This window comes from Hemicordylus capensis, chromosome 16 (genome assembly GCF_027244095.1).
Source record: "Hemicordylus capensis ecotype Gifberg chromosome 16, rHemCap1.1.pri, whole genome shotgun sequence".
Taxonomy (NCBI): Eukaryota; Metazoa; Chordata; class Lepidosauria; order Squamata; family Cordylidae; genus Hemicordylus; species Hemicordylus capensis.
In genome coordinates, this window is record NC_069672.1 from 1,806,996 (window position 1) to 1,877,102 (window position 70,107).

General features: G+C 52.2%; 1 protein-coding gene across 3 annotated transcripts; it reads left to right on the forward strand.

The window, feature by feature from the left end:
• The first annotated feature begins 446 nt into the window (after positions 1-446).
• Positions 447-51,389, forward strand: GPR153 (G protein-coupled receptor 153). 3 transcript variants are annotated; one of them, XM_053281459.1, is made up of 6 exons: positions 447-670; positions 28,276-28,801; positions 31,240-31,669; positions 38,602-38,791; positions 40,409-40,593; positions 45,460-51,389. In XM_053281459.1, the coding sequence occupies exons 2-6, from the start codon at positions 28,425-28,427 to the stop codon at positions 46,261-46,263; spliced, it is 1,986 nt and encodes a 661-aa protein (XP_053137434.1). In that variant the 5' UTR covers positions 447-670; positions 28,276-28,424; the 3' UTR covers positions 46,264-51,389. The 3 variants fall into 3 exon arrangements, with proteins under 3 accessions (XP_053137434.1, XP_053137436.1, XP_053137435.1); XM_053281461.1 differs by lacking the exon at positions 447-670 and adding an exon at positions 3,689-3,760; XM_053281460.1 differs by lacking the exon at positions 447-670 and adding an exon at positions 4,478-4,587.
• The last annotated feature ends 18,718 nt before the right edge of the window (positions 51,390-70,107 follow it).

The following is a 70,107-nucleotide window of genomic DNA, read 5'->3' on the forward strand; positions in this document are numbered from 1 at the left end:
GATCCCTGGGGGACCCCACTTCTGACTTCCCTCCATTGTGAAAACTCTCCATTTATACCTACCCTCTGTTTCCTGTCTTTCAACCAGTTAGCAATCCACACCTATACTTGTCCCCTTATCCCATGACCGCTAAGTTTCCTCAGGAGTCTTTGATGAGGAACTTTGTCAAAAGCTTTTTGGAAGTCCAGGTAGACTATGTCAACTGGATCACCTCGATCCATGACACTCTCAAAGAAGTCCAAAAGGTTGGTGAGGCAAGATTCAGGCGCGTAACAAGGATGGGGCAAGGGGAGGCAGTTGTCTGGGGGCCCCACTGCCTGGAGGGGCCCCCCAGAGGCACCTCACGTGGCTCCCCATTGCCCCCTGCCCAGCCCCAGGGCCCCTCAGCCCCTCACCCTGTTTCCCCTCCTCTCTCCTGCTTATTCTCCTGGCCGGCAATGGAGGCAGCAGCCCAGCTGCCAAGAGCTGCTTTTCTCCCGCCTCTCAGCTGATTGGCAGGTGGGCGGGGCTTCCAGGGAGGCCTCCTCCGTGTAGGCCTCAGTGAAGCCTGAACTCGAGTAGGGCCCCAGCCAGCCAGGAAGGAAGGAAGGAGGAGGCAGCCAGAGTGGCCACCCCGGTCTCTGCAGCAGAAGACCCCCTGCTGCCCCCAGCCCAGCCCAGCCTTGGCCAGGTAGAGTGTGAACTCCTTTTTGTGGTTCCCTTCCCCCCCCCGCCCCCCAGATATATAGGCATCTGCTTGCCATGGGGCTTTGATATGGGGGGGGGGGGACTGAGAAGTCTCTGAAGATTTATTTTTAAACAGCTGGGAAAATTTGCTGGCTTGAAAAAAACTATCTAAAAAGTCCTATAAGTGGCTTGTTTCATGGCAGAAAATTGCAAAAACTTCTGGAAGAAACAGTATTATATTTATTTTATTCATTCATTGATAAATGCACTTATGTTCAAGTTGTTTTGCAACCCAGAAGGTCTGAGTGAGAACGGTGAAGCCTGTGTGGTGCTTTTATTTTATTTTATTTTATTTTTCTTGTGTGTGAACTGCTCCCCAATAACTTGCAGGGACTTCAGAGTCAATCTGGCCCACCTGTGAATGCAGCACCTCAGATGTGTGTTAAAGGGCCTTTAAAAGCCTCCTGTGGAAAACCTCCTGGAATCGAACTTGACTGAATTTGTGCAGAATTCTGAGAAAACAGACACAGGCTCACCCTGCAGGGTTGAAAGTCTCCTTTGCTAATCTGCAGCGAGGGGCCCATTGTAATAATTTGTCTTTCTAGTGTGTTCTAGGCATTAAAAGCAGCACAGATGTATAGTACTCAATGCATATCACTATATATTGTGACACATGTGTGTGTGTATTCAGTGAAATGTATTTCCAGGCAGCATGCTTATTTTGAAATATCAGACTTAAATCCTTGGGGGCCTGGGGTGTGCGGAGGCCCTGGACTTTGAGGGTCTGGGGGCCCATTTTGAAATCTCGTCTCTGGGCCCACTCCAGCCTTGCTACGCCCCTGGCAAGATTTACCTTTGCAGAAGCCATGCTGGCTCACTCCCAGCAGGGCCTGTTCTTCTAGGTGCTTTACAATTTTATCCTTGAGGATGCTTTCCATCAATTTGCCTGGAACTGATGTTAGGCTAACTGGCTTGTAATTTCCCGGATCACCCCTGGATCCCTTCTTGAAAGTCATTCTTACATTTGCTACTCTCCAGTCCTCTGGTACAGAACCTGATTTCAGGGATAAGTTAAATAGTTTAGCAAGGAGGTCAGCAATTTCACATTTGAGTTCTTTGAGGACTCTTGGATGGATGCCATCCGGCCCTGGCGATTTGTTAGCTTTCAGTTTTTCCAGACAGTTTAGAACATCATCCCTTGTCACTTCTATCTGACTCAGCTCTCTAGCCTCCATCCCTAAAAAGCCTGGTTCAGGAACAGGTATATGCTCAGTATCCTCTGCCGTGAAGACAGATGCAAAGAACTCATTCAGCTTCTCTGCAACCTCCATATCCTCCTTAATAATCCCTTTCACTCCCTCATTGTCTAATGGTCCAACTGCCTCCCTGGCAGGTTTCCTGCTTCTGATGTACTTAAAGAAGTTTTTGTTATTCCCCTTGATACTTTTGGCTAAATGTTCCTCAAACTCTCTTTTTGCCTCCCTTATTGTCACCTTGCATTTCTTTTGCCAGAGTTTGTGTTCCTTTCTGTTCTCTTTGTTTGGACAGGCCTTCCAATTTTGGAAGGAAGTCTTCTTCCCTTTTATGGCTTCCTTGACGGTACCCGTTAGCCATGCTGGCATCCTCCTGGACTTAGTGGTACCTTTCCTCCTTTTGGGTATACAATCTAACTGGGCTTCTAGCAAAAGAAGCAAATTAATGGGCGGGGGGTGGGGGGAGAAGAGCATGTCATGATGTCTAAGTGGAGCCACAATACCTGTTGCTGAGGAGCAGTAGTGGAAGAGGGCTCTTGTCTTGCTGTCCTGCTGGGAGACTTCTTAGAGGTTTGTGGTTGACCACACAGGGAAACAGCTGCAGATTATGGATGTCTCCTGAGATGTGGGTCAGTCATGCCATGGCAGGACCTAATCAGAAAATGCCTCCCTCGTGGTGGCATTTCTCGAGGGCAGATGGTGGGACATTTTCTGACCTGGCTTAGGAGTCACTTCAGTGCATACAAACAAGGCAGTTCAAGAAACAGCCTCTTTGTTTCTGAGATTTCTTTCCTGGCCCAGCCTTGACTTTATGTGAATTCCACTTAGAGAGGAGAGCTGGTCTTGTGGTAGCAAGCATGACTTGTCCCCTTAGCTAAGCAGGGTCCGCCCTGGCTGCGTATGAAAGGGAGACTAGAAGTGTGAGCACTGGAAGAAGATATTCCCCTTAGGGGACGGAGCCACTCTGGGAAGAGCATCTGAGGTTCCAAGTTCCTTCCCTGGCAGCATCTCCAAGAGAGGGCTGAGACAGACTCCTGCCTGCAACCTGGGAGAAGCCGCTGCCAGTCTGTGTAGACAATACTGAGCTAGATAGACCTGATAGTCTGACTCAGTTTATGGCAGCTTCCTATGTTCCCTTCTCCCAACATCCCTGGTCAGCCACTGCGAAGGGCCACGCTGCAAAAAGCCACCGGGTCACGGTGCCAACTTGAAGTGCCCTGTTGCTGCAGCCAGCCCCTGCTTTGGGTGGGGGGCGTGACCTTGCTTGCAGCTGTGGACAGATTTTGCACAGGGGCTGCCCAGCTGCTGACCACTGACCAGTGGAGGGTGGCTGGGGTGGGGTGTGGAACACACAGGGCTCTGCCAGCTGGGAACTCAGACAGGCCTGGGGTGGGGGGAGACTGATGTTGGAGGGGTGGGGTTCTCTGCAGCAGCAGCAGCGGCGGCAGGGAGGCTGGACTAGATGCCCTCTGAGTGCCTTCAGCAACACCAGACTGGCAGAGCCTGACCCTCCGCACGCTGAGGCCACCCAGCTCCCCAGGGCTGGCTCCCAAGGAAGGGCGTTTAAGAGCACTGCAGCCACCCGGGGGGGGGGGGCGTTTGGATCCTGGCTGCTTCTCCCGGGGAGTAAGTCTCAGTGGGCTCAGTGGCAGAGCCTCTGCTTGGCCGGCGGGAGGTCCCGGGTTCGGTCCCTCCCTGGCAGCATCTCCGGACCAGGTAGGGCTGGGAGAGGCTGCTGCTGACACCTGGGAGAAGCTGCCGCCGCCGCCAGTCCGGGTCGAGGATCCGGAGCGAGAGATGGACACCGAGGGCCTGGCTCGTGTAGAAGGTCGCGTCCTCCTGTGTGTGTGTGGGGGGGGGGGGCGGCGTCGCGGGGGATGGTGTGGCAGCCTCGTTCAGAGCTGGGGGGGTGGGGAGGGGCTGCAGTCTGCCCGGCGCTCGATTTACGGGGAGGGGGCGGCGGCAGCAGCAGCAGCAGCAGCAGCAACCGTATCTCCAACCCCCCCCCCCCCGCCCAATCTCTTGCGGCCGGCTGTGGAGGTCAGGGCGTGGAGCTTGTGGTGGGTTTCCTTGGGGGCCCCTCCCCCCGATGATCGCCCCCCCTCCTCAAGTCGAACCCTGCGCGAGTGCGGCGACCAGGAGACGGGCGCCGAGCAGGCACTCTGTAGCTGCTCAGAGGCACCCTTTCCCTGGCGCACCCCCACCCCCCGCGCTCCACCCAGCAGGCTTGATGATTGATAGCGGCTGCAGAGGGGCCGTCGCGGGCACCACCCCCCCCGCGCGCCTCCCGGTGCGCCATCGCCATCTTCCGCCGGGGGTCGACTAGAGTAGAGCCCCCCTCTCCCAAAAAAGGAAGAAGCGCGAGGCGTTAGAGAGGGCAAAGCGGGGGTCCCCCCCCGGCTGTTCTCCCCAAAGCGCCTAGGAGAGGGGCGCCGGGACTGGCACCGCGGGCAAGACGGGCGTCCTCTTCCAGGCTCCAGAGGACCCGATCCTGGTTGTGGGCGGGGAGAGAGCGAGAGGAGAGCCGTAAGCAGCATGCGCTTGCCCGCCCCGTCCCCGCCCAGCCCGGGCAGGCAGCGAGACGCGCGAGTGGAAGGGAGGCCAGCCAGCCAGCCGTAGCAGCAGCAGCAGCGGCAACGCGCCCCGACCCAGCACCCAGGCCCCCCGGGTAAGATCAGCGCCCCCACCCACCCCTGCGCGGCGCCCGCCTTGTCCCCAGAGCCCCGCATGGGTCGACCCCCGAGGGCGCGCGTCCTCGCTCGGCAGCATCAAGGGAGGGCAGCAGCAGCAGCCGCCTCCTCGCCGGGCAGGGGCCGGGGGCTGCGCAGACCTCTAGCTCCCCCCCCTTCTGTCTTCCTTTATCTCCCCCCCCCCCACGCGCTTCTTGGGGCGCTCCTCGGTTGGGGGGACCCCCGCCTTCTGCAGCGACGGCCCTTCCGCGCGCAACCCACTGCCTCTTCTTGGCGCCGGGAGGGGTGGGGTCTCCATTCTGTATTGGGGCGGGGGGTCCCCCTCTCCTTCTGCCGGTCTCAGGCGGCAGTGCGTGAGCCGCCTTCTCGCTTCCTCCTCTCCCCATCGCCTTGTAAGTTTTGCATGCAGGCTAGATTTTAATGGGGCGGTGGGTTCTCCCCCCCGCCCCAGCAGTGCTCAAGGACTCATCCCCTCTGGCAAACATCTGCCACGGGGCCCTTGCTCCACTCTCTTGCCAGAGATGTCAATGTCGGATTTCTTTCTTTCTTTCTTGCCTCTGTGTATGTGCGCGCGCGCAAAAGAAGGACCAATTTGGGTTGATTTCTCGTTCGCCCAGGTCCTGTAACATCATCATCATTATTAAAATCTCCCTTTTGGTTGAGGTTGCAAGACAAGCCTGCCTGCCTGCCTGGTCCCTTTGACGCCTCCTTGTTCCCCCCACAGCACCAATTCCTTTGCTGGTACTACTGTGTGTGTGTGTGTGTGTGTGTGTGCAGACCTCGAGGTAAAGAGAGGGGGCGTGGACTTCAGCGTGAATGGGGGGGGGGGGGATTGGTTAAATTGCTTTTGCAGTCCTGGCTGCTAGGTTTGCAATATTCTTTGCCACCCTGATCCTCTGCTAATGCATTTTGCAGAGGATCCAACTGTTGATCTTCTGTGTGGAAAGGAATGTCCAGAACGTGGTGAATTTGCATGCTGGAGATGTCTGAAAAGTCACAGATATGGACTGTGTTGACTCACTGAGGCTGTCAACATGTGCACCAGCACCAGTGTGTTTCCTACACAAGAATAGCTGCTAGAGAAGGCTGGTATTTAGGACTGCAATGTTAGATTGATAAATCAGTGAGATTAATTAACTGGATATCTCTAACTTTCAAGGTGCCCCTGATCAATCAGGCAGCAGATAGATTAAAAGCAATACATCTTTTAAGATAAGTCCTTACAAAAACTGCGGGTGGCAAATGCTTTTTTAGAAGAGGCATTCCCATTTTTCTTTCACATGCACAGGAGAGGAATGCTTCTTCCAATGTGATTTCTAATTTTAAAAAGGTGCTGCCAAATGAAAAAGAGGTTGCTGTTGGCTTGAGAACAGTTTTTTTCCTTCTTATTTATTTATCTGTCATATTTGTATACTGCCTGATAGATACATATCTAGGCAATGTACACAATGCAGATTACAACTTAAAAAAACAAACACCACAAGTTCACAGAATAAAAACAATTAAAAACAATTCACAGAGTGAAACAATTAAACTAATTTCACAGGATAAAAACAGTTAAACAGTGTAACATTAACTTTAATTAAAAGCCTGAGAAAACAGGTGTGTCTTAAGGGTCTTTTTAAAAGCAAGCAGAGATGGAGAAGCTCTTATCTTGACAGGGAGCGCATTCCAAAGCCCAGGGGGAGCCACAGAGAAGGCCCGGCCCTGAGTTGCCCCTAGGCAAGCTGGTAACAACAGTAATCAGACCTCCCCAGATGATCTTAATAGGCGGCAGGGTTCATGACAAAGGAGGCATTCTCTTAAGTAGCCTGGACCTAAACTGTTCAGGGCTTTATAGGTAATGACCAGCATGTTGTATTTCACTTGGAAATGTATTGGCAACCAGTGCAATTCTTCCAGAATCAGTGTTATATGGTCCCTTTGGGTCGTCCCAGATACCAACCTGGCTGTCGCATTCTGCACCAGTTGTCGTTTCCAAAACAAAGGTAGCCCCATGTAGAGTGCATTACAGTAGTCAAGCCTGCAGGTCACCAGCATATGTACTGCTGTTTTAAAGTCATTTACCTCCAGAAATGGGCGTAGTCGACATACCAGCTGAAGCTGATAAAAAGCGCTCCTCTTGCAGGGGATCAACAGCAATTGAGAGGGCGTGCTCTTACCTGTGGACTTCCCAGAGGTATCAGGTGAGCCACTGTGTGAAACAGGATGCTGGCCTCAATAGGCCTTGGGCCTGATCCAGCAGGGCTGTTCTTATGTTCTTACGTCACTGCCTGAACCTGAGAAACCAGAGAGAGTTTTGGCTCCAGAAGCACTGCCAAGCTTCGTATCTGATCTTTCAGGGGGAGTATAATCCAGAACAGGCAGATCTAAACCATCTCTCTGGTCTTGACCCCCCCCACAATCAGTACCTTCATCTTATTTGGATTCAACTTCAGTTTGTTATCCCTCATCCAGCCCATTACCATCTCCAGGTAGGCATTTAAGGAAGTTATGCCATTTCCTGACGAAGTTGATAGGGAGAAAGAGATTTGGTACATCAGCATATTGATAACACCCTGCACCAAATCTCCTGATGCTGTCTCCCAGCGGTTTCATGTAGGTGTTAAAGAGCATTGGGGATAGTATGGGGCCTTGTGGAACTCCATATAGTAACTCTCGCCTTGCAGAACAACAGTCTCCACCATCTGGAATCTACCCGAGAGTTAGGAACGGAACCATTGTAGAACAGTGCCCCTTAATTTCACCTCCCTCCGGCAACCCAGAAGGATACCATGGCCGATGGTATTGAAAGCTGCCGAGAGATCCAAAAGAATTAGCAGAGTCACACTCCCCTGACAATAGCTAATTGGAGATCATCCATCAGACCGAGCAAGCAGTCACCACCCCATAGCCTGCCCGAAAGCCAGTTTGAAATGGGTATAGATAATTTGGTTCCTCCAGGCCTGGAGCTGAGAGGCCACCACCCTCTCAATCACCTTGTCCAACCATGGGAGATCAGAGAAGGGCCGATAGTTGCTTGAGGGGTCCAATGTAGGTTTTTTCAAGTAGGGTCATTAAGATAAGGAGGCATCCTACTCTCCCTCAGAGAAGCATTTATGATGTTTACCAGACTCTCTCCGACAATCGGATTGTTAGATAAAATAACCCACATTGGGCAAGGGTCAAGAGAGCAGGTGCTAGGACGCACAGTAGTCCGAAACAGCTTGTCCACATCCTCAGGAGTCACAAACTGGAAGTGATCTAGTCTGACCACATAAGAGGAGTTGTGCTGGATACCTCCATAACAGACTTTGCCCTAATGGTTGAATCCAGTTCAGCCCAAATACGAGAGATTTTGTCTGCGAAAAAATCATTGAAAGCATCACAGCGGGTAAACAGTGGTTCTGAATTTGGATTCAAGGGGGAGGGTCTCATACTAGCCCTCTCACAACCCTAGACCACTCCACTGGACATGAACTTGTGTGTGTGTGATGCAGGCAGAAAAGTATTGCTTCTTTATCACGTGCATTGCTAGAGCGCAAAGATCTTCAGATGTTTTTTATGTTGTAACCTGTCGGATTCAAGTTGAGTCTTTCTCCATTTGCGCTCTAGTAGTCAACTCACTGCTTTAGGTCCTGTAATTCTTCCAAATGCCACGGGCATAATTCTGAAGCAGGTCCAAGACCGTGGTCCTCCTAATTTTTTTCATCTCTGTGCAGAATGAGTTTTGTTCTGGGTGGCAGTATCAAGGCAGTTTGTGTGCATCTGCATTCAGAATGGGGCCTTCCTGAGCGGGATCTAAAATGAGCTGAGCAGACATCCAAAAACCTGTGAGCATGAGCACGCCTTAGAGGGAACAGTGGTCGGAGAGGATGCTTAGGAGTGATTGTGTCTACTGCTCTAGTGAGTTCATTATTCCCAGTTTATACCAGAGCACTGACAGAATCACCGGCAGAGCCAAGTTGAAACCCTTCCAAGGCGTCTTGGAATCCCATTGGAGCCACACCTCAAAGAGTTGCCCAGGGGTTCTCTGCTTGGGTCCCCAGATGTTAGACTACAACTCCCATCATCCCTTTGGCCACTGTGGCTGAGTATGATGGGAGCTGAAGTTTAGCAACAGCTGGAGTACTACTGGTTGGGAACACCTGGATTAACCAATTAAAACTCAGATCCAGAGCTCCAGAACTACAGCTCTGACTGTAGGCAGCTTCCTATGTAACATTGATTTGGATGCCTTGATTTGGAAGCCCCTTCCCAGCATCCTGTCACGTGCAAGTGTGACCAAGAGATGGAACCCAGAGCCGGTTCTAGACAGGCCAAGGGGCAGAGCTCTGCAGAGAGGCGTCGGCTTGACTCTCTGTGGCTTGAGCCCCCATCCCAACAATGTTCCCCTTCCTCTTCCTCTCATGGAAGTGAATTCCTGCCTTTACTCCTCTGAGGAAAAGGAACCTATGCTTGCAGACTGGGGCATGCATAACCTTTCCACCTGCAGTATATGTGGGCCAGCCCTGACCGACAAGGGCGCCCCAGGGGCTTCCGTCCTGCCAGGCTTTAGAAATGTGCATCCCCTGCCGGTCACACCATGGGGTTCGGAGAACTGCTTTGAGGACTTCCTTTTGTTGAAAAGTGGTGTATAAATATTTCTCATCAGCAATCAAAATAGGCTGCTTTGTTGGTTTGCTGCTCTTTAGTGGCGAGGCTGCTCCAGGAATAGCCACCTTAACTGGCGCAGCAGGAAAATGCTTGACTAACAAGGTTGCCGGTTCGAATCCCCGCTGGTACTATAATGGGCAGCAGCGATCTAGGAAGATGCTGAAAGGCATCATCTCACACTGTGCGGGAAGAGGCAATGGTCAGCCCCTCCTGGATTCTACCAAAGACAACCACAGGGCTCTGTGGGCGCCAAGAGTCGACATCGACTTGACGGCACCCTTTACCTGTTCCAGGAGCAGGCCTTGCATTTTGCTGTGTCTCCTTCTTTTCTGAAATCTCCACAGCTAGCCAGCCCCATTGTTTCCTGGGGGGGGGGTGCCCTGATTTTAGCCTCCTCTGCATGGAACTCCCCAGAGCATTTTAAACTATTGTGGGCAAGCTCTTTGCAGGAAATTGCCCATCAGTGCTTTCTTGTCAGGGCCACTGGCAAACTGCCTGCCACCTCTCTAGACAAACATTTTTGGTTCTAACCTGTCCCTATCACTCCCAGCTGCAAAGAGATCCACCATCAGAACATTTCCCCAATGTATTTTCCCCTGGAAAATTTTCAGTTTCCAAAACTTCTGCTTGGCTACTTGAAAATCTTTAGAGATAAAGTGACAAGAAATTAACGGAATAAATAGGTCAAACAACATACCAAATCTGACCACTGTTTAGGACATTAGAACACTTTGAATAGTGAGTTTTTAAGGAGGGGAAATGCAAATGAGGGGGGAATTTGCCTGGAACATTTTTTCTGGAAAAATTTTCCAGGAAACCTTTCTGGGAAAATATCCAGAAAATTTTCCAGTTTGCGTGTTTCTAGAAATCCACAACTCTGTCCACATCCCCTATTCTGGCTGCAGGAAGAAAGAATACTGATAAATAATCAAAATTAGCATTTATGTCACACATTGCAGGCATTCAGATCTCTTTGCAACAGCCTCTGGAAGTAGACGGGGATTTTGATTCCTCTGCGTTGCAGGCTGGGTGGAGCTGAGAATGAGAGAATCCCCTGGCCTAGTGAGATTCAGCTCAAGTTTTGCGAAAACCACCTTTTTTTCTTTCCTGAATTATTACCTGCCATTTCCACAGTTTTAACATTTCATCTTTTCACCTTTTCTGAGATGGCTTTGATGCTGTATAGTTCTGCTGTTTCATCCTGGTCTGTCGGGTATTTTTAATGACATTTTCTTTTCATGAAAAAACTTGTATGAAGGGTAAGTTATAAAGAAAAGCCCTGCTTAGTGCTAAGGACAGACCTCAATAACTGTTGGCTTTTATATTCTCAGAGGCAGACCATCCATTCTTTTGTCTTAGTATGCTTGATGCAATTTTTTGTTCATTCTTTGAACAAATGAACCTAGTTTCCCCATAACTGGCACCCAGGAACACCCAGAGGAGAGCTGGTCTTGTGGTAGCAAGCATGACTTGTCCCCTTAGCTAAGCAGGGTCCACCCTGGTTGCATATGAATGGGAGACTAGAAGAGTGAACACTGGAAGATACTCCCCTCTTGGGGGATGGAGTCGCTCTGGGAAGAGCATCTAGGCTCCACATTCCCTCCCTGGCAGTATCTCCAAGATAGGGCTGAGAGAGACTCCTGCCTGCACCCTTGGAGAAACCGCTGCCAGTCTGGGTACACAATCCTGAGCTAGATGGAGCTATGGTCTGATTCAGTATATGGCAGCTTCCTATGTTTCTCTAAAGATTGTAATGTGTTGTAGGCAGAGCGTCTTCTACCTTGTCCTCTAACAGCAACTTCTCTCTCCTCTTTTGCTCCATCACTTGGCTTTTAACATTGAAGCGGAGCTCTGTGGATCTCAAAAGCTTGCACACTGTGTTGCAATTTTTTAGCTAGTCCTCCTGCTAAAAGTAACTATGATTCTGTTCCTGGATCTTTCCCAGTGGGAGTGTGTTTGTGAGGAGATTTGAACCAGGGACTTGCAAGATATTGTTCTGTGTTAGATATCGTTCTGTGTCAGCTTTCAGAATGCCACCTTTGCTCAACAGCCGGGCAAAATGGATGCGAGGTCCTGACTAAGCAATAGCCCCCAACTTTATTATTATTATTTATTATTAAAATATTTATACCAGTACAATACTGCTTTGGGGTGGCTCACAACAGTAAAAGTAATATAATGTTTAAGACAATATAGCAACTTAAACACCGCATAAAATAAAAACAATTAAAACAAACTCAATTAAAAACAAATGAACGTCAGGATCTGGTCCTTTGGCACCTCAGTTACCAAGCCTAGGTACCCCAATGTGGTTGGACTACAACTCCCATCATCTCCCGCTGCAGTGGCCGATGTAGTTGGACTACAACTCCCATCGTCCCCAGCCACAATGGCTAAAGGTTATTGTGGGCCTTTGAGGATGATGGAATGTTGTTGTCCAGAAACATCTGGGTATTCAAGCATTTGAACTCCTGCTTTGGAAAAGCAATTCCTACCACTTCTCGGCATAAGTGAAGTTGGACGGGCAATTTTCCACTACTATATTTTTCCATGGAAAATGTCTAAAACTGCATTATTTCATAACATTAATTAGCAACATGCTGAATGGGTGCGATATTCATCAAATCAAGTAATTCCAGACTTAAAATGTTTAAAAGATTTTTTTCCCTCCAGGTGCTTGTTCCTAGGAAATATCTCTCTCCCTAAACACGCAGCTCTTTTGGTGTGCTAAAATTAGGTGTTAACCATTTTCACCACCTTAATTTCCCCCCTCAAAATTTAAATAATGCAAGGGAAATGCGTGCTATTGAATTGTCATGTCTTAAGATATTTGCAAGTGTTCCAGTACAAATAATTTCCCAAGGCACTTTAAGTGTGCTTGTATTGACTTTTTCTTTTCAGTTTCTTAGTTCAAATACTTTGGCTGTTGGGAAAAATATTTTCCCCCCATACTTATACATCCTCTGAAATAAATTCAACTTGGTTTTTTAGTATTGTTGACTAAACAGAAGTCAAATAAATATGCAAAATCAGATCATAATCCATTTATCTTCTGACACAACTTGGGGGAGAAGCCATAACTCCCCCAGTGATAAGAGTGTCTGCTCTTGGGGAGGAGAGCTGGTCTTGTGGTGACAAGCATGACTTGTCCCCTTTGCTAAGCAGGGTCTGCCCTGATTTGCATTTGAATGGGAGACAACATGTATGAGCACTGTAAGATATTCCCCTTAGGGGATGGAGCTGCTCTGGGAAGAGCATCTAGGTTCTAGGTTCCCTCCCTGGCAGCATCTCCAGATGTGGCTAAAAGAGACTCCTACCTGAATCCTTGGAGAACTGCTGCCAGTCAGTGTAGACAATACTGAACTAGATGGACCAAGGGTCTGACTCGGGATAAGGCAGCTTCCTGTGTTCCTATGTCCATTGTCTGGCTTCCAAATTTGGGGGCTGGCTCCTAGATTCACAGAAAAGTTGCCAAGGCCTGCATTAATGTGAATGGCTTAATTCACTGTGGTCCTGTGTCAAAGAACAGCAATTGCCCTCTCTGATATTCCCTTCAGTTCCTCCTTTTTCCTGACTTCTCTTGGAGGCAAGTGGGCTGTTTTGCAGAAATTCAGAGTCCTGGAAGAAGGCACGTCTTCCTTGTGTGTAGAAGGGAGGCTCTCCGTGGCCATTCGAAGGAGCTGGCGTGCACCGCCCGTGCAGGCATAGTTGACCAGAGGCCCAGAGGTTGGATCTGCCTCAGAGCAATTTTGTTGGCCTTTTGGCCGCTTTGCTGAAATCAATCGCGGTCTGGCAGGAGACTCTTTCTACAGTTTCGCTTGCAAACCTCCCCCCACCCCCCGCCAGTGTGCTTGCAGGTTGTTAAGAAATAATAATCCACACTTCAGCCTCGCATCTCTTGTGTGTAGGCTGCGTTGAGTGTAGGCTGCGTTTCCGTTGCCAGAAGCTCGGGTCGGGTGCAGAAGAGACCTGCTAAAGCGGAATTGCTGACGGGGCTCTCAAAAACCTGCACAGCGATGGCACCAGTTTGTTAATGCAGGAGGAATCGGCAACAGATCGCTGGATCGCTGAGGTCTTATTGATGGCGCACTTGAATATGATCAGTAGCTTGTCTCCCGTGGAGGTAGCAAGCATCTCTTGATTTGAGTAGCCTTCCGGTCAATATGGCACAGAAATGTGTGTTGTGTTACTGGTTGCGATTTTGGTTAGATTTCACTCCTCTGTCCCTGAGCACGATGCTCACTCCTGCGTGGAAGCCTAGACACAAGCAGATGGGTGTGAGCAGCAGTTCAGGTGCATGTCAGGGGATAACCCCCAAGGAAGGAGGAACCCCTTCTTTGTGTGGGAGTGAGAAGTGGGCTGGAGCCAACGTTGCCAGACTTTCAGCTATGGCTCCGTTGCAACTTTGCCCCTAACCTTCAGAGCCTTCCCTGTCTTCCCCTACCTGTTGCACTTCCGCCTGTGACCAGCTCCACCATCTTTGACCATCCAGAAGCATCCTGTTCTTGCAAACCGCTCTCCTCTTTCTCCCATGCACTTTATCCAGATTGGCTCTAAACGAAGCCAGCTTTCTGATTCCGCCGTGAATCTCAGCAGACCCTGAGCATCCTGCCCACCTGGCAAAGTAAAGTAAATTGGCCTCTCTGCTTTTGGCAGGTTCTCCTTGGTACTGGCAGTGGATGCTGCAGTGGGGCCCCTTGACCCCTGGAAGTAGTAATAAGTGGTGGGAAGATCTCCTGTGTCTTCCCTGGGAACAGAGATAGGGGCCCCCATTGGTCACAGGTGAGGCGAGAGCTCTCGAGATTGCCAGGTGATAATTATTTGGATTTTCTGTTTGTGCTTCCCCCGCTGCCTTCTAGTTCCTCCTCATTTCCAAATGCACTGAAGTGTCAAAAAGAGTCTCCAAAGAATATGTGCAGGGTACCAGGGCTGTTTGTCTTCTCTGATTCTGTGCCCAGGGTGCACCGGGCTGAATTTCCTAACTAGGGCTGGTTAGATGGGTGCGTAGGGTCCCTGACAGCAGGATTCCTGTGGCTTGGGTTGTGAGGTGGAAGACGGAATGCTAGCCTATGAAGCTGCCTGTTCAGAGTTCGGAAACTGGAGATGTTGTATCCAGGCATGCTGGCTTGCCACAACTGTTGATGTGATAGGAACGTAGGAAGCTGCCATATACTGAGTCAGACCTTTGGTCTATCTAGCTCAGTGTTGTCTTCACAGACTGGCAGCGGCTTCTCCAAGGTTGCAGGCAGGAATCTCTCTCAGCCCTATCTTGGAGATGCTGCCAGGGAGGGAACTTGGGACCTGGATGCTCTTCCCAGAGCGGCCCCATTATCCCCTAAGGGGAATATCTTACAGTGCTCACACTTCTTGCAAAAGGTGACGTGGTTCCAAGAGTGTTTCTCTCCAAACTGCTCCATTTTCAGGCGAGATGGCTTACCTCTACTTCTTCCAGCTTTGGTCTTTAAATGGGTTCCTCCCCAATTTTCCAGGCATCTGCTCAGGCAGCCACCGGGAGCATCCATCAGGGTCAGGAGGATTTTGGGAGATTCCTCTGAATTGGAGAGCAGTTGTGTCCTTGGGACTTCGGAGTTTGGGGCCTCCTAATCCGGCTCTTCTCCCTGACTCTCTGCCCCATCTCCTCCTCGGAGGGCCCCCTCTTCCTTGAGGCGGTGTCTGTATGTTTTGTTCTTGTCAAGTTTGGGACTATCTCCGGATTGGAGAAACCACAGTAGCCCAATTCAGACATTATGTTGTACAAGTGTACAGATATATGTACACTTGTTTCTGTGCAAATGACTGTACCTGGGTTTGTTTTTAAAGTGAGCTTGGCTACTGGCCTTTCAAATGTGCAATAGAAATAGGAAGCCGACTTCTGTACCTGCGTTCAACATAACATGTGAATCACCATACCTGTGTACAGATCTGTCCCTGTGTGTGGTGTACGCTTGTGGTACGAGTGTTGAACAGAACGTGTGAATGGGTCTCGTCCATTCACTGCATGAGATCCAGTTGGCTAACTGAATCAATGCCAATCAACTGAACAGTTAATCGGGTTCCTGTATGAGCTGATCGATACAGTTTTGATGGCTTCATTTAATAATTAATTGACCAAATCTCACACCGCCCTGGACGGATGATTTGATTAGGGTCATCTTTATTAGCACGAAGTTATTTTGGTTTTCTTTTCTTTGTGCCACAGAGAATAAAGCGTCTGAACTTTTCGCTAGGGATTCGGCTTTTCCTGTGCTAGACAAGGCAGATGGATGTTGGGTTTATGAGATGATACTGTCTTTTTTAAAAAAAATGGCAATGCTTTAATGCGATCAGTGTGGGTTGGCAGAGACACTAATGTGCAGAATGCAAAGGCTCGTTGACAGGGCTGGGGAGAAGCAGCCTGCATTATTATGAAGCGAGCCTAGTATGCCTGGAATCCCTGATGTAGGATCTACAGCTCCAGTGATCAAGCCACATGTAGGTTCCATCCCCAGCGTGTGTGTTTGTGTGTATCTGCGAGCCTTTTCTGGTCTTCCTTGGAGGCTCAGCTACCTGTGCATGCTCTAGATTTCGGCAGGAGGAAGCAGGGCTCTGTGTGTGGTGGCCCCAGCATTGCAGAACTCCCTCTGCAGAGGTGTGCTGGTCTTGTGGTAAAAGGTAAAGTGTGCCATCGAGTCAGTGTCAACTCCTGGCGCCCACAGAGCCCTGTGGTTGTCTCTGGTAGAATACAGGAGGGGTTGACCATGGCCTCTTCCCACACAGTGTGAGACGATGATGCCTTTCAGCATCTTCCTATATTGCTGCTGCCCGATAGAGGTGTTTCCCATAGCCTGGGGAACATACCAGCGGGGATTCGAACCGGCCACCTCTGGCTTGCTAGTCAAGTTGCTTGCCCGCTGCACTATTAGGTAGCAAGCATGAATTGTTCCCGTTACTAAGCAGGGTCCACCCCTGGTTTGCCTATGAATGGGATACTATATCTGTAAGAGATTCCCCTCAGGGGATGGGGCCAATCTGGGAAGAGCATCTGAGGTTCCCAGTTCCCTCCCTGGCAGCATCTCCAAGATCGGGCTGAGAGAGATTCCTGCCTGCAACCTTGGAGAAAGCTGCTGCCAGTCTGTGCTGACAACGCTGAGCTAGACGGACCAAGGTTCTGACTCAGTAGAAGGCAGCTTCCGATGTTCCTTGGCGGGCCTTTGTCTTCCTATGACATCCGGTGTGGATCCAGAATTACTGGCTGCTGTTTCAAGCTTACCGCTTTTCCCCCCCTTCTATTTTGCATGTCATTTTCAATATGGTTAGCTGTCTGGTGAATTTTCTGCAAGATGCAAAGGCGTGACGTAAATGCTTTAACCAATAAGCAGAGGGAATTGCACTGTTGATGGGGAAGGGTTGCTCTACAGAATACAAGTCCCTGCCCCTAGGAATTCACAGTCTGATACAGAGGAGAGAATGGAGGCCGGTGATGAAGAAGAGGAAGACGTGCATTTATTTCAGTGGCATGAACTTGGCTATATTGGGGTTTAGAAACAAAGGGAAGCGTTTCCAGTTAAAAAAAAACTCTTGGGTAACAGGGCTAGAAAAGAACCTAGAGCGCTGCTGCCTGTTGGGGATGGTCGGGCTCAGGGGGAGCAGTGACTGTGTATACGGAGAAATATCCGCCATAGTGAAATATTCATGGTGGTAGTAGTAGTAGTACTGAGGGCCTATAGCTCAGTAGCAGAGCACTCCTTTGTGTGCATATTCGATCTACGGCATACCCAGTTAAAAAGGATCTCTCTTGGGACGGCCAAGAGAGTACTGCTGCCAGTCAGAGCGGACAGTCCTGGGACGGATGGAGTGGTGGTCTGCCTCGGGATGAGACGTGTCATGATCTAGAGCAGGCCTGCTCAACTTAGCCCCCACCCCCCCAGCTGTCTTTGGACGACAACTCCCATAATTCCCAGCCACAGTGGCCAATAGCCGAGGATGTTGTAGGCCAACATCTGCAGGGGGGCCGAAGTTGAGCAGCCCTGATCTAGAGACACTGTCCGTGCTATTTTAGGCTGCATGGACGGAAGCCGGTGACTGGATCCTGAGAGGTAACAGTTCCTGTGCTGGTCCCGTCGCCCTTGGAACCCTCCAGTCTCCAGTTCTGGGCCCCTTGTTTTAAGAAGGGTGTTGATAAACGGGAGGGGGTTCAGAGGAGGGCAGCCAGGGTGGCGGAGGGTCTGGAGACCAAGTCCTGTGAGGAATAGCCGGAGGAGCTGGGGACGGAGAGAGCCTGGGGAAGAGAAGACTCACGTGAGGTCTGAGAGTGCTCTTCGAATGCCTGAAGGGCTGTCACAGGGGCGGCGGGGCGGACTTCTTCTCTGCGGCACCTCCTCAGTTCTAGACCGATCTAGAACCATTAGGCGGAAATGGCAAGATGTAGGCTAGAGCCAAGCGGAGGAATTCCCTCACTGCCAGAGCTGTTGATCATGATATGCCTCATGCCCAGAGGGGAGCTGGCCATGCGGTGGCAAGCACGAATGGTCTCCTTTGCTAAGCAGAACCTGCCTTGGATGCTGTGAGATATTCCGCTTGGGGCCATAGTTTGGGGGAAGAGCATCGGTATGCTTGTGTGCAGAAGGTTCCCAGTTCCCTCCCTGGCAGCATCTCCAAAGAGATAGGGCTGGGAGAGACTCCTGCCTGCAACCTTGGGGAAGCCGCTGCCGGTCTGGGTAGACAATACTGAGCCAGACGGACCAAGAGTCTGACTCAGTATATGGCAGCTTCCTAGATTCCAGTGGCTGGCTTTCCTTTACTGGAGGCTTTCAAGCAGAGGCTGGGTGGCCACCTCTCAGGGATGCTGCTACAGAGCCCTGCACCGAGCCAGGGTGTGTGTGTGGTGGATTAGAAGGCCTCGGAGGTCCCTCTCCTCTCAAACTCTCTGATACTGCAGGGCTATTTCACATCCTCGGCTGCTTCTCCCAACGCTGTAGAAATGCCTTGCAGCAAGAAGGGCTTGCCTTCGGAGAGCCCCTCCTCAGATGGCGGCTGGTTGCCCGTGACAGGGGAGGAAAGCGGCCTCTGGAGACCCCGCCACAAAAGGGAGCCCCCTCCCCTGCCTGCCCCAAACAATAACTCTCTGCAACTCTCCCGCCCAGCCCTTCTCACCTTAATTATTATTTTTTGTAATTGCCAATTCCTCAGTAACAAAAGGCAGCGCCGGCAGCACCGAACTGGGTATGAATTATATTTCTGGAGCCGAGGAGGAGAGCGCCGTTACTCACCAAAGCAGCATAACAATCAGCCCCCAGGCGCTCGCTTGAATGTTCTGCACTTAATCACCGGGGTGAGCTATTTGGGGCTCCGTGGTGGGGCTGAGGCCCTTGTTTCCCCGTCCTGCTCCTGCTGTCGCGTTTTGAATGCAGAACACAGCGGTGCTGAGAAGCCGCAAAGATTCCCAGCAACCCTTTCCCTGCAGGCTCCCGGGCAGCTGCTCTGTGCTTAGTTGGGGGTCGTGCAAGGGGGGAATCGCCCCCCAAACTCCCCCAATATTGCCTGCAGGGCTGATAAAACTGAAACACAATTCAGATTCTGCAGGGACTTCGGATTGGAAGGGGGGAACCCTCCTGTTTCGAGTGCTAGACCTGATTCGTGGAAAGAGTGAACGAATGAAGCTTAGAGCATGTACAGAGAGTAGGGATGTCCACGCAACAGATTCTGCGTTTTGTTTCAAGCTCTAAAGAAAGCGCCGACGGCCTGCCACACCACCCACTTTGCTGTCGAAATAGCAGCCGAGCCAGTTGTTTCGATGAAACAAAACCCGAAATGTTTCGAGTGTGTTGGCCATCAGGGGAAATGGGGGAACTCGAAACAGCCCGTGGTTTCCCATGGCTAGCTCCTAGGGTCAGCAAAGTGGGTTGTGTGGTAGGGCATGATGCCTACCAAGCCCCATAACAAATTTTTAAAAATTGTTAAAAATCACCCGCTTGCCCGTTTCTTTGGTGAGTCGGGTGGCTATAGCAGCAGCAGCAGCAGCACAGCATATTATACTCGGTGCTGAGAAAGCCACAGAATCAAACCTTTTTTTGATTCCTTACGCCTTTTTTGCACATCCCTAACAGAGCATGTGGTAGCGCTCTTGACCAGCTCCTCAAGCATTCGCTTCTGCTGCTTTGTAGATCGCTTGCCTGGGGTGTGCCCTGAGAGTCGGACCGGAGCTGGACCGCAGAGAAAGAAGAGGGAGGACCGTGGCAGGTGGGAAAAGTTGTCGTCTTTCACAGTCAGCCGAAATGCATGGAGCTTGAGAGTCAGTAAGATCAAATCAATATGGCCAAGCCCCAGCCAGGCCCGCACATCTTGCCTCCGGGACCATCTCGGGATGAATGCGCATCGTGGTTTTTGACAAGGTTTACCGCCCTTGAGATGGAAAGCAGGTGATTGCCTTGTTGCACTTGCAGCTTTCTCTGTGTGATCACCACTTCTTTATCCCTCCCCCCACCCCCACCCCAGCAATTAGAATAAAATTGCAGTTATTTTGGCACAGAGGAAAGGGTCAAGGTGACAGTGAACAGTGTTGTCCTCCTCACTTCCTGGAGTAATCCTTGGAGAACATGCTTGCCATTCTTCCTTTCCATTCCTCTGGCAACATCGATGCAATTTTATAGTCGTTTTTGTGTGCTTAAAGCACTTAAAACACCCTTGCAGATTGGGCCACGGACAATCAAAGCACGAGCCCGCAGTGCAAACGGGAAGTCTTATTTGTTGATTTATTACATTTCTATCCTGCTCTTCCTCCGAGGAGCTCAGGTATACGCCGTTTTTATCCTCACAACAACCCTGTGAGGTAGGTTAGGCTGAGAGATACATGACTGGACCAGAGTCTTCCCAGTCCTAGCCCAACACTCTAACCACTATGCTATGCTGGCTCTCTGGCCACGGGGTCAGCTCTGATCCATCTCTGAGGGTGCAGATCTTGGCAAACATCACCATGAGTGTTCGTCCCCCCCCAAGTGGTACCGATCCCAGCTGGCGCTTGGACTTCAGCTACTGCCCTGTCCTCTCTCCTTCCTTCCCTTGCCTGCACCTTGCTTGTCGAACCCAAACTGCGGGTGCCATTTTGAAAGAGGCATTCTCTAAAGAAGAGTACCTCTTCTGAGAACTTGCATCTAAAGCGAGAAACCATTCTAAGGAAAGCTGCTCCTCTGCTTTGGAGCTTTTTCTTGGGGCTGCTTTGCTTCCAGTTCCCTGGCATGCTCCAGAAGATAGGATCTCGCCTCCCTCTCTAACCCCTGCCAGCAGCGTAGATGTGGGTCTTTGGTCTCTGAATCACACAATCATTTCCCCCCCCCTCGCTTTCTTTTGTGATGCTAGGGAATGTTTCACAACATTGAGAAGATGTAATGCTTCTCTGCAGACTAAAATAGGGGATAATGGTTATTCCGGCAATCCTCGCAGAGAGAACAAGCCATTCTGCATTGACAAGTGAGTCAACTGCTCTTCCAGTAATAAAGAGGACTCCGAGACAAGTGCTCGAAGTGTCAGGGCTGCCGTCTGATTGGAAAGACAGTCGCTGATTAACCCTAATGAATTAAATCCACCTCCATTTGCATGTGAATAAGCCCAATTGTTTCAAACGGGAGGAAGAAGCATTTTCTTTGGATACGTGTTGCTGTGGGCGCCATCTTGGAATTAAAAGCAATGAGCAGTTGGAAGGCAATCCGCTGCCTGGTAAATTGGGAACACCTTTGGATGTTTTCTTAAGGATCTTGATGGATCAGTGCAGGGGTTCTCATCCTTGGGTCCCCAGTTGTTGCTGGACTACAACTTCCATCATCCCCAGGTAAAACGGCCTTTGGCCAAATTCATGGAGGACAGGTCTGTCAATGGCTACTATATTTCTATAGGCTGAGTCTAAGCTCAGAGGCAGGATGCCTCCGAATCCCAGTTGCAGGGGAGCAACAGTAGGAGAGAGGGCATACCTTCCTCCTTTGCCTGTAGGCTTCCAGTGGCATCTGGTGGGCCACTGTGGGAAACAGGATGCTGGACTCAATGGGTTTGGGCCTGATCCAGCAGTATTTCTCTTAGTGTTACAGCTTTTTGGAGAGAGGTTTCTGGAGGAGAGGCCTCTCAATGACTGTTAGTCATGAAGACTGTGGAACCTCCAGATTCAGAGGCAGTATACCACTAGAAGCCAGCTACTGGGGAGCCATGGAGTAGGGACATGCCTTCATCTCTTGCTTGGGAGCATCCTAGAGGTATCCCGTTAGCCATGGAGGAAGCAGGGTGCTGGACTGAATGGACCTTGGGTCTAATCCAGATCTTATACTCAGATGGGCGAATGAAGAAGATTTGGAACGTCATGGACGGGAGCAGAGAGTCTCCAGTGAGCCTTCTTTGTAGATTGAATTTCCTTGCAAAGGATCTAATCGGGCTCCCCGCGGTTTCCTCAAGGATTTGCTGCACACACACACACCCCTCTCCAAAAAGGAACTAGATCGATGTGTGTCCTATTCCCACAATTGCTGCTCTCTCGGAGGACTCTGGGGCTTAGCAGGACCAATTTGGGTGCCTGCAGTTTGCACCTGAATGGCCGCCGAAGAGAGCTGCTGGCCTATATTTATCCCCTGGGTGTCGGATGGGTTGCCATGGCAGTCGAAGACGAGAGAGGTGGCAGTTTGAGGGGTGGGAGGGACGGGAAAGGAAGATGCTGGATTCCTCTGCAGAAATGCCCAAATGTTGTTATTATTATTATTATTTTAAGCCTGGATGTATTTTTAGCCCACTCTGCTGGCATCTGGCAAGTAGTGGCTTCGTCTCCAGCATTCTCGATGCTATCATGGCGATGGGACATCACAGGCCCCAGAGGTGTTCTTGGCGGAGCCTTCTGTTCGCAGCCTTCGCCGGGGTGTCATTCCAGGAGGTGCTGGAAAGGGGTGATGCAGTGAGACCAAGTCAGGCAGCCAGGGAGAGAGGGGAAGAGTTTGCACCCGGCACCTGGAGAGCCCTGGGCCGGATCCGAGGCGGCAGCTGCCCCTTTGCACTGGCGGAAGAGTGGTGGAGACGAAACCTGTTGGCTGAGTGCGTTGGAGCAGGGTTCTTGGCCTCCTTGGGTCCTTGGATGATGACGGAAAATGACTCCTGTTATCCCCAAAGCCATTGTGTCTGGGGGTGATGGGAGTTGTAGTCCAGCAGGCCTAAGGAGAACAGTGTTCTCTGTAACCCTGGATCTCCAGATGTTGTTGACTACAGCTCTCTCTATCGATCTATCTACCGACCTATCTATTTAATTTATCATATTTGTAGACTGCTCCAAACGTCCATCTCTGGGCGGTTTGCAACAATGGCCTTCGGCCATTGCAGCGGGGGATTATGGGAGTTGTAGTCAGCAGTATCTGGGGACCGTGTTACAGGGAACACTGGTTGAGAACCCTGGCTTTAGAGGGAGGGAAAGAGTGGATCTTGTCCCCAAGGCTTCCACATGATAGAGTTGCCCACAGTGTTCCCTCTAACAGGGATTCCCAGATGATGTTGACTACAACTCCCAGAATCCCCAAGCCAAAGGCCATTGCAGCTGGGGATTCTGGGAGCTGCAGTCAACAACATCTGGGAATCCCTGTTAGAGGGAACACTGGTTGCCCAGTATAGATTTCTAAGATCTGTAAAGATCGTGTTAGCCGTATCATCTTCTAGAACAGGGTTTCTTAACCTTGGGCCCCCAGATGTTGTTGGACTACAACTCCAATCATCCTGAGCCTCAAAGGCCATGTCTGGGGATGATGGGAGTTGTAGTCCAAAAACATCTGGGGGGCCAAGGTTAAGAAACCCTGTTCTAGAAGACTCTAGATATGTAAACCACTTTGGAAACTTTTGTTGAAAAGTGGTATATAAGTATTTGTTGTTGTTGGGGTGTGTGTGTGTTGGGGCTGCGGCGGCTGTGGTGACAGTACTCTATCCTCCTTTGGAGATGCCTAAAGTGAGTTAAAGTGCATGACTAGTAGGAGAAGCTGGCCCAGATGCTGGCTTGGCTGGGAAGGAAGAGGGCAGTCTGGACTCTCTGGAGAGAGTTGCAGGGCAGCTCCTAAACATGGGGAGCAGGGGATTCTTGATTCTACCACTCAGGACTCCAGGGTGCAAGAAGGAAGGTAGACTGCTACTGACATCAGGGCTTGACCAAGTGCAATATTGGGACTTGATCAAATAATAAGTGGCTGGGACTGGCGCCTTGCCTGTAGGAGTGCCAATCAGATACGCCAAGGGTTCTTACATTTGGGTCCACAGGTGATGTTGGACTACAACTCCCATCATCCCCAGGCCATTGTGGCTGGGGATGGTGGGAGTGGTATCCAACGACATCTGCAGACCCAAGTTTGTGAACCTCTGAGATATTGCCTTTAGTGGCCGGAACAAGGAGGATAAGCTGCATAATGCCCGGAACCCATCCTGTATGGGTTCATTTGCCATTTGCCATTTGTCAGTGGCCATTTGCCAGTGTTTTTCCCCATGAGCTAGTCAGCCAGGGGAGCCTTGCTTGTGTTCTGTTAGCCTTTACAGAAATGGGGATGTTTAAGTCTTGAGACAGCATTCCAATAACAAAAGTCAAAGATAATGCGTTTGAGATTTTCGCGTGCCGACTTCTCTGGCTTAGCCGTGAGCTGGGAGGCTGTGCGGTTCTGTCAGCCACAAGGCCCAACATGGCTCTTTCCCCTGGGGAAGAGAGTCTGCTTTTTGGCCCAGGGGTGGGAGTGGACCAGCCGAGTCTGCCTCGAGGGGGCTAGCAGGATGCAGCCAAGGGCCAAACACCTTTGCGGAGAGAAGGCTTCCGTGGCTAGGGCTGGAAGTTTGCGGGGTGCACCGTTTAAATAATAATAATAATAATAGCAAAAGACATTTTTCATTAAGCTTCAGAGCTGCAGCAAGCTTTGCAGATTAAACATTAAATCACGCTCTGACAGATAATGTCGCATCCTGAAGGTTTTTTGAACAGTTCTGGAAAAGAGAATGTAAAAGAATATTAAAAAAAGGGAATGTAGAAATAACTGATATTTTGGTGTGTGTATGGATAGTGTGTGTCTGTCTTAAGTCAGGGGTTCTCAACTTTGGGTCCCTAGATGTTGCTGGACAATGTGGCAGGGGATGATGGGAGTTGTGTTCCATCAACATCTGGGAAGCCCACGATTGAGAGATGCTTGTCTACGCCACCACAATTGCTAGGTCCCAGGAGTTGAAGGTCTTGGACCTTGGAGAAGCTGCTGCCAGTCTGTGTAGACAATACTGAGCTAGCTAGACCAATGGTCTGACTCAGTAGATGGCAGCTTCCTATGTTCCTATGAAGGTCAGCAGTGGAAAGGGATCGGCTCCAAATGGGAAACAGACAGGGGAACAGGACCACGGCCAGCTCCCAGGGCTGTCTTCAGGGCATCCACTGGGGGGATAGAAGGATGGTGCTTCAGCAGAGACCTGTTGAGCTCTGCTCTCCAGCTCCTGTCTCCAGAGCTTAAAGCTACCCCTGCTAACTGAGCCAAGAGGCACCTTTTTAAAAGTGGTGATGCTCTTTATTGAGCAGGGGGAGAGAAACGGGCCCTGCTCAACCCCAGCATAGCATCCCTCCAGTGGCTGTTGCTGGTATCTTCCTTATGTTTCTATTTAGAACAGGTCTGCTCAGTGTAGGCCCCACCCAGCTGTTTTTGGACTACCGCTCCCATAATCCCCAGCCACAGTGGCCAATCGCCAGGGATTATGGGAGTTGTAGGCCAAACATCTGCAGGAGGGCCAAAGTTGAGCAGCCCTGATTTAGACTGTGAGCCCTTTGGGGACAGGGGACCATCTTATTTAGGGCGAGGGTGCAGTCTCTGGTTGCGGTGGAGAGGACCAATCTGATATGGCGAGAGCGTCCCGCCCTGACCCGTCCCACAAACTATCTGTGTCCTCCTCTAGCTGAGGGGCTTCTGGACCCCGGGTCACTCACGGCACACACTGAACGGTGGGCAGCCCTCTGAGTATTGCGGTCAGGAGGAGGAGGAGCGAGTAGCACCTTCAGCTCCACTTTGGCTCGTCTCTGAGTGTTCCTCTGGCCATCCTCCCATTCGCCTGTGGGGCAGACTGAGCTGGTAGAGTCCTGAGCTGGGAGAAGGTGCTGCTTTGGCCTGCAGGGAAGGGATCGCATTTCTCATGTGTTTTTTTAAACCGACTGTTTGAGTACAGAAAGTCCGTGCATCAGGGTGGAATGTTCTAGCCCAGCTCGTTGCATGCTGTGCTGGTTTTCTGTTTTCTTTTAGCGGAGAGAAGTGTTCAAAAATGTGACACAGAGAGAGAGCCTAGGAGAGGAGAGCTGGTCTGGTGGTAGCAAGCATGACTTGTCCCCTTAGCTAAGCAGGGTCTGCCCTAGTTTTATCTGAATGGGAGACTAGAATGTGAGCACTATAAGAGATTCCCTCTCTGGGAAGAGCAGAAGGTTCCAAGTTCCCTCCCTGGCAGCATCTCCAAGATCGGGCTGAGAGAGACTCCTGACTGCAACCCTGGAGAAGTCCCTGCCAGTCAGTGTAGACAATACTGAGCTAGATGGACCAAGGGTCTGACTCGGTAGAAGGCAGCTTCCGATATTCAGGCCACACCACCCTGAACACAGCTCATCTCATCTGATCTCCGAAGCTAAGCAGGTTGGGCCTGGTTAGGACTTGGATGGGAGACGGCCTGGGAATACCTTTTCTTGTAGGCTTGGAGACGGGTCTCTACTCAGTAGCAGAGCATCTGCTTGGCACGCAGGAGGTCTCAGGTACACTCCTGGCAGCATCTCCAGGTAGGGATGGGAGAGACTCCTGCCTGGAACCTTGGAGAGCTGCTGCCAGTCAGTGCAGACAATACTGAGTTAGAGGGAGCAAGGGTCTGACTCAGTAGGAGGCCGCTTCCTCTGTTTCTCTTTGGGAAACACGCCTTGGTTCACGTGGCCCTCGCCGGACCCTTCCCCTCATGCTATAGCAAGAGGCTGCTTGTAGTGGGGGAGGCCACGGGGCTTTTGCTACAGCCAGCTGGGATATTTTGCCCTGCCTTTGAAGGGCAGGCCTGGCGAGGGGGGGGGAGATCTGGAGGAGGTCCATGCCCAGCAATGAGAAATGCAATGAGCAATGAGGTGCAATGAGAAATCAAAATGAGCCCAGCGGCGGGCAGGGCGAGCAGGAGGGCTGCCTCTCCTCAGGGTGGACTCCAGAGTCTGAGGGAATGTGCCTCCCCCAAGCCAGAGGGCCGTGGGTGAAGGCCCCCATCCACTGGCTGCTTTCTTGCTTGGAGACCCAGTCCGAAGACTCTGTCTAAGGGCAAAGATGGGTGGGATGCAAAATGACCTCAGCGTGCGGTTGGTTTCTTCTTGGCTTTGCGGCTGAGCTGACGGACATCCCTATCAGCGAATCATATGCTTGCTTAACTCTGTCTTCCTCCCTCCTTTGAAATGCTGCGGGGATGCCTCCCTCTCACCCCATTTAGAGTTCTGTGTACATGTTTTGTTTGTATGTATATTTATCTGTCCATTCATTGCTAGAACACTTAAAAGTGGAAATCCCCGGGAGGGAAGGGGGAGGTGTCGGTGACAGCACAGGCGTCAGCCAATCAGTACTATGCAGAATCGGGTTTTTTTTCCCTGCACCGCCCCACCCGCAACCAAATCTCAGCCTCCAAACCGGAATGGGCATGTTCGAACGGGACGTTGTGAAATAGCTTCCAAGCAGCCCCACGACTCGATGCCATGACTGAGTGACAGAGGACCTGTTTTTGGCGGTGGGCTGGAGATGTCCCTGATTCCATTCCCAGCATCTCCAGTTCAAGCAGGGGAAGGCAACCTTGCCTCTCCAGCGGTTGTTGAACTACAACTCCCATCACCCCCAGCCACCATTTATGGAGTTGTCGTCCTACGTCCAAGCGTACCCAAGGTTGCCTACCCCGGAGTTAACGAACCTCTCTCTCTTTCTCCCCCCACCCACCCACCCCAAAGCCTTGGAGAGCTGCTGCCGGTCAGAGTGCTCTCCCGGAAACCCGACGGACCAGTGGCTTAATTAGGCGCATGGCCGCTTCCCCTGCCTCCCTCTCTGTCCTGCCCGGCCCTCTTTCCCGGCTGCTCTTTGGGGCACCGTGCCCACCTGCCAGCCACTCTGTGCCTTTTCCTTTGCCAGGCACAGCCTCCTCTGCCCGGATCCTTCCTCCTCAGCACGGTGGGTGCCAAGCCCTCCGTCCCACCCCAGCTCCAAACCATACGCTCCGTCCCCCGCGGGACTTCTCCGTCGACTGCCAGCTCCTTGCTGCCTGAGTGGGAGCCGTGGCCTCCCCTTCGCACCTCCCCAGCGTGGGTGCCCGGCTCAGCCGCAGCAAGTAAACAAGCCCTGCTTGGCACGGCCGGCTGCAGCCTGATGCCGAGTGGGGGCTTTCTGGCTGCAAAGGAGAGCCTTGGCCGGGCTCAGCCTCTGGTTGCCCGGATCCCTGCCTGGGGCCCTGGAGAACCGCTTGGCCTGTCAGAGGAGAGGGTGGCCTGCAGCCGCCCACCCACCTTCCCTGCAAACTAGCGGGGGTCCTGCGAGTTGGGAACTCCAGAGGGCAGAACTTGGACCCCAGGCCGAAGAGCGAGGGAAGCGCTCTGCTCGAGAGCTTTCTCTGCGCTAGGGGCCCCCCAGCTTCGGTCCCCAGATGTTGCTGGACTACAACTCCCATCATCCAGGCTCAGTGGCCAAAGGCTGGGGGGGTGATGGGAGTTGTAGTCTGACAGCATCTAGGAACCAAGCTTGTGAGCCCCCGGTATGGACAATATTGAGCCAGGTCGGGCCCCTTCCAGTCCCAAAGTAGCCCACAGCACAGAGTGGACCGACTTCTGAGGACGAAAGGCGTGACACCTGCACTGAGTGAGGGGGTGGACTAGAGCACCTCCCAGGGTCCCTCTCATGTCTAAAAATTTTTTTTAAATATAAAAGTGTGTGTGCGTGTGTGTGTGTGTGTGTGCGTGTGTGTGTGTGTATCACACACACATATATACAGGCACTCTATGGTCGTCTCTATATAAACCTGATGGATCTCCCTCTGCTTTCCCTCAGCGCCACGGGCCGCAAGAGCATCTCGGAGGCCATGCAGCAGGCTCCCCTTCCTCCCCTGACGCCCCCTTGATGGCGCCCGCTCACCTGTAGGATGCCTGCCCTCCCCTCCTCCTCCTCCCTGGCATGTCATCGGCAGCCGGCCTCCCCGGATGAGGACCCCGCCCTCCACCATGAAGGATGAGCGGAGCCTGCACAGCAGCGCGGTGGCCTGGCTGGTCTGCTCGGGGTTCTCCCTGCTGGCCAACGCCTGGGGCATCCTCAGCGTGAGCGCCAAGCAGAAGAAATGGAAGCCGCTGGAGTTCCTCATCTGCACGCTGGCCGGGACCCACATCCTTAACACCGCCATCCCCATCACCATGTACTCGGTCGTCCAGCTCCGCCGGGAGCACTCCGACTACGAGTGGAACGAGGGCCTCTGCAAGGTCTTCGTCTCCACCTTCTACACCTTGACCTTGGTCACCTGCTTCTCGGTCACCTCGCTCTCCTACCACCGGATGTGGATGGTCCGGTGGCCCGTGAACTACAGGCAAGTCCTCTCGGCTCCAGAGTCCTGGGGCGGCAGCCGAGGAAGCTTCTTCCTCCCGAGAACCGAACCCAGGCCCAGATTATCTGGAGAGCTTCCGCCCCAGCTGGCCACAGCAGTGTGGTCCCCCAAGATTCGGGCTCTCCATGAAATGTGCAGGGAATGGTTGGCATTCTCTTTCCTAGCAGGCCCAAACTGGCACCGACAGGTTTATTGTGACTAGGGATGTGCCCGAATCGGATTGTTCAGTTCAAATTTGAATCGAATCTGAATCAAATTTCAAAAATTTATTTAGAATTTGAATCAGATTTTGAAAATTCATTTAGAATTGATTCGATCCTGTTTTAGCGCCTTTTTTTAACCAATCAGAGGGCCGGGATGGTTTTTTAAAGGTGCCAAACGGCCCTCAAATCAAAATTGAAAATGCAATTCAAATTAGAATCGAGTTCCCCTTTTAAGGGGTGAGTCGATTCGAATCACTCAGATTCGAGTTGACTCCATTTGAATTTAAATCCATTTGCACGTCCCTAATTGTGACTTGCACTTTCATGCCCTAGACCTCACTTGCATGAAATGGTCTAGAAGGTTGGTAGGGAAATATCGACAATTGCTAGATGGCGTGCCAGGACATGCTAGGTGCACCATCAGAGAGCATCTAGAAAGCTGTGAGAAATGAATACGTTACAGCTTCCAAGATTCCAGGGTGTCCAGACCACTCACCCAGAGAGGAGGCTGCCCTCCCTGTCTCTGAGTGAGTCTCTGCTCTGACTTCATCACCTTCTAGTCAGCCTCTGCTGGGAGTGAGTAATTCTGCCCTGTCTTTGGGTCCGGAGCATTTGGGTTGTTCGGTTCCTCCTGGTGCAGACACACAGTAGAATTACCTTCTCTCAGAAGAAGAGGAGGTCTCTGAGGTCTCTGCATGAGTTATTGTTCTGGGCTTTCTGCCATCTGATAAAAGTCATAGGCCCTCTGGATAATGGATGCTGGGCACAAACGACAGAAGGTTGTCTCCTGGGGGAAGCAGATCGTTGGACTAGAGCAGGGATCCACAACTTTGGCCCTCCAGCTGTTTGGGGACTACAAGTCCCATCTTCTCCAGCCACAGTGGCCAGTAGTCCAGGATGATGGGAGCTGTGGGCCCACATCTGGTGGAGGGCCATAGTGGTGCCACCCTGGACCAGAGGGACCATTTATTCAGACCCAGCAGGGTTCTTCTTAGGTGGGTCGCCGCAGATTTCTCCTTAAAAATGTAGGCGCTCCTCTCACGTTGGAACGTGTGAGGAGAGGTGATGCCATGAGGGCTTGAGGAGGAGAGGACCTTCCGGCCCTTCTGGTCTCTGCCTGGAATGGGCACAGAGATCAAGCCCACCATTTTTTCCCCTTGCAGTTTATAGCTTTCAAGCGAAGGAAGGAAAGAAGAGAGCTGGTCTTGTGGTAGCAAGCATGAATTGTGCCCTTTGCTAAGCAGGGTCTGCCTTGGTATGCATTGGGAGGGGTGACTACATGTGAGCGCTGTAAGATGTTCCCCTGGGAGCCATAGCTTAATGGTAGAGCCCCTGCTTTGCATATAGAAGGCCCTGGGTTCCCTCCCTGGCAGCATCTCCAGGTAAGGCTGGGAGAGGCTCCTACCTGCAACCTTGGAGAAGCCGCTGCCAGTCTGTGAAGACAATACTCAGCTAGGTGGACCAAGGGTCTGACTCGCTAGAAGGCAGATTCCTATTTTAAATTTGCGGAGGAGAGCTGGTCTTCTGGTAGCAAGCATGAATTGTCCCCTTTGCTAAGCAGGGTCTGTCTTGGTTTTCATTTGGATGAGAGATTACATGTGTGCACTGTAAGATACTCCCCTCAGGGAATGGGATCTTGGCTCAATGGAAGAGCATAAGCCCTGCTAACTAAGCAAAGAGACACCTTTTAAAGTGGTGATTCTCTTGTGTTTAGCAGTGGGGGAGCAACTGGCCCTATCCATCCCCAGCACAGCATCCCTCCAGTGGCTTGTTGCTGGAATCTACCTTATGCTTCTTTTTCGACTGTGAGCCCTTTGGGGACAAGGGACCACCTTGTTTAGGTATTGTTTATTTTTCACTGTAAACCGCTTTGAGAACTTTGGTTGAAGAGGGATATAAAAATACCTGCAGCAGTAGTAGTAGTAGTATCAGCATCTGTATGCTTGCCTGCAGGAGGTCCCAGGTTCCCTCCCTGGCAGCATCTCCAAGAGAGGGCTGAGAGAGATTCCTGCCTGCAACCTGGGAGAAGCCACTGCCAGTCTGGGTAGACAATACTGAGCGAGTTGGACCGAGGGTCAGACTCGGTAGAAGGCAACTCCCTACCTTCCAAGGCCGGAGGGAAGGAAGAGAGGGGAAAGTGAGAGCAAAGTCAGGCGAGCGGCTTGGGGTCCCCTCCGCGGCCTAAGGGGCCCCCGTCTCCCTTTCCCTCCCTTGCAGGCTGAGCAACACGCGGAAGCAAGCCGTCCACACGGTGATGGGCATCTGGATGGTGTCCTTCATCCTCTCCACCTTGCCGGCGGTGGGCTGGCACGACACCACGGAGCGCTTCTACGCCGCCGACTGCCGCTTCATCGTGACGGAGATCGGCCTGGGCTTCGGCGTCTGCTTCCTGCTGCTGATCAGCGGGAGCGTGGCCATGGGCGCCATCTGCGTGGGCATCTCCCTCTTCCAGGCCTTCTCCATCCAGGCGGGGCACAACGTCGACAAGAACAAGTTCAACGTGCCCACCATCGTGGTGGAAGACGCCCAGGGCAAGCGCCGCTCCTCCATCGACGGGTCGGAGCCCGTGAAGACCTCCCTGCAGATCACCTACTTGATCACCGGGATCGTTTTCATCTACGACTTCCTGATGGGCCTCCCTATACTGGTGAGTCTGGTCCACCGTGCCCTCAGATGTTGTGGACTACAGCTCCCAGCAGCCCCTGCTGCAATGGCCTTTGGCTGGGCATTCTGGGAGTTGTAGTCCACAACATCTGGGAAGCTCTGTTAGAGGGGACACTGGTCTGGTCGTGGGTACTGGGGGATGGGAGCAGGGGGCTCTCTGAAGCTTCCGTCTGGGTCAGGTTGTGCCTTCTCCAACGTGAGTCCCCAGATGCTGTTGGACTACAACTCCCATCATCCCTGGCCTTCTGCCATTATGGTGGGGAGAAGAACTGTTAAGGTCATAGGTTCTCCAACATGAGTCCCTAGATGTTATTGGACTACAACTCCCACCACCCTCTGCCTTCTGCCATTATGTTGGGGGATGATGGGAGTTGTAGTCCCATCTCCAACTTTGATCTGCAGCTTGTTGCAGCGGAGCTGTAGCTCTGCGGTGAAACACCGGCTTCACGCGCAGCAGATTCTCCATCCAGTTCCTTTCGGGACCCTGCCTGAAACCCCAGAAAGCGGCTTCTGGCCAGTGCAGGCCACCCTGAGCTGGATGGACCGGGGTCTGACTCTGCACAAGGCAGCGTCCTCTGTCCATGCGCTGAAGAGGCTTCTGAACTAGCTAGAAAGCTGAGACACACACACACAGCCTGTGCTCACGATCGAGAAGAAGGCAAGCTGTGGGAGCTGTGGGCGCACTCTTGGTTTTTGGCCATGGGCTTGCAGACCCCTAGGGCAGGGTTTCTCAACGGGTGGGTCGCCAGATGTTATTGGACTTCAACTCCCATCATCCCCAGCCCCAGTGGCCTTTGTTTGGGGATGATGGGAGTTGAAGTCCAATTACATCTGGGGACCCACACGTTGAGAAGCCCTGCCCTTGGGTAAGACGGAGGGGGAGCAATCTTGTGGGAGGCGGGAGGCGGGTAGGACAGCATCGTCCTACCCGGCCTTTTAACGAGGTGGGAGGGAAAGCCGTCCTGCCCGGCGCCTCCTCTCACAGACGATCGCTCCCCCCTCTTCCTACTTAGGGTTTTGCTAACCAGGCGCACACACCGCTCCCAAAGCTGGGCAGGCAGCCCGGGGTTCCCAAGGTCTTCCAGCTGTGGCTGCCTTCTGGCTGGGGATGACTGCGGTTGTAGCTTAGCAGCGTCTCTGGAGTATCCCTGTCCGGCTCGGTGAGCCATCCTGTGAGCTGGCTCGCTGCTGGCTGGAAAAGTCGGAACAGGGGACACTCCTCCTCCTGCTCTCAGTTTGCCAACTGAGCCCTGGGAGCGGAGTGGGTGGTTTATGGTGCCTCCGAAAACCTCTCCCCCACGCCACCGCTGTCACCGCCTTTTTGGGGAAAGAGGACGCCTGCCAAGGCTGGATTCCATCCCTCCCCTGTCCCCCTTCCCAGGACCTTCCTGCAGACTGCTGAGGCAACTCCTGCTAAACATAGCTGCTTCCGGGTGAGGTGGGAATCAAAATGGCATCTCGGAGGCCTTCCCCCCCGAATGGGGCCAGCCTCCTGGCATGCGGCTTTATTTTTTAAGGACAGTTCCTCCTGTGTGGTGCAGGGCCAAGCCGAGAACTCCAGCTGACAGGGCAAATTCCATCCTCCTTTGGAACATAGGAAGCTGCCACATACTGAGTCAGACCCTTGGTCCATCTATCTCAGTACTGTCAGCACAGACCAGCAGCGGCTTCTCCAAGGTTACAGGCAGGAATCCCTCTCAGCCCTATCTTGGAGAAGCCAGGGAGGGAACTTGAAACCTTCTGCTCTTCCATTCCCTAAGGGGAATATCTTACAGTGCTCACACAGGTAGTCTCCCATTCAAATGCAAACCAGGGTGGACCCTGCTTAGCTAAGGGGACAGTTCATGCTTGCAACCACAAGACCAGCTCTCCTCCTTGGAACATAGGAGGCTGCCATATACTGAGTCAGACCCTTGGTCCATCAAGCTCAGCATTGTCTACACAGACTGGCAGCAGCTTCTCCAAGGTTGTGGGCAGGAATCTCTCTCAGCCCTATCTTGGAGATGCTGCCAGGGAGGGAACTTGGGGCCTTCTGCATGCAAGCAGGAAGATGCTCTTCCCAGAGTGGCCCCGTCCCCTAAGGGCATATTATCTTACAGTGCTCATGTGTGTAGTCTCCCATACAAATGCAAACCAGGATGGACCCTTCTTAGCAAAGGAGACAATTTATGCTTGCTACCACAAGACCAGGTCTCCTCCCATAAGGAAGGCTTTGTTTTGTTTTGTTTTGTTTTGTTTTATTAATACCACCCTTCCTAAAATGGCTCAGGGCAGGTTACACTAAAATCAAGAATACATGATAATTAAAATAAAAAACCAATTAAAAGCAGATTGCCGTGTTTCCCATACGTACGTTACCTCGGGATGCAGGGATTTTTCCTGGATTACCTCTGGGGACACCTTTCACTCTTACAACAGTAAGGGACACACACATCTCAGTTAGCTCCCGGAATAATGTCGCATCCTTATTGAAAGTTGGGACAAGTTCCTTGTTTTCAAAACAACTTTTGGATTACATTTGGGGTTTCCAGGACAAAAGGTTTTTTGCTGGCCCCTGTTCCCTTCTGGAGGGGAAATAAAAGGAGAGTAAATATGGGAGACAGAGACATCATATACCTTGTTCCCCCCAAAGCAGAGGAAAGAGGGAATGTTGTTTGTTGAAACAGAAGAGAGAGCAAAACGGAGGGAGAGAGAAAAGCGATGAATTGATATTGATCCCTCCGTGCTAAAACGATCCCTTCCCAAGTCTTGGACATTGCTTAAGACCCCCCTGAGCTGAGTTCTGGCTTTTTTAAGATAGCTTAATTGGGGGGGGGGGTCTGGTTGTTGGAGAAGTTTGCACCAACACGGAATTTCTCTCATGCTGTGCATTCCCCCGAGGACTGGAGGGAGGGAAAGGGCTGTACGGCTTGAGCAGCACAGGCGAGTGGAAAGGACTCCGTGTTCTTTTGATGTTTGCTCGGAAAAGGTGTCACGCCCCGAGGGAAGGATGAAAATCTCTGCTGCAATTTACATTCTAAAACGCTGGAGAAATTCAGCAGATCTTTCCTCTTTCATCTCTCAGACTCCTACAATTTACAGTCCACAGGCTGAGAGCAGCACTGGCCGCCAGGGAGGGGCTGGTCTCATCCGGGGCGGGGTGCAGAGGCTGGGGTGCAGCCCCTTGAGCTGCTATTGGCTTTGCTGCTGTGATGTCACAGAGTCCTCTTGGGCAAAGCAGAGGGGGCACTATGGAAAGCTTAGAATTTGACTTTTTGGGACGCCTGGAGCAAACTTCGATGAGGATATATATAATTTCAAATGACAACTTGCGAATCCAGTTGCAGGGGAGTAACAGCAGGAGAGAGGCATGCCCTCATCTCCTGCCTACGGGCTTCTCGGAGGCATCTGGTGGGCCCCTGTGTGAAACAGGATGCTGGACTAGATGGGCTTCCTTGGGCCTGATCCAGCAGGCCTGTTCTGATGTTCTTATTAATCGGTTGCAAATCTGCACTTGCCATTTTTACTTCCAGCCCAATTTGATGCAACTGAGCATGCTGCTGAGTGGCGCTGCATGCGCTAAGCCCTGAATGGCTTAGGTGTGGGTTACCTGAGAGGCTGAACGTGCCTTTCTCCACGAGATCCCCACCGCTCCTTAAGATCGTTGGGAGGGATCCATATTCGGAAGCAGATCGGACCTTCTCAGTTGATGCCTCTGGATTGTGGAACGTGTTTCCCGTGGATATAAGAGGATTATCTTCTTGGAGGCCTTTCAGGAGAGCCTTAAAGGCCCATCTTTTTCGCCTGGCTTTTAAACTAGTGTTAGTTCTAATCTGGTTTTAAAAGTTTTCTAGTTTTGTTTTATTATGTGTGTTTGTTTGTTTTTAAAATTAATGTAAACCACCCTGAGCCACTTTAGGAAGGGCAGTATATCAATTGAACGAATACATGCATACATACTCAATTTATGAAGATCAAATTCAGTTTGATTTGAATTTGGCTTACACTGGGATGTTAATGAAACATTGATTAATAGGAGGGGAACCACTGTTGCTGGCCTCGATTAGTCTGAATGTCTTTCTGCATTCCGGTCTGTGTCTCCTCTCTCCTTTCTTGCCCCCAATTTAAATTCAAAGACGTCTGTAATTGGATGGCTTTGGCACTACGCAGCCTGGCCACCGCGTTCCGGGCAATTCAGAGGCAGGCGTCCAGAGGAGCGCTTCCTGCAGCTCTATTTTGTTCTAAAGGGGGACGGTGATGCCCTTATTTGCACTCAAAATGAATTCCTCGCTTAGGCACCCTGCCCCCTCCCCAGTTTCTCCCTCTGTTAAAGTTGAGATTGTAAGATCCTTGGGGCCAAGGCTCTTATCTCTTACTGTAGTTGTGCTTATCATGATCCAGCAGGTGAAGAGAAGGCCCCCCAACCAACGCTGGCCGAGTCAGTGCCTGTGAAATCAGGGAGGGCCTTGTGGTCATAAGCATGAATTGCCCCCTTTGCTAAGCCGGGTCTGTTCTGCTTTGCATTTGGATGGGCCCCATGGGGATTGGGAAGTCCCACATTGAGTATATTGTGCAAACAGCATCGAGGTTATCCGTGGCTATCAAGAGGTTTTTCTATACTAAAGGAGGAGAACTAATTCCAGCAACCTTGAAGCTCTTTTGAGGCCAAAACTCTAGCCCAAGTTCTATATAGGGCACAAGTGGGTGTGTTCCTCAACTGAGTTTCCACAGGGCGAATCCAAACATAATTCTTGCAGGCTATTTTTGCTGCCCCCTGATGTGTGCCTAAAGTAGTGCTTAGATTAAAGGTAAAGTGTGCCGTCAAGTCAATTTTGACTCCTAGCACCCACAGAGCCCTGTGGATTTCCTTTGGTAGAATCCAGGAGGGGTTGACCATTGCCTCCTCCCGCGCAGTCTGAGATGATGCCTTTCAGCCTCTTCCTCGATCGCTGCTGCCCAGTATAGTACCCGGGGGGATTCAAACCGGCAACTTTCTGCTTGTTAGTCAAGCATTTCCCTGCTGCGCTACTTAAAGTGACAGTGCTTAGATTGGAATGCCACAAATTGAGGTGAGAGCTTGGAAGTGTACAGTCAGCTGTTGGCTTAAAGTTCAGTTCTTTCCAATGGATTAACTCCCTTGGTCCTCTCAGATGGCCATCTCTCCAAGTGGAAAGGGGAAATTACAAAGAGGCTGCTGCCACTGGGTCTTTCAGTGGAACTCCTTGTTTCCTTAAGCTGTGAGCAAGCCCAACGGATATTTTCTCATCTAGAATATCAAAATGATGTTAACGGATTGCCCAGGTACATGAGGGGCTGGGCAGCAAAATTTGTATGGGAACCTGTGAGTTATTTAACAGCGTTTTCCTTCCCCAAGCGGAGGAAGGAATTCTTCCGAGCAAGACATAATCTTCTCCCCTCCGCACTCCTGCAGGGTCAATACTTGAAAGTGCAGTTGGCAGAAAGAACCTGCCTGTGGCGGGGCAGAGGAGGTAGAAACGGCCCCACATGCCCTGTTATCCTGCCCTTCTTACAAGGACTCCAGTACAAGATCTATTTCCCCTCTATTAAAGGTTGGAGGGGTTCTATACCAAGCTATTCCTCTCTGACACAAATCAAATCGTCACCTGTGCAGTAGCTAAATTTTGTGTCACCGCAGTGAGAACATGACCACAATTGGTGCAGTCATGATCCAGTTGGGTTGCTATATTTTTATGTACTTATTGCTTGTTTGTTTTTAAATTTTGTCTTTGGCCTTTGATCGAAATAGAACATGGATTTGGTTTGGATGGGTGACTACGTGTGAGCGCTGTGAGATATGGGGCCGTAGCTCAGTGACAGAGCCTCGGCTTTGCAGGCAGGAGGCCCCAGGTTCACTCCCGGCACCACCTCCAGGTAGGGCTGGCAAAGACCCTGGCCTGAAACCCTGGAGAAGCTGCTGCCAGCCAGTGCAGGGCAGTGCTGAGTGAGATGGACCAAATGTCTGACTCGCTATAATGACGACAACAAATATTTATATCCTGCTTTTCAACAAAAGGTTCCAAAGCAGTTTATATAGAGAAATAATCAATAAATAAGATGGAACCCTGTCCCCAAAGTACACACAATCTAAAAAGAAACATAAAGGTAGACACCAGCAACAGCCACTGGAGGTCCTGTGTTGGGGGTGGATAGGGCCAGTTGCTCTCCCCCTGCTCAGTAAAGAGAGTATCACCATGTTAAAAAGGTGCCTAGTTAGCGGGAGTCTTATAAGGCAGTCGAAGACTGTTCCTCCCTTCTCAAGATGTCCACAATGCTTTCCTTCTACCTCCTTCCTTTCCTCCCCCCCCCATGCTTTCTACACTTCTTATTGCCCCCTCCCCATTCCCCCACTTCTTTCCCCACCAATTGGCTTCCTTGCTTGGAACCTGACCTACTCTGTTCTTCACTGAACAGTGCACAGCTCATCTGGTCCCATTCTTGGCTTCACATTTTAAAGAGACCCTTGTGGCTGGGGGCGACGCGGGTCATAGCCCAACATCTGGGCACCCAAGTTGGAGAACCCTCGACTTAGGGTTTTGGGGGTCAAAACCAACACCTTGAACTGGATTAGGGGGGGAATCGGGGAGGGAGGGGAATTGGAGAAAATCAGAATCGGAGGGAGGGGAATCGAAAATTGGAATCAGAGGGAGAAAATCGGAGGGAAAATCGGAATCGGAGGGAAGGGAAAATCGGAGGGAAAAATCAGAAAATCGGGGGGGTGGGGGGTAGGAAAAAAAATCGGGGGGGGGGTCGGGGGGAAAATCGGAGGGAAAATCGGAATCGGAGGGAGGGGAATCGAGGAATCTGGATTAAGGGGGGAATCGGGAGCAGGTGCACACTGAAGCCACTAATCCGGGAGCTGGCAAGGAGGACTCCAGGAGACCCACTGACCAGCCTTCCTGCTGCCTCCGCTTGTAGGTGGTCAGCTTTGCCAGCTTGAAATCAGACGTCGCCTATGACTGGATGGTGCTGTGTGTGCTGTGGTGTTCCGTCGTCCAGGCCCTCCTCCTGCCGCTCTTCCTCTGGGCCTGCGACCGCTACCGGGCTGACATCAAATCCATCTGGGAGAAGTGTGTGGCCATCATGTCCAACGATGACACGGAGGATGGTGAGTGTAACCCTCAAGCCGGCTGGGGGGCGGGCCCGGGTCACGCAGGGGATGCTCCCGAGAGGGGTCGCCAGACCCGCAGCGGGGAAGCAGCCAATCAGCACGGTGCCAGCAGTTCAGTAGGGTCCCCCCTTCCTCTGTCTGCACCCAGACAGCTCTTTGGGACCCAGCTGGCCGTGGCCAGCGTTGCAAGGAGTGCCTCTCGTCTCGGTCCTTGCAAAGTGGGCCAGAAGCACCAGGAGGGAAGAGGCGGCCACTGGCCACCTCCCTGCTCCCAGCCTCGCTTTCCAAACTTGCAAGGGTCCCTTTTGAAAGGGGCTGGTCTCCGTCAGCTCCATGGGGCACGGTGGCGTTTGCTGCCCCACCTCAGGGGCTCCAGGCCAGCCCTTGAGTGCTGCTAGCAGGAATAACAATGTGTGGAATATTTATAGGCTGCTTTTTAACAGCAAGAGGGATAGAGCCAATGTGGTGTAGTGGTTAGTGCGGGCTTAGGCAACGTGTTGCTGAACTACTAACCCCGCCCCCAGCTGTGATAAATTGTGGCTGGGGGTGGTGGGAGTTGTAGTTTGGTAAAATCTGGAGAGCCACACGTTGCCTGGGTTAGAGTGTTGGATGAGGGCCGGAGAGACCTGAGTTCAAATCACCGTTCTGCCCACTCACTGGGTGACTCTGGGCCAGTCACTTCTCTCTCTAGCTAACCTACCATAAAATATGCTATTTTATTTAGCTTATTCATTCATTCATTCATTCATTCATTCATTCATTCAGCATATAATTATTTATTCCACATTTATTTATTCATTCATTCAGCATTCGGCCTTGGCCTGACCTTCCAAAGTTTTTCAATTGTTATTTAAAGTATTTTAATTGGTTTGAAATGGTTTTGATTTGTTCTTAAATTGTCTTTATATTGTTTTGAGCACTGTGTTTTAAATGGTGTGTGTTTTTATGTCTTTTTAAACTTGTTCTACACCACCCAGAGCCTTTGGATGGGGCGGTTTATAAATGAAATAAATAAATATTTCTGTACCACCCCAAACCCGCATCTCTGAGCGGTTTACAATAAAGCAGATTAAAAACAAAGTTGAGACATTGAAACAATTTAAAACAATGATAAATTCCACACGTTCATTAAAAGTTAATTAAAAGCCGGGGCCAATAACTGTGCCATAACTACTACAAATATTTATATACCGCCCTTCAACCAAAGTTCACAAAGCGGTTTACATAGAAAAATAAATAAATACATAAATAAGACGGTTCCCTGTCTTCAAAGGGCTCACAGTCTAAAAAGAAACATAAGAGAGACACCAGCAACAGCCACTGGAGGGATGCTGTGCTGGGGATGGAGAGGGCCAGTTGCTCTCCCCCTGCTCAGTACAAGAGAATCACCACTTTAAAAGGTGTCTCTTTGCTCAGTTAGCAGGGGTATAACAGCCCATCTGAAAGCTGCCAGAGATGGGGAGGCTCTTATTTCGGCAGGGAGCACCTTCCAAAGGATAAATGGAAGCTGTGTCCCTGGCCTCCTAAGAGGAAAAGCGGGATATAAATGTAAAAATAAACAAGCAAGCAACAAACCCTGTTCCTTCTCATGGCATCCTCTCTGCTTCCGGGTAGAAAACAGCCTGGATGGGGCCATCCACACGGACCTGGTGTATGAGAGACCCTACGACTACAGCTTTGCCGGGGACGTGTTGACTCTGGACCACATTGCCAAGTATGACTTGTCCGCGCTGGAGAGAGGCCTCCCTCAGGCGTACCCCGTGAAGCCTCTGCCAGAGGACAAAATGCAGTATCTGCAGGTGAGAGCCTTTGGATCATCCTGGAGAGTGGCAGCAGGAGGGAAACGTGCCCGAGCGGGTGGGCTGCAACAGAAACCCCGGGCTGCAAAACGGTGCTTTCAAACGGGACGCGAAGGGCACATCGCTCTGGCCAGAAGTGCAGTTGTTAACAGGATGCCGTCGCTGGCATCCTTAGCTCTGCCCTGCTGTCTCACTCCACCAGAAGTGAGAAACTGCAGGAGAGCTACTCAAGCCCGCTCCTCTCCAGAGCCAGCGGCAATAATCTTGTTGGCATCTCTCGTGCCTTCTGACCTTGCTGTGTGATTTAAGCATTTACTTATTTATTTAGCATATTTTTAATACCGCCCAAAACTTACATCTCTGGGCAGTTTGCAACAAAATAAAAACAGGAAAAGTGAAACATTAGTTAAAACAAAAACAAAAAGTTTAGAACATCGCAACAATTTAAAATAATATGTTAAAACAGCATTAAAACCATTAAAACAATATTAATTAAACACCTGGGTAAACAAATGCATCTTTGTATTATGTTTGTATAACTTCTTCTGCTAATTGTTGGGAGAGCCAAGATCTCTCTGAGATCTCTCTCAAGCTATCTTCTCAGCCATATGGGCTAGAAACTTCCTTTATAGAAATGAAGCCATATTCTTTGGCTCATTCTGTATCTTTCTAGTACCATCCCAGAATATGCTCGTTAGTCTGTCATTAGTAAATATGTACACACACACACACATGTATATATTCTGAAGAATGGGTGTGTTTGTGTGAAATAAAGACATACTTCCCAATTTCCTACAGATACCAAATTTGGCATCCACCATCCTGCCATTGAAATTAGCAGAATGCACTGCTTTTTACACCAGAATATGCTCAGAGAAAGGGCCCCCGGAAAGGTTTAAATGACTGCTACTGTTCTCAACACATTTTTAACGCTCAGTAATCAGACCAATAATTCACCAACGCCATCATGCCCAAGGGTAGCGGAAGATCTTTCTCAGATTCAACTTTACTATGATTCAAATTTAGTATGTATGGTAATTATTCAGTAAAACGAATATTGTTTGAAGTTGAAACCGTACACCTTTAAAACGGATCTTTTACTTCCCTTCTGTGTGTGTGTGTGTGTGTGTGTGTGTGTGTGTGTGTGTGTGTGTATTCCTGCTTGGATAAATTAAAGTATATTCCTGCTTGGATAAATGCAAGTATATTCCTGCTTGGATTAACTATAACAAGTCAGGTTACGGTTACCTGCCTTTTAGCTTGTGTGCTTCTAACAATAAAGTAAAACTACTGACAGTTTAAACACACACACACACCACACTCTTCCTTGCAAGGCCAGCTCAATTAATGCACGTAGAGAGAAGGCTTGTCATTTAGATTGTAAGTTACAAGATTCTCCCCTCCTCTGTTTTATTCTGTGTCTGTATTTTTTCTTTCTTTCTTTTAGTTTACTTGACTATAGTGCTGAGACCATGAAAGGAAGGCCCCCCTGAAAGGACTAAAACAGTTCTCAAGTAATTATCCCTTTTTCTGGAAGCTTTCTCTCTTGTTCCACAGGAGTGATGCCCCTAGTGGCTGGCTAGAGGCATCCTTGGATCCGACCCAAATGGAGTTAGCTTTGTTATTTGGTGGGGAGGAGAGCTGGACTTGCGGTTGCAAGCATGAATGGCCCCCTTGGCTAAGCAGGGTCTGCCTTGGTTTGCATTTGGATGGGTGACTACAAGTTTGCTCTGTCTGCTGCCAGATATTCCCCTTAAGGGATGGGGCCGTAGCTCAGGGGAAGAGCATCTGCCTCCTTGCATGCAGAAGGTTCCAAGTTCCCTCCCTGGCAGCATCTCCAAGATAGGACTGAGAGAGACTCCTGCCTGCAACCTTGGAGAAGCTGCTGCCAGTCTGTGTAGACAATACTGAGCTAGATGGACCAAGGGTCTGACTCAGTGGACAGCGGTTTCCAAGGGGTTAGGGTTTTCCAAGGGGATGGGGCCATAGCTCACTGGTAGAGCATCTGCTGACATGCAGAAGGGCTCAGGTTCAATCCCTGGCAGCCTCTCCAGGAAGGGCTGAGGGAGATTCCTGTTTGAAGTCCAAGAAAGCCGCAGCTAATACTGACCTAGATGGTGCAGTGGTCTGATCCAGTATAAGGCAGCTTCCTGTGTTCCTGTGTTCGCCCTCTGTTATGTGTCACTGTCCTGTGTTGCCTGTCTGAGCTGGGTTTCTCAGCCCAACATGCCAGAGGACAGCTCCCTGTCCCCTAGGAGCTTACAATCTAAACTCTGACACAAGAGAGACTATAGAGGGCGGGGAGGCAGATGGAGGTGGGATAAACAGTCAAAGAAGATTTGCCTTGGCTCCACTTGTATGGACTTGGGCTTCATCCCAGTATGGTTTAGGGGCCGTGCCAAAGGCTTTGAGGGCTGGTGGGCTTTGAGGGTGTGCCGGAAGGAAGGAAGGAAGAGGGGTGCAGCCACACAGGTATCTTGCAAGGCAGCTGTCCTGCACCAGGTTCTTCTGAGACCAGGTCCAGGGGTGTCCCAGACCTTGGACGGCTCTCAGGGCAACAGCTCAGGACCACGGACAGCGCTGATCAGCCGGATTCATTGCTGGAGAGTGCAGCAGGTGGGGAAGTGGCTCCAGTGAACAGATGAGTTTTCTAGCCTGCTGCTTAGGCCGGGAGACTGGACCTTCCAGGAGCACCTCTGACCTTTTAAAGGAGCCTTGCCTGATATTGCAGGGGCCAGCTCCGATAGCACTGGGCCCTCCGTCGTGGCCAGGAGTTCCTTGGGAGATGCCTTCAAACCGGAGAACTTTGGTGGGACCATATCCTCAGCTCTTGGCAGGGATACTGATTGGGGTTCTTCTGGTTCCCCTGCTGTGTGGGAGCTCCCAGTGGCAGAGGGTCACCCAGAGCATGGGTTGGTGGTGCCCCCCAATCAGATCCCTGCTCCACCCCCTGCTCTGTGGAGCTCCAGGTTTGGGGAGGAGAGCTGGTCTTGTGGCAGCGAGCACAGCTGCCCCCTCTGGTTTGCATTTGGATGGGCGATGACATGTGTGAGGGCTGTAAGATACTCCCCTTAGGGGATGGGGCTGTAGCTCAGTGGAAGAGCGTCTCTGTGCTTGCGTGCAGAAGGGCTGTGGCTCAATCCCTGGCAGCATCCCTAGGGACGGCTGGGAGAGACTCTTGTGCATGACCAGGGCAAGCTGCTGCCAATCAGTGTGGACAGTACTGAGCTAGATAGACCAAGGGTCTGACTCAGTGGAAAGCAGCTTCTGGATTGCAATGGAGAGGGAGGTTTCAGAATGCGAGAGCAGAGAGAAATGGTGGGGATAAGACCATGGAGGGCTTTGAAAGCAGGACATGAAGTTCGTGCTGGATCCAGGGGCAGTTGGGGAAGCTGGTCTCCTTTTCCCTGTTGCGTCTAGCGGATATCCTTGCCCCCTCGGCCTCTTTTCATTTGTTCTTCACCTCTATTCATACTGCTGGTTGTAAGTTAACCACAACCTCCTGGTATAGTCTCTTGAGACTGTAGGGCCATTCACACATGATGTTCAACACTCATACAATGAGTGTAGAGTGTACACAGGTACATATCTGTCCACCAGTATACTCATTCGCATGTTATGTTGCATACAGGTACAGAAGTACACTTCCACTCTGTATTCTGCATTTCAGGAAGTCTGTACCCAGGTTCCCCTTTAAAATGAACACAGGTACAGCCATTCACACAAACACGTGTACGAGTGTACAGACACCTGTACACTTGTACAACATAATGTCTGAATTGGGCTAAAGTCATCTATATATCCCCAAAGAGATTGTGCAGAGTTTCATGGGACTGTGATTCAGGATAACCCGTAACGGCCTCTTTTTCTAATTGAAAGCTCTTAACAGGATGACTCGAGCAGTATGCATGAATCAATGGCAAGCATGAAGACTGCAGCATTTAGTGCCGTCACTGCTGATGTGGAGGGAGGGAGGATGGCAGAAGCTGCCTTGCATCCCAGAATCCTTTGCAGGCCTCCTAGTGGTGGTCCAGGTGGGTGGGGCAGTCAGCCTGACGTCTTCGCCATGTGCACCAGTTCCACTCCAGTAAAAAAAAAACAACTTTCTGAGGCCGGCATTGATCCAGCCCTTTCCAAGGCAGCAAACAGGGTGAGGTTATCTCTCCTGCTGCTTAACCTATCCAGGAGAGAGGAGGAGGGGCCCTAACTCAGTGGACGAGAATCTGCTTCCCATGCAGAAGGTCTCCGGTTCCCTCTCTGGCAGCAGCTCCAGGTAGGGCTGGGAGAAACCCCTGCCTGGAACCCTGGAGAAGCTGCTGCCAGTCCGTGCAGACAATACTGAGCTGGAGGGACCAACGGAGCACAGATCTATAGGCCACCTCCAGCCTCAGAGGCAAGATGCCGCTATATACCAATTGCAGGGGAGCAGTAGCAGGAGAGAAGGCAGGCACAGACCTCTTGCCTGTGAGCTCCCCAGAGGCATCTGGTGGGCCACTGTAGTGTGAAACAGGATGCTGGCCTAGATGGGCCTCCTTGGGCCTGATCCAGCAGGGCTGTTCTTGTGGTCTGGCTCAGTATTAAGGCAGCCTTCTGTGTTCTTATGTTCCCTGGGGGTTCTCAGATTTGGGTCCCCCAGATGTTGCTGCATGTCAACATCCCATCACCCACAACATCTGGAGAGCCAAGTCGGAGACCCGCTGCAGTGGCTGAGGGTGGTCATTTGTTCCAGCCCACCTTCCTCTCCAGGCAGCCTCTGGACCTCTGGGGTGTGTCCCCCGACTCTCTCTCTTTCGAAAGTGGGTGGCATCTCTGGGTCTGACCCGCGACGCTCCTCAGGGCTCCCTTTGCTTTGCCGTTCTCCTGCAGGTCCCTCCCTCCAGGCGCTTCTCCCACGACGAAACCGACGTCTGGACGACGGGCCAGATTTCCGCCTACCTCCAGCGCTGGGGGGCCGGCGAGGACATGGCCGCCGGCCTGGCCCAGCTGCTCCTCCCGCGGCACGGGCACGACCGGCGGAGGGGCAGCCTCCTCTCCTACCAGGAGGACGGGCGCCTCTACCGCCAGCGGCGCAAGTCGGCCGAGAGCGCCCTTTCCCCCAAGCCCTTCTCCCGCGAAGACTTCTACAAGGAGGGGGCCGGCTACCGGTGCTTCAGCAAGGAGGAGGTGGTGAACTTCATTGACGACAGCCCCAGCCCCCGGAGGGCCCCGCTGCGCTCGGCCTCCGTCTCCCTCATCCCGGACGCCCTCCAGCACTGCCCGGCCGGGCTGGCCCTTGCCAACTTCCCCTTGACCCACTTCGAGCGGGAGCCTCAAGTCCTGCGCTGCTTCTCGGCCCAGAACCGGGGCTGCTCGCTGGTGGTGCCGGGCCCTTTCCTGGCCCAGGAGGACGCCAAGAGCCTCTTCCCCAAAGGGGGCGAGGCGGGGCCTTGCTTCGAGCAGATCCACATTGAGCTGTGCGCGGCCCAGACGCCCGAGGACTGCCCCGTCGGCAGCAGCGGCCGCTCCGAGGCGGAGAGCTTTCGGACAGGTCTCAGCCCCTCGTGGGGGGGCCCAGAGGGCCTGCCGAAAGATGGGAGCAAGCAGGGCAGCGCGAGCAGCTTCCTGAGCTCCCCCTCCACCTCCTCCGGGTACACCACGTTCCACTCGGATTCTATCGGCTCAGCCTCCTAGAGCGAGAGCGGCCTTGGCCCATGTTTTGCCGAGGACTTTGCCTCCTCATTGTGGCCTGGATTTCAGAAGGGGGACTGAGCCCACACCAAAGAAACCGACTCCAGTCCCTAATTTGCAGGGAGGAGAGGACGAGGGAGGGATTCTTATCAACACGCTTCCAGGAAGCAAAGTGCTTTGTCGACACTTCTGGAGATCCACAGTTGTTCAGCGGAGCGACTCCTAGGAGCGCCACTTTCCTGCCTTGGGAAGAGAGCCCCGGAGGGCAGAGCGGGAGCTCCCTTTTCTCCCTTTGGGTTTCATGAGCCCGCAGAGGCTCTTCAGGAATTTTTCATTTTTTTTAAACAGCCTGCATCTTCCCCCGGTACTTTATAAATCACTGTAAAATGGTGCATGAATTTCTGTATCAAACAATACTGCGAGGCCTCTTTCAGAAGAGGCTTTTGTGACCAAGAGTGGGACACCAGGGATTCCCTGTAGCAAATTGGTGAGTGTGTGTGTGTGTTGTGGGGGTGTCAATCAGAATTTGTCGGAGTGGCAGTTTGAAGGAGAGACAAAGCTGCCTGCATCCCAAGAAGCCTTTTTCTAGACCGGAGGAGGAGGACGCACCCCATCGCCCGGGCTGGGATCGTTCCCTGTGTCCATGACCGCACTGTGCCAGCACAGAATTCGGCCCCTGTGTAAGAGCCCAGGCTGATCTCCTCCCTCCAGGAGAGCTTAAAGCCATAGGTCCTTGCAGGATGAGGCCCCTAAGAACCAGCCAGGGTCAAGAATAGAAGGGAGAGAGAACAGGCCTCCGTGGTCAGCCAGGGGTCCTTCCCCTGCTTTCCCTGATCGCTGCCTCTCCCCTGGCAGGCCCCTAGTTCCTCCTTGGCCTACTAAAGACGTCTTGCAACCACCTCTCGTCCATCCACAGTGCCACCTGCACTTCACCCCACGTTGAGCCCTGGCCCCCCCTGGTCAAACCCCCCACCCCACCCTGGGGCTGGTCCAGGCATGGTGGAAGCCAGCCGGGCCCAGTGAGGGAAGCGGGGCTTGTCTTCGGCAGTGCTGACCACCGGCCGCGGACCCCGGAACCTCCCTCTCCTCTGCATTTGCACAGCCTGATGCTTGAGCTTCCCTGTGCTGCCTGGAGGGTGCCTCTGGGGACCATCAGGATTTGGCCCCGGCCTCAGCCAGACCCATCCTTCCCTGCCTCCTGGCCACGCCCCGTCTCTTCCAAGTCCGCCCGTGTGTGGTGAGGGAACGCCTGCTTGCATTCCCCAGTGGGATTCCAGGTTGTGTGTCCTGTTTTCTCGATAGGGGGTGTGTGGGGTGGGGAGGTTGCTTTAGGTAATGGCGCCCAGAAAAGGCATGAGGGCAGGTGGCAAAGGGGCGGGGTGGGGCAGGGCGTTACTGTTTTTATGTAGCTCCTCAAGTTTGGTTTGCTTTGTTCTGGCAGAGTCTGAGGAGAAGCGTCTTGTTTCTTGGGGGTCCCCAAGTTGACCGGAAGGAACTTTTCTAAGCCGGACCACCTGGATTCAAGGTGCCAAGGCTGATGCCAAGACTCACCTCTATACTCTCTGGTGGTTGTGTTTTTAGCGATCACTTATGTACCATCTCTTCTCCAAAGAGCTCAGGTCCGCGTCGCTAGGATTATCCCAGGGGTTCACAAAGTGGAGTCCTCCGATGTTGTTGGACTACTACTCCCATCACCCCCCTGCAACAGTGGTTGTGGCGGGGGGTGATGGGTGTTGTAGCCCAACAACATCTGAGCATCGAACTTCGAGAACCCCCGGGATAACCCCATTTCCACCCCTGCCCCTCACAACAGCTCTGTAAGGTAGGCTGGATAATGACTGGTCCCAGGTCACCCAGCAAAATCTGTGGCTAGTGGGATGTCTGAACCCACATCTCTCCAGGCCTAGCCCTCCCCACAATCAAGTGCGGTGTGTGACGTGTCTCTCCCTCTGCTTCCCTTGCAACGGCGTTTCTGCTGCTATGGAAATGTAGGTTGTAAGGTCTTTGTGGACTTTCCCATTTTGCAGGACTCTAGGAAGCCCTAGGCTCCATCTGTTGTCGACTTCTTTTAAAACGTTGGGTGTTGTGGGTTTTTTTTTAACCCTATCACAGCACCTGCATGCCATGAAAAGTTTCACCAGTTGGTTTCTGCCTGCTAAAGCAAGAGGACCGCAGTCTTGCTAAAGGAACCATCTCTCCTGCACGCCCAATTCATCTTGTCTTCCCTTTGCAACGGATCTTGGGCATTGTAGTTGAGGAGACCCCCCGGTTTAGGCGTCAGCAACTGCTTGGGGTGTGCCTCCTGACTGGGAGCAGGCAAACTCCTGCCGCAGGGACTCAAGAGATGCAACGGGCAGCCTCCTCTGACGGCAGCTGAATTCTGCTGCTCAGAGAAAGGTGATCATTCCATTCAGAATATGCTTGGCAGCCACCTCCAGGGAAGGCTGATTGGAAAGGGGGACAAGGCAGATTGGTAACTCGGGCAGAGAGACTGCGGGTGGCCCTCCTCCTGGCCCACAGTAATTCCCCCTTTGTGGGCTGGATCTGCCCATGCCGCAGAATCAGATGGTAGAGTCCAGAGGTGGGAGAATGGCCTGTACGACTTCAAGGTACAGGAGGAGAGCTGGTCTGGTGGTAGCAAGCATGGCTCGTCCCCTTAGCTAAGCAGGGTCTCCCCTAGTTGCATCTGAATGGGAGACTAGAAGTGTGAGCACTGGAAGATCTTCCCCTCAGGGGATCCTGGAGCCACTCTGGGAAGAGCATCTAGGTCCCAAGTTCCTTCCCTGGCAGCATCTCCAAGAGAGGGTTGAGAGAGATTCCTGTCTGCACCCTTGGAGAAGCCGCTGCCAGTCTGGGTAGACAATACTGAGCTAGATAGACCCATGGTCTGACTCAGTATGGCAGCTTTCTGTGTAATGTCTGAATCCGGCTATAGTGGCACACCCTCAAGAGGCTCCTGAGCAAAGCCTGCCCATCATGAATCAGTCTGAAAGCCCAGGTGTGAGTAGCAAATTCAGGGCTCAGCGTAGGGGGCAGAGATTTTGGACACAAACCCCTGGAGAGCACCCAGTGAGACCATGGTGGCAATTAGCCAGCCCCTTAATTTTTCTCTGATATCTCCTAATCAGGTATACTGCCTCTGAAGGTGGAGGCTCCACTTTTCAATTTCTCATGGGTGGCCATTCTCAGGTAGACCTGCTTCTAATTAACTGTTTCAAAATGCCAGTTGGGGGGTGGAGGACTCCGTAGTTCCTTTTTAAAAGAACAACAGCAATGGGGCTTGGGAAAGGAGCATCTCTTTATCTCTTTTTGGAGAAGGGGTCATTGTGCATGCATGCATTTGTAGTGTGGAATGTGGAGGGTGCTGGGGGTTTGTAGCGGGAGGGGTTTGCACTTTGAAATGCGCACTTTTTAAATGAATTGTTTGAAGCTCTTATTCCACCCACTATAAACACAGTTATGGGGAAGAAACCTTATAACAGAGTTGCTCAAAGTCGAAGCAACAGGCAGGTTTTCATGAGCAACAAAGCGTCCTAGACACCTTCTTCTTCTCCATTTTGTATTTTTCCTCCTTTTCTCTAAAAATTTGCAAGCTTGCGGGTGCAAATAGCATCTCCACATAAAGCAAGGTAGCTGTGCCGGTCGGAAATAATAACTCAGAGAGACGTGAAAGTCCTCGTTCATTACAAGCCTCTCATTCTGTAAGCCTCTGGAGGTGTGTTTCCACCCCTACCATTAAGGCCACTAAGAGCATAAGAGAGCCTTGCTGGATCAGGCCAAAAGGCTATCTAGTCCAGCACCCCAAGGTAGACTGCTCCTGAACCAGAAGGTTCCACGGAGGTTTGCATTGAGGGCTTTCACACCCCAGAGTAAGCCAGGGGAAACCACAGTCGCTGGGGCTGAACATTCATGAAGCTATTGGTGAAGCAAACACGGCAGCATTTCCGTGGTTTTGTGTTGCTGAAAGCATGGGCTTTGGCCCAGAGAAAGGAGGCAGGCAGCACTCCGAGTGTGTGCCTCCAACCAGCAAATGGCAAAAGCTGGCAGCAAGCAGCAGTGACCGGTCCTCATCAGGCTCCGCTGCCTCTGCCGTGGCTTAGCCCGCACCCCCCTCCGCACAGCTCTACCTGATGAATGCCCAACCTGCAGGCAACACAGCTCTCCTTAACACGGGGTGGGATGGGAGAAACAGATGCAATCCGGCTGCTGGGAACCAGAGGCATCTGTGTCTCCCCCCCCCACCCCCCACTCATTAGGACCAGCCACTTCTGGCAACAAGATTCAAAAGTTTATCTAGTCCCAAGATTATTGGGAGGTCTTGCGAATGCCACCTCTGGAGCAAAGCTGGCCTGAAAGAGAGAATGCCACCCACCCCCCCACCCCGGAAATCAGTTGCCGTGTTCTTGCCGTGGCCACAATCCTTGGCCGCTTGCTCTTCTTCCAATCCCACCTCCCTGAACGCTAAGGATGCTGTGCCTTTAAGGGTTTCAAAACCATTGATGCAGGTCTTCTTATTGCCAGTTTTGGATCTCACTTTGCAAGGGGGTGGGTGGGAGGGGGGGAAGGAGGTAGTTGATGAACCCTTTGCTGTACTGTATCTTTCTATCACTCTTTGTAATGTCCTAAGGCAATACTTTTTCGAGCGCTTCAGGGCTGCCGGATCTCAGAAATCTGATCCCTGGTTTTTACTGACTGACTTTTGGGGAAGAATAATCATTTAAAAAACCTACCGCTGTTAATCAGGACCACTCGAGGCTGGTAAACGTTTTTGGCCTGACCTTACAATATATCTTTCTACCACTAGTTAACGGTGGGGGTCTTTTGTTAACTCCAGTGCAAGACTCGGGTCAGGCTTCTTTGAAGGACTCTTCCCCACCCCACCCCCCGCAATATAACTTGTACATTTGTGCACTCTCTGGGTCCCCCCACCCAAAGTTTCGGTGACGTTTCACGCTGTGCAAAAACAGCTTCTTCTATGGGTCCGAGTGGATTTGTCTTAAACCTGTCGAGCGTTTTCTTCACGGGATTTTCCAGAATTGTTTGTAGTTTGCTCTTTTTTCGACCGCTCGGGATTTTCTTTCTGTATAAGACTGAATTTAAAAAGAAAAGAAAAGAAAATTCTTGTGTAATTGTTTGCCTGTAATGCTCCTTGGTCTTCGTTCTGCACAAGAAGGTATAAAAGACAGGCCTTGCTAGATCAGGTTAGGTTAGGTTAGATTTTTTTTTAAAAAAAAAAAATCACAACTTGCAGATACATTGCATTTCCAATGCAGAGAAATTATAAACAAAATAAGAACCCACATACAGGTTTAAATACAACCATATATCAAAATACAAAGTTACAAGAATACAAAGCAAAGGATATGTAGGGAAATTAGAGTGTTTATAAATTACATCACAGACAACATAGCCAATCATACATAAACATACACAGCAAATGATCATTAAAAAATATTTCCAGGCCCTTCCCTTCCCTTACTATAATATAAGTCAGGCCACGAGGGTCCATCTAGCCCTTCCAAAATGTGTCTTTCCAGGATCCCACCCTCCTCCAATTTCCCACCTTAGAGAAGAATGGCACAATCTCCGCCATCCCCCCTGTTGTTGGACTACAACTCCCATCATCCCCAGTGACAGTGGCCAATATGGATGATGGGAGCTGTAGTCCAACAACAGCTGGAAGGCTGAGGTCCTGCAGCCTTTCAGTAGAGTCAAATTTACCTGTCTGGGTCTGCTTTGGTATCAGCTGAAATATGGTGTGGACGTGCTGCCACCTAGTGGCTGGGAAGGAATACCACATGTTTGCCTAGCTGAGTTCATCAAGATCTCTCTTATGAATGATGCTTCCTTTTCATTTGTCCTCCACACCCCCAATTGCTTGCCTCGGATTTGATCTGAACATCCTCAAGGTTTGGGGCAAGCAAGGCCCTCTGTGTTCTCTCCTTCCCCCTTGAGGCTTCCCAGAGCAGCCTAGAAACGGGCACACGCTTTGCCCGCTCCCCAGACCTGCTGGCTTTCTTCTCTGCTCCTGTGGTCCTCATGCCACTACTGTGGTCTGCACAGTTCGGCCATTTCTTGAGGCTGGCTGGCCGAGCAGATTTATTTCCACGACACCTTTCCAGTCCAAAGAGAGCTCAAGGCGACACGCACAGGTATGCAAGCAACCAATTATTTTGGTGAATAGAAAATGTGACAGAGAGGAGACTAAATGAGAACAGAGAGCAAAATGAAAAAGTCGGCCAGAATCAAAGGCCTGCCAAAACCATCAGGAAAGGTTGGGAGGGAGGCAGAGTGGCTGGATCTCCTGGCAGCAGCATGGTCTACATTTGAGGGGCCGAGCGTCATCTAAGGGCCCATGATATAGCCTCCTTGCTGAAGCTAAGCAGGCCATGATGCCTGGGTGGGAGACCCATGCAAGCCACTGTTGGGAAGGGGGCCATAGCTCAGTGGAGGAATAACTGCTTTGCATACAGAAGCTCCCAGGTTCCATCCCTGGCCACATCTCCAGATAGAGCAGGTCTTCTGGTGGCAAGCAGGACTGAGACCCAGCGTGGTGTAGTGGTTAGAGTGCTGGACTAGGACTGGGGAGACCCGAGTTCAAATCCCCCTTCAGCCATGAGACTAGCTGGGCGACTCTGGGCCAGTCACTTCTCTCTCGGCCTAGCCTACTTCACAGGGTTGTTGTGAAAGAGAAACTCAAGTACGGAGTACACCACGCTGGGCTCCTTGGAGGAAGAGCGGGATATAAATGTAGTAATTTTTATTATTATTATTATTATTATTATTATTATTATTATTTATTCCCCTTAGTTAAGCAGGGTCTGCCCTGGTTGCATATGAAAGGGAGACTAGTGAGAGCAGTGGGAGATCTTCCCCTCAGGGAATGCAGCCGCTCTGGGAAGAGCAGAAGGTTACAAGTTCCCTCCCTGGCAGCATCTCCAAGATAGGGCTGAGAGAGACTCCTGCCTGCCGCCTTGGAGAAGCCGCTGCCAGTCTGTGAAGACAATACTGAGCTAGATGGACCTATGGTTTGACTCAGTATATAGCAGCTTCCTATGTTGCTATGAGAAAGGCCTTCTCATTTAGTAGCCCAAGAAGATGAGTCTTCCAAACCATAAAGCCATCTGCTTCATGCCGGGGTCTGAGAAGATCGCACCCTACCAGCGGGAGCATCGTCTACTTCCCCTCAATCACTTTATTAGGCTTCGTAAATGTCTCCAGCCAACCCAACTCTTTGTCAAAAGGCCCTGCAGGGTTTCAGTTGCTGACAGAGCAGGAAACGGTGAATAGCCCCTGTTAATCAGAAACCCTCTTCAGGGGCTCTCCTGCCTCTTTGGACATTAGCTCCAGTCAGCGCTTTTCAAACAGGAGAGTCTAGGATCAGAAGCAGCTGTTTGAGCCACAGAAGTTCAGCTGGGGAAGATTGGCCCTACAACTAGGCCAATACGGAGAAGGGGCTTTCCAGTGGTGGGCCCTGTAAGACCTTTCTGCTAACTCAAGCCCTTTTAGAATAGGTTTTTAACATCTTCGTGTGTTGGTCTTTTTCCAAAAAATTATACTGTAATTTTTTTAAAAATCTTGTTTTAATGGTGTGTTTTATTCGATGGTAGTTCTGTTGTGAGCTGCCCAGAAACAATTTCTTTATGGGGCAGCTAACGAGTAAAGTTGTTATCCCACCATGCCAGGAATAATCTCTACTCAGAGGTCTACTCTGACTCTAACTCAGCGTTAGGCTGCAGGAGCAACCTGGGCACTTTTCTGGGGTTGACTCCATCCCCTATGAAGCAGACTCTCGGAGGCTGTTAGAAGCTGTGATTGCTGCATTGCGCCCCACAGAACAAGAGTCTGGGGCAGTGGTGCAGAGAAGAATGACTCTCTCGTGAGAGCATGTGATGGGAGAAGCTGTTGGGGACGGTATTATTATTAAGCTCCCGGCGCCATCACACTTGTTTTGCATTCGCCAAAGGCTTCCAATTCTGTTAGGTTCGCTCTCACCGGAAACCTGTGAAGTTATTTCCACTTAGCAGCTGTGAACCAGAGGCTGAGAAAGAGCTGGAGCAGTGCTCGCCCAAAGGCTGATCGGAGAGGTGCTTCCACCCCGCCCCAGCGTCAAAATAAGAGGTGTGTGTGCACAACGCCAACACCCCAAAGGATTTATTTTTAAGAGTGTCTAACAGTAAACATGCCATCTGCATGGATGCTGCCTGCCCTTGTTTCTGTATGAGTCGCAGTGCTGAGTGTGCTCCCTTTTCAGAAGGAAACGAGCCCGATGCAGTGGCTCATTCACAGACCCAACAGGCAGCCGCCTCTGAGGGTGGGGTACTTCTGCCCCCACAGGACTGCCAATCTGCCGTTGGAGGCGTATGGGAGCAGGCAAGGACCTTGACTTGGCAGCGATGGAACAGCTGGCTTGCTCTGAGTGTGCGTGCTTTGGGGTCACGCACAGATAAAGGGAGGAGAGCTGGTCTGGTGGGAGCGAGCAGGACTTGACCCCTTAGCTAAGCAGGGTCCACCCTGGTTGCATATGAATGGGAGACTCCATGTGTGAGCACTGTCAGAGATTCCCCTCAGGGGATAATGGAGCCGCTCTGGGAAAAGCATCTAGGTCCCAAGATCCCTCCCTGGCAGCATCTCCAAGAGAGGGCTGAGAGAGATTCCTGCCTGCAGCCTTAGAGAAGCCACTGCCAGTCTGTGTAGACAATACTGAGCTAGAGAGACCAATGGTCTGACTCAGGATATGGCAGCTTCCTATGTCACACAAGCCCCTGGCACATAGTTCCGGAGCGAATGGTCCATGGTAGGGCTTCTCAGCCTCAAGTTGTTGGAGGAGTTGGACGTTGTTGGAGTACAGCTCCCATCATCCAAAGGCTTGGGAGTGATGGGAATTGTAGTCCAAGGTCTATTCTGGGAATGCTGATCAATACAGTGAGAAATGAGAGAGAGCGCTGCCCAAGCCGGCCTTCTGTGCTTCAAACTGCTTGAGTTGCAGTGATCAACAGGTGAGTCTTGGGGTACCCTGTGGAGGTACATGCACGACCCCTTGCTGACAACTGTGGTTGGCCAGCTGCTGCTTACAGGCAGAGGAGCAGGAGCAGATGGATCCGTGGCAATCTCGGAGCCCTTCTTCCTCCCTCTCCCTGCGAACATCACGGACACACTCCAGGACCCTCTCCTCTGGGACCACCACCATCTCTGGATTAAACCCCACTTGATACACAACAGGAAAGCAACAAGAAATCCACGCCAAGACTGGAGAGGAAACAAAATATTTATTTCATATCAGTGCTTAAAAAAAATACTGTACACTAACAGGCAGCTCTATATCAATAGAAACTTGGGCTTCAATCAAAGCTGTTTTGCCTTCTGTGGCAGGGAAATTGTGCAGAGAGCTACAGGGAAAGGCCCTGGACCAGGAGGGATGCTGGATCTCTCACCATCTCCATCTCCTGTGCCTTGGACAGCTAGATCGGAGCTAGATTGGTGGGCATAATATTGTCTGGGATGTATCCAGTTCCATAAGCGCTGCTGGACCAGGCCCAAGGAGGCCTCCCTAGTCCAGCATCCTGTTTCCCACAATGGCCCACCAGGTGCCTCTGAGAAGTCCACAAACTAGGAGATGGAGGCAGGCCTTCTCTCCTGCTGTTGCTGCTCCCCTGCAACTGGTATTGAGCAGCATCTTGTTGCCTCGGAGGCTGGAGGTGGCCGAGAGCCCTCAGACTATTTGAGAGACCTCATGAATTTGTCTACCCAAACTAGTGGCCACCAGCACATCCTGGGGCAGAGAATTCCATGGATTAATGATGCGCTGTGTGGGGAAAGTACTTCCTCTTGTTGGTCCTACATTTCCTGACCTTCAGTTTCATGGGGTGACCCCTGGTTCTAGTGTTTTGTGAGAGGGAGAACAATTTCTCTATATCCACTCTCTCTCCACTCCAGGCATAATTTTATAAACCGCTACCATGTCTTGCCATAGCTGCCTCTTTTCCAATCGAAAAGGTCTGCTGATTTCTGCATAGCAAGCCGCTCTGGGAAGAGTAGAAGGTTCCAAGTTCCCTCCCTGGCAGCATCTCCAAGAGAGGGCTGAGAGACTCCTGCCTGCAACCTTGGAGAAGCCGCTGCCAGTCTGGGTAGACAATACTGAGCTAGACAGACCAATGGTCCGACTCAATATATGGCAGCTTCCTATGTTCCTATGACATGCAAGGCTCTTTTCCCTGCTTAGTTAGCAACAGGCAGAAATCCAACTGATGCAGCTCTCTCCATGCTGGAAAACTGTTTTGCATGGTTTTTCAGTATGCTGAATAATGGGGGTAGAGACTCAGCTTTGCTTGCAGAAGATCCCAGGTCTGGAACCTCGGACTGAGCTGCTGCCAGTCAGTGTAGACAGTCCTGAGCTAGATGGGCCAAGGGTCTGACTCTGTAAAAGGCAGTTCCCTACATTTGCTGTTTCTGCCTGTGGTGTGGCTGTTGAGACCCAGTGCTTGCTTCCAAAGAGAAAGGGAAAAGTTGCAACTAATATAAACTAAAAGGAATGCGGTTAGGAAATATAAGAGAATGAGGGTTCTGCAGCAGGATCAAAGCAAAAAGGAGTGATTCTGCTCCTTTAATTTAAAATGCCATTCGTTTAGAATTGAAGTAAAACTCCTGGCCTTGGAGCTGCAAGAACTATCTTGGGTCAGAAATACTCAGCAAGAAAGTCTCCATGCTGAACCCCCAGTTTCCCAAGGCATCCGTGTTGACAGGAAACGGCTGCAGGAGGGGAAACTGAGTCAAAGAAAACTGATTTGATAACTGACCCAGTGCGTCAAGGGTTCTAGAGAGCGGAATAGACCGACCCTCTGCAGGTTTGCTCAGAAGCCACCTAATGGTGCAGCAGGGAAATGACTTGACTAGCAAGGCAGAGGTTGCCGGTTGGAATTCCTGCTGCTATGGGAAACCCCTCGATCGGTCAGCAGCGAGATAGGAAGATGCTGGGAGGGAGGCATCATTTCACGCTGCGCGGGAGGAGGCCACGGTCAACCCCTCCTGGACTCTACCCAAGACAACCGCAGGGCTCGGCGGTCGCCAGGAGTCGACAGCAACTCAAGGGCGCAACTTGACCTCTAAGTGCCATGGAGTCCAATGGGGCTTACTCGCCTGCAAGTGGGCACAGGATGCCGCCCAAGCCTGGCTGGCTCTCGGAGACCCAGACGAAGGAGCCACAGAGCCGAGAGCTCAGGGGGGCGCACAGGCTGCGGGTGTGGCTGGGGCTGGCATGCAGACCGGGCGTTTGGCTCGCGTGGGGCCAGCAGCGCCCGGAGGGCAAGCGAGGGCGCGCAGCTGAGCTCAGAGCAGGGCGCGGGATCCGAGCGCAGAGCCCGCCAGGGGGCGGCGTCACCAGGGTCGCCACAGCGGCGGGCTCTGCTGCGGGAGGGCCTGCCGCCGCTCGCCCCGCGCCTGCCCCCGGCCTGCCGCCCCCGCGGGGAGGGAGTCCTCCTCGCGCCCCCGGGCCCGGGCCGGCGGCTTGTGCTGGGGCCGGACTTTGCCGCGGAGAAGCGGCGGCGGCGGCGGCGCTGGCTTGCGGGGTGCGGGCTGGCAGCCGCTGTCCGTGGTGCTGAAGACGACGCCGCCTCCGCTGGCAGCGGCCGGCAGCGCCCGGGCCAGCTCGTGCAGGAGCTGGAAGGAGGAGAAGGAGGCGGCGGCGGCGGGGGCTTCGCTGCTGGCCCCGGCCTCGGAGCGCAGGAGGAACTGGCGCACGCCCTGCAGGCAGCTGCGGAACCCGGCCTGGTAGTCGGCGCTCTTCATCCCCGGCGGCGGCGGCGGCGGCGGCAGGGGGGCCCCTGGAGGAGGAGGAGGAGGAGGGGGGGGGCGTGTGAGGCAGGCTGGCAGCAGGAGCCCTCCGGGACCCCCGCCTCGAACCCCTGCTGCTGCTGCTGCTCTAGGGGGCCGACCGAAGAGACCACCCCCACCCCCCGTCTCCACTGGGAGCCCCCGCCCAAGCCCCGGGCGGGGCGGCCTCTCCCTCCAAGAAGGCGTCCTGTTTCTGACTCCGGGTTCAGTTAATCCGGAGTAAGTAATAACCGCTCCAGCCGCCTTCCTTTGTTCAGTCACCCGTTTTCGGAGTAGTGCTTGAGGCAGAGGCACGCTTTGAAGGGGGAGAGAGAACGTATCACTTCTCGTGTGTGTGTGTGAGTGAGAGAGAGAGAGAGAGTCCAGGCACTTCCGAGGAGACGCATCCCTGCAACCCACCAGCTCCTGAACGGGCTTCAAACGCTCCCAGCTGGTTTGGAGCGAGGCCTCGGCCTGGCGCGCAGCCCGCCTTGGCCTGATGCTGCCTCGCTGACTGCATCGAGTTATGCGGTTTCTCCAGGAGTCTCCAGATGTCACTGGACTACAGCTCCCATCATCCCCAGCTGCTGTCGCTGGATGGGATGGTGTGGGTTGCAGTACCCCAGTACCACCTGGGGTCCCAAGGGTGGACACCTCTGGATTCTTTTTTTTATTAGCAGTTTATTTATTTATTTGATTTCTATATCCCCCCCCCCTCCAAAAGTGGCTCAGGGCCGTTTACTCACAAGAAATAACAAATAAATAAGATGGATCTAATTATAATGTAATAATAGAATTCTATTTATCTCTTTATAGAAGATGGCTCTGGATGGTTTATTGAAGGTTTTCCAAAGTTTCACAGTTCCAGGCCTCCTCTCCCCTCATGTCTCTTACCCACACCTGGTAGCTGTTCTCTCTGCTTGTATACTTAAGAAAAGAGAGGGGTGGGGGAAGAAGGAAGGAAGGAAGGAAGATGGATGCTTGGGAACCACTAGATTAATCAATTTAAAATTATTAGCGGTGTGTGTGTGTGTGTGTGAATATATATAGTTTTCATCCAGATTCTCCAAAAAGTTGAAGACCAAAAGTGCCCTCTTAAAGAGGTATCCCCTTCTGTGTGAGAGAGAACAAGGAATGCCTCTTTCTATGCGGATGCCTCCTCCTGATAAACATGTGCCACACCCTCCACACCACCCAAGAAAGCGTGCCCTCTTTGGTTTTTATGCACAAGCACATCCATGGACCCATTTGCTGATACCTTGCCCCGGCTCGGATCTCCATCCTGGGTGTCAGCCCTGCACTTTGGCTAGGATTGCCGCCTTACCTGGGATAGAGTGCTGCTGCTGCTGGAGGCTCCGGATGTACTTCACGCTCAGCTCCAGAATGTCAGCCTTCTCCAGTTTGCGTTTCCGAATCTGCAATGTTCCAAGCAAGTGGAGGAGCTGTGTGTGTGTGGGGGGGGGCTTTCCCCTGCTGCCCCCCTTCGCTGGGGTGGATGACTCTTGTCTCCCCCTCTTCCTTGCTGGGGCAAGCGCTTGGGGCAGGACTGAGGTTGAGGCCCCTAGTTCAGGTTCCCGAGCAAGAACTAGGGGGGCCCAACCCCCCGACCCCCCCAATTTGCTGCCCCCAGCTGGGGGGGGGGGTGGAGGTGAGGACAGCATCCATGGGAGTCTGGAGGGGAGCTTCTCTGCTCCCTGGGAATAATGTGGCCTCCTGGGGCTAGTGGGGGGGGTGTGAGGGGGTTTTTTTTGGTGGGGGGAGTCTCACCTGGTGGGAGTAGTGCTTTTCCAACAGGGCCCGGAGCTGCTCCAGAGACACGTTGATGCGCGCTCTCCTCTTCTTCTCCATGAGGGGTTTGGAGACCTGAAGGGGGGCAAACAGAGCTGAATTTCTTTCGGGGGGGGGTGTCTGCCAGGCTGCTGTCAGCTCTAGGCAGATGGTCCCAGTTTCAGGGCCTATCAAGAAAGGCCGGGATGAAAGACCCTTGGGCATGTCCAGAGTGCTTTTTCTCCATCATGTTTAAAAACCTCAAGGGATTAGATTATGGGGAAAGAGCTTCCCCATCCGAGCAGCTGTGTCTGGAGAAGAGGCCTTCGTTTCTTGACATCTAGTAGTATGCAACGGGTGGGGGTTCTCTGGAGACACTCAGAAGGGAGGGGGAGACACTCTGCATATGCCCCAAAGCACCATGCTCTTCACCAGTTCCAAGCCTGAGTCCGGCAGCCCGAGCATTGACTCTGCCGGGGTGGGGGGTTAACTTATTCATGACTTTTCTCCCTCCCTTCAGAGTGGGTTGGGGGCACCCCCCCCAATGTCCGTCCACCCATCCTCTCCCCTCTGGCCCCCCAGACCCACCACCAACCTTGCGGAAGGAGCCCAGGGCCCGCTTCTCCTGGGGTCTGAGGTCCGGGCCCATTATCGTGTGTCCCTCTCTGCCAGGCGCGCGCCAAAGAGGGGGCCATTTATAGGGGGAGCCACTTTCCATGAGAATGTCTGCATTCAGGCCGGGCGCCTCCCGCCCAAAGGGGAGGGGGCAGAGGAGGGGAGGGGGCGGGACTCTGGAGGGAGGGGGGGAGGAGGGAGGGCGTTGGACATCAGGCTGGGTTCAAAGTGTCTCATTCTGCAAGGCCCACCAACCGGCCTGCTTGGAGATGGCAGCGGGTGGGAGGTGTGGGGAGAAGAAGGGGTACGCCCCCCAGGAAAGGAAAGACCAGGGGGAGGAGAAATGGGGGTGCTTGATCAGAGTCCGGGGTCTGGAGGAGCCTGGATGACTCGCTCCACGTTTCTCGTCCTTGCCGGTCACTCTCACATCATGCACATCTCGCGTGGCTTAAACGTTTGCACGGCATGCGTTTTATTTTGGAACCGCACACTTTGTGTCCGGCTGTACCTTCGGTCAGAGAGCTGAGCTCCTAGGCCGGCTGGGGCCCAGCACCGCTCTGCATGAGAATGAAGCATTGGACCCTTGAGGAGTTTGGGGGACCCGGAAAAAGACTCGGAATGGACAATCCGCTGCCCTCCTCGGTGGACCCCAGAAACCCAGGCTCCTTGGGTTTCCACACGGCAGGATTTCAATGTGCAATCTCCTGATTTGGGAGTGAAGAGACCCTTTTTGAACCTTCTGGAATTAGGGGGTTCTCCAGTGGGTGGGTGGAAATGTAGGGACTATTCCTTCACGAATTAAGCCAGGGGTTCTCAATATTGTAGTCTCCGGTGTTGCTGGACTACAACTCCCATCACCTCCAGCCTTTGATTTTGCAGGGGTGATGGGAGCTGTAGACCAACAACTTCTGGCAACGCAACTTGGCAAACTCCTGAGTTAAGCCATGCACAGACTCTGCTGTTGTGGCTGGAGGCCAGGGAAGGAGAGCTGGTCTGGTGGTAGCCAGCATGAATCTGCTAAGCAGGGTCCACTCTGCTTTGCATTTGAGTGGGAGACATGTGAGAGATGCTTAAGGCGGGGGTTCTCAAATTGGGTCCCCAGGTGTTGTCATACTACAGCACCCATCATCCCCTTCCACAGTTCAGAACCCACCCACCCACCCCCGTTAAATCACTGGCAGCATCTCCAGAAAAGTCTGGGAAGGACTCCTGTCTGAAAGTGTGGAGAGTTGCTGCCGCTGCCAGTCAGTGTAGGAGACCAGCAGTTGAGGAAGCTGCCTTGTCCTGATTCAGACCCTTAGTCCATCTCGCAGTTTATTGTGGCTGGGAATGATGGGTGTTGTAGTTCAGCAGCATCACTGCCTGGGAATGCCTGGTGCAGACAATGCTGCTGGGCCAGAAGGAGAGCTGGTCTGGTGGTAGCCAGCATGAATCTGCTAAGCAGGGTCCACTCTGGTTTGCATTTGACTGGGAAATATGTGAGAGATTATTAGGGTGGGGGTTCTCATCACCCCCTGCCCTGGTTGCATATGAATGGGCGACTAGAAATGTGTGCACTGGAAGATCTTCCCCTCAGGGGATGGAGTGGCTCTGGGAAGAGCAATAAGTTTCCAGGTTTCCTCCCTGGCAGCATCTCCAAGATAGGTCTGAGAGAGATTCCTGCCTGCAACCTGGGAGAAGCCACTGCCAGTCTGTGAAGACAATCCTGAGCTAGATAGACCAATGGTCTGACTCAGTGGAAGGCAGCTTCCTCTGTTGCTAATGCAAATAAGAAGGTGTAAGGCTCGTTCCACACAAATTCCCACCTGAGCAGGATCAGTAAGGAGAGCTGGTCTGTGAGGAGAGCTGGTCTTGTGGCCACAAGCATGACTTGTCCCCTTAGCTAAGCAGGGTCTGCCCTGGTTGCATATGGATGGGAGACTAGAAGTGTGAGCACTGGGAGAGATTCCCCTCTTAGGGGATGGAGCCGCTCTGGGAAGAGCTGAAGGTCCCAAGTTCCCTCCCTGGCAGCATCTCCAAGATAGGGCTGAGAGAGCTTCCTGCCTGCAACCTTGGAGAAGCTGCTGCCAGCCTGTGAAGACAATACTGAGCTAGATAGACCAATGGTCTGACTCAGTATACGGCAGCTTCCTCTGTTCTGTTCCTTGAGGTTAAACCTTCTCAGCTCAGATTCCTCTTGAAAGAGGTCCTTGCAGAGAAAGCAAAAGAAGAGAGCCAAGGGAGGGAGGCTGGGAGCGCAGGATTCAGACCTACCCCCTTGCAAGGCACATCTCAGGCTTTTGTTTTGGGGGGAGGAAGGCGCTGGAGCTGGAGGCAATATTCTGCCTGTTGAGGCTGAAAGGGAGCACAGCTACCGTGGCTGAACCCCGCCAGGAGACAGACCCAAACAAGTGTATCTAATTAAAGCATGGAATTGGGAGGGGGAGGCAGGAGGGGGGAGGGGGACAAAGGGCTGTTAAGCAGTTAGGAGCTTACCAGCCTCCCACCCCCTCACCCAAAGAGACCTCCCCCCCCCCTCCGCCCTTCCTCCAAAGCAAATGCATCTCACACTTAGGATATTCTATATACCTTGCAGACACATAATTGCCAACATTCCCCCCCCCACCCGTGAATGGGGAAATAAGGACTTGTGGGCAGGGATGCAGACATTCTTGAGCCCTGAAACACCCCTGCGAGGTAGCCCGGTGGTGAGAAAGTCCCCGTTCTTCAGGCAACACACAGCGGCTTGCAGGATGCCATCGAGTGCAATCCTGGCTGAGGCCAGTCTCATAGCTCAGTTTCTTAACCAGCCCTATGACCCAGGGGTGAAGGATCACCCGTTGGGGCAGCAGAACTGCTTCGGCCATGGGATGCATGAAGGGCCCCTCCCTGAGGGTGTGAGCCTTGGAGTTGATGAAGAAAGGACCGGCGGCTCTTGAGGATGTGCAGAGTGCAACTGCAGGCAACCCTCCCTGCACATCAAGAGAGTGGGGCGAAGGACTAGAGCATGGTTGCACCGCCCTAGAGATGTCAGCCCTAGACTTCTCTTTCATGGAGGTGAGCAATCGGTTAGTTAAAGGTAGTGGCTGTGAGCTTGGGCTTAATTCCCAGGGACATAGGAGGCTGCCTTCTAGTGAGTCAGATCTTTGGTCCACCTAGCTCAGAATTGTCCACTGAGTGCAGTGCAGTGAGGCCCCGAACCTGTGTGCATTTGTCTAAAAGAGTAAGCTGCACTGAACTCAGAAGGGATGACGTCTGAGTAAATACACCTAGGACGGGATCCTCGCTCCCTTGGATAACTTGGCACCAACTTGCTTCAGAGCTGGGGACCATCTTTTGAGCTCTGCCCCCAATAGCATCCATCCTTCCACTCTCTGTTCTCTTAGGACACACTCGTATAATTGATATTAATTAGCGAGAAACGGGCCGTGCAGCGATTTCTGGAGCACAAGCCTCGGTTTGTGCGTCTCCCTTTTTCGAAAACTGCCGGCCACATTTGGGGCATGAAGTGTGTGTTCTTTCTCCGTCTGCCTTTTAAAAGCGATTCCAAATAAACCAAGGCACGAATACGGGGAGTTTTAAAGGACATATACCCAACGGTTCCAGGGGTCGGTCTAGATGCCCTTGAGGCCCCCTGCTCTGCCCTAATTCGGGGGGGGGAGAAGGGGAGTTACCTGCCCCCCAAGTGCACGTGGGAAATGAGCCCGGCTGGGGGGTGGAGAGGCGTGGCCCGAATTCTCCTCGCTCCAGGCCTGGCCCGCGAAGCCTGAACCTCCTGCCGAGGTCCCCATTCAGCCCCGCTGCCTCCATAATAGGCGATTCGCTTTGGTGCTGCAGACAAAACCCCCAGATGTTGCCAGGCGCAGCCGGGTGGTGGGAGCTGTGCGGTGGGGGGGGGGCATGAGGAATGCCAATGGACAGCCAAGACCCCTCCCCACTCCAGACAGCCTTCCCTGCGCCTTTTGCTGGCGGTGGGAGTGGGGGGGGATGTCCTGGTCTTTTGGAGACGTGGGGGGCAGCCGGGCCCAAGACACCCCCCTCCCCCCAGTTCTTACAGGCACCATCTGCTAATCACACACCCCCTTTACAGTTTGTGTGGGGGGGTTCGGATGGAATAAGCAAGGCTTCACTGGTGGAAGAGAGGCGATGCTATGCCAGCAATCGGTGGAAGAGGAGACTCTTCCAGACTGCCTCCCAATTATCACAGAATCGTAGAAGGCCCGAGTTGGAAAGGACCTTAGAGATCTTCGAGGCCAGCTCCTTGCTCAGGGCAGGCATCCACTACAACATCCCTGACAGGTGGCCCTCCCGTCTGTCCGAACACCGCCAGCAATGGAGAGACCCCTACTTCATGAGGCAGGCTGTTCCACTGGCCAACCACTCTAACAGTTAGGAAATTCTTCCCAATGTCTGCCTCCGGGAGCCACAGAAAAGAAGTCTGCACTCTTCCCCCTACGTGATGGCCCTTCAGAGATTTGAAGACTGGGATCATATCTCCCCTGAGTCTTCTCTTCTCTGGGATAAATCTACCCCACTCCTTCAACCATGCCTCCTAGGACTTGGTTTCCAGACCATTCCCCACCTTGGTCGGCCTCCCCGGAACCCTCTCCCCGTTTCCTATTGCTTAGTCCCCAATTCCTTGACCCTGACTTCTGTTCCAGCCCAGATCTGGATTGGTTCCTTGGTCCCCAGTACCTTATTCCGAGTCCCCACAACTACATTCTGCACAGAACCAGGTTGGTTTCTGCTGCTGAGGGCCGTATTCCTCGTTCCCAGTATCTTATTCAATGTGCGGGCCTCTGATGAAATCGGCTCTCATCCAGGGGTCCCCGAGGGTCCCCAGATGTTGCTGGACCACAACTCCCATCATCCTCAGCCACTACGGCTGTGTGAGCAGCCTGGATACAGAGCTGAAGCTGATGCACCAGATCTGCACCCCAAAATAAGCTCAGGGCCACCCCCAGACCATATACTTTTCTGCCAGGGATAAGGAATGGGGCATGTTTTGCCCTTACAAAAAGTTTGAGATGCCCAACCCAGACATCTTTGTCACCTGCAGACTCACCTGTGACCATCCAGAGGCCCTTGTGACACTGGAAGGAAGGATGCTATAGTGACGCTGCCTGCTGTCTCTCTTGCTGCTCTGACCAGCTTCCTTCCTTCCTTCCTTCCTCAATCCCTCCCTCCCTCTCTCTCTCCCTCCCTCTATCTATTTATTTATAGTTTTTATACCCCACCCCTCCAGTAGATTACTGCTCGGGGTGGCTCACAACATTTATAAAAAGATGCAATATAAAATAAGAGGAATAAAGTTAACCAGATTTAAGTGAAACCAGTTAAAAGACCAAGCTAAAACCACATTTAATTAAAAAAAAATGTTTCCAATTAAAAGTTATGTTAAAAGCTAAAAACGGAGAATTACAAAAATTAAAGAACCTACCAGATATAAACAGAGATGAAACATTAAAAAGCCTCTTTTTAAAAGCTGTGTTTTCTATTAAAAAACAACAACAACAAACCACTGAGGGAGGGAGCATGGCAAAGCTCTTTAGGGAGGGCGTTCCAAAGCCGAGGGGCCACAACCCAAAAGGACCTGTCTCTAGTCCGACAGGTACCTCGGCCTCAAGCAGTGTAGACAATGCCCCCTTCCAATCAGCCTCTGTTAAGGATGGAACATTCTGCCACAGGATGACAGGGTCTATCAATGGTTCCTTAGGCAGAGACGTAGCAGGGTTACCATTCTCAGCAGAGGCTGCTGTCTGTTCTGGGCTCATTTCTTGCCTTTCCATCCCAGAACACAGACTCATCCAGAGACATGGGTGGTGTGTGTGTGTGTGTGAATTCATGCCTTTGCTCACTCTAAAAGCAAAACCTTTGGGGCATAAGAGTGAACCAGGGCTTCTAATTTCAAGTTTGAAAGAAGTGTGGATTTATCATTGGTTTGGGAAAGCCTGCGTGAGTCTGTGAAGAGATTCCAGAATACAGATCTAGCCGGTGTGCTCAGAGTATTCACCTGTGACGGGGTGTGTCGTGTAGTGGCAGAGAGCCTGAGCTGTGGACCAGGAAGGCCTGAGCTGCAATCTCACCTCTGCCACAGACTCACTTCATGGCCTCAGGCAAATCACTCTCTCTCAGTTCCCCATTCACTAAAGAAGAACATAGTATTGGCTTACTGCCCCAGCTGCCTGCATTACCTGGAAGCTTGCTTATTCTTCTACTACAGAAGCCGATGGATTTGCAGGGTGGGAGCAAAATGTACATCCGGCATAGCCAGCTGGGCCTTGAAGATTCAAGAGGGGGGGCCCCATTTCTCTGGCCTGGAAGAGAATGGGGAGCGGGTACCCTGAGAAAAGTGGGGTGGGCTGCTGTCTCCAAATGGCCCGGAGTAGCCAACCTTCCGCTCCTAGTCTAGAGTCTGTCTGTGCCTAGGAAGGGAGGGGGCTAATGAGGCTGTTTCTCCTGCCCCCCAACACAAACAGAGAGGGCTCCCTCCCCCCTTTCTCCCTCCCTCCCCCGGCCCGGTCCATTGGCCTGTCTGCCCCTTTCGGGCAGGATATTGATGTGCTCCCGGGAAGGGATGGCTACTTGTAGCGTGGAAAATCGTGTTCCGCCTGCCAGCCTTTCAGCGCTGTGGGCTGGGACCCCCTTCTATAGCCAGGCTGGTGTATGTATGGGGTGTGTGTTGGGGGGGGGAGGTCTCAGCTGAAGCGTATGGGAGTGGGGGAAGCCTCGCATTGTATAAGGGGGCCCTGAACCAGAAAGCAAGTGGGGTGTCCTGCAGGGAGGGGCATCGTGCTAGAATTCTGGACCCCACCCCAACTGCCCAATCGCTAGGAAAAAAACGCGGGTGGGCTCCGAAGTCGCTACTCAGGCCTGGTTTGCATGGGATCGCTCTTACAAGGCCCCCCTCCTCAAAGTGTGGGAGATCAGACCATCCGAACAGCCCTGCCGGATCAGGCCCATGCAGACCCGTCTAGTCCAGCCTCCTGTTCCACACCAGATGCCTGTGAGGAGCCCCCAGGCAAGGGGTAGAGGCATGCCCTCTCTCCGGCTGCGGCTGCTCCCCTGCAACGGGGATGGAGAGGCATCTGGGCTCTGAGGGATCGGGTTGTGCCCTCCCAGCTGCCTTGCTGGGCCAAGGTTTTCCATTCCACCCCAGTTTATTTGGAACTGCAAAGTTTGGGGCTGGTTTGTCGACAACGATAGGGGGGAAGTCCTACGTGAAGGAAGGAGGCCTCCCTTTATTCAGAAGGCTGAATAGAGGCTCCCTTTATTCAGAACCCAAACGCCACCATTTTCTGTTCAGAAAAGGCGGGTGGAAGGCTCCGTTCACCCTGGCGCTGGCATCTGATACGGAGATGGGTGCCTAGAATCTGTTTGGAGAGATCTTTCTGGAGCGCCTCACAATCTGTTGTGGGTCTCACTACCCTGAATAGTTTAGTGTCCGCGGCGAATTCGGCCACTTGGCCGCTTCCCTCAACTTCTAGATCATTTATGAACAGGTTTAAGAGCATTGGCCCCAGTACTGATCCCTGGGGAGACCCCACTTCATGACGGCTGAATGGAGCCTCCATGCAGAGAGGCAGCCTACCTCTGAATACCGGTTGCTGGGGAGAAACACTCACGGCTTCCTGACCTGCTTGTGGACTCCCTGGACGCATCGGGTTGGCCACTGTGGGAAGCGGAAGGTGGGAGTGGATGGGCCAGCAAGGGCTCTGCTTGAATACTTATGGAAAAGTTGAGAACAAGGAACGGAACCTCCGTGGCCCAAGGCAGTCTACCTCGGGCTTTCATCCCCCTCCCCCCCGCTTGGGGGCTTCCTGGCTGGTCACTCTTGGAGGCAAGATGCCTAAACCCTGGTGGCCTGACTTATTTTTGCATATTCTTACAGGAGAGAGACTTCCCACATGCTGAGACAAATCATTGTGCAGAGATGGGAGATTCCAGATGCCAAGAGAATTACGTGTAAGTGTGTGTGTGTGTCTATTGCTGAGGAATCTTAGGAGGCCACGTTTTGTGCAAGCCCAGGAGGAGGCTGGGGACCCCCCCCCGCCCCCAACAAAACCAGCACCAGCACGGGCCATTGTTAGGGGAAGCCCCGGGGCCCCTCCAGGAGCAATTTGTCCGCTAATGATGGGTTTCCTTGCCATAAACTCCCCGATGGCCCTTCTCTCCAGCACTTTCAAAAGGCAGCTGCGATTAGCAACCCAATATAAGCCTTGTTATGCTGATCTCCCTGCAAAGCCCAGTTGGTGGGGAGGGGGCGATAATTAACCAGGATGCTGCAAAGCTGGTCTTGTATTAACCAGCCCCCCCCTACCCACGGGCTGCCAGTTGTGGGCGTGTGACCCTTAACATGCAGCATCCTTGGATCTGGAGTGTCTTGATGGTCCCTCCTGTGGAGAGGCCTGGGGCTGTCCAGCTAGCTTGCTTGGCTCCCCGAGGGTTGCCAACTAATTGGGACAAATCAGTTCCGGCCTGCTCCTCTGCCTTTAATGGCGGCTGATGTGCGGGAATCTGGCAAGGAATCCTTGCCCAGTATGTTTTCAGCTAATGTCTGCAGATAGGAACATCGGAAGCTGCCTTCTACAGAGTCAGACCCTTGGTCCATCTCGCTCAGTGTTGTCTACCCAGACTGGCAGTGGCTTCTCCAAGGTTGCAGGCAGGAATCTCTCTCAGACCTATCCTGGAGATGCTGCCAGGGAGGGAACTGGGAACCTTCTGCAGGCAAGCAGGCAAATGCTCTTCCACTGAGCTACAGCCCCATCCCTTAAGGGGAATATCATAAGAACATAAGATCAGCACTGCTGGATCAGGCCCATCTAGTCCAGCATCCTGTTTCCCACAGTGGCCCACCAGATGCCTCTGGAAGCCTAAAGGCAGGAGCTGAGGGCATGCCCTCTCTCCTGCTGTTACTCCCCTGCAACTGGTACTCAGAGGCATCCTGCCTCTGAGGCTGGAGGTGGCCCACAGCCCTCCGACTAGTAGCCATTGATAGACCTCTCCTCCATGGGGTTATCCAAACCTTATACCAAACCTTACAGTGCTCACATGTAGTCTCCCATCCAAATGCAAACCAGGGCAAGCCCTGCTTAGCTGAGGGGACAATGTGTGCTTGCTACCCCAAGTCCAAAGGGTTGCCGGTTTGAATCCCTGCTGTATGTTTCCCAGACTATGGGAAACACCTATATCGGGCAGCAGTGATAGAGGAAGGTGCAGAAAGGCATCTTCAACCCCTGCTAACTTGGCAAAGAGGCACCTTTTAACGTGGTGATTCTCTTGTATTCTTGTGAAGTAGGTTAGGCTGAGAGAGAAGTGACTGAGTCCAGAGTCTGTAAGTGTGCTACATCGTTCGTGACTCATTGCTAGCTACACACTTTCCCCCTCTGGCAGGGTTCTTGTGCCTTTGAGAGCCCCGTCTCTGAACTCTTTGCTGGTGCTGGGGATGACGCAGAGGGCCTGTTCTGCATGTCGAAATAAGAGCCTCCCCATCTCTGGCCACTTTTTAAAAGGCACTGAAGACACATTTATTCGCCCAGGCTTTGAATTAGATGTATTGTTTTAAATAATTTTAATACTGGGTTTTAAATGGTTTTTATCTTTTAGATGTTTTTAATTGTTAATTGATTTGATGTTTTAAATGGTTTTAATTGTAAACCGCCCAGAGATGCAAGTCTT

Coding starts and splice junctions, on each gene's coding strand:
- GPR153 (XM_053281459.1), top strand. CDS start 28,425: ATGAGGACCCCGCCCTCCACCATGAAGGATGAGCGGAGCCTGCACAGC. Junction 31,670..38,601: donor TGATGGGCCTCCCTATACTG/GTGAGTCTGGTC, acceptor CTCCGCTTGTAG/GTGGTCAGCTTTGCCAGCTT. Junction 38,792..40,408: donor CAACGATGACACGGAGGATG/GTGAGTGTAACC, acceptor GCTTCCGGGTAG/AAAACAGCCTGGATGGGGCC.